Source organism: Tamandua tetradactyla, chromosome 21, assembly GCF_023851605.1.
Source record: "Tamandua tetradactyla isolate mTamTet1 chromosome 21, mTamTet1.pri, whole genome shotgun sequence".
Classification (NCBI taxonomy): Eukaryota; Metazoa; Chordata; class Mammalia; order Pilosa; family Myrmecophagidae; genus Tamandua; species Tamandua tetradactyla.
Window position 1 is genome coordinate 43,246,012 of NC_135347.1, and position 72,089 is coordinate 43,318,100.

General features: G+C 38.2%; 1 pseudogene; it reads right to left on the bottom strand.

Annotated features, from left to right (window-relative positions):
- Window positions 1-8,959: 8,959 nt before the first annotated feature.
- Window positions 8,960-32,241, bottom strand: LOC143665195 (protein prenyltransferase alpha subunit repeat-containing protein 1 pseudogene; annotated as a pseudogene).
- Between the last annotated feature and the right edge of the window lie 39,848 nt (window positions 32,242-72,089).

Genomic DNA, 72,089 nt, shown 5'->3' on the forward strand with positions numbered 1-72,089 from the left:
TCTTTTATTAATACATAGTGTCATGCCCTTATTTGTCTCTTTTAATTGTTTTACATTTGAAGTCTAGCTTGTTGGATATTAGTATAGCTACCCTCACTCTTTTCTGGTTATTCTTTGTGTGAAATGTATTTTTCCAACCTTTCACTTTCAATCTGTTTTTATCCTTGGGTCTAAAGTGAGTCTCTTATAGACAGCATATAGATGGGTCCTCTTTTTAAATCAATTCTGCCAGTCTATGTCTTTTATTGGGGAGTTTAATCCATTAACATTTAATGTTATTCCTGTAAAGGTTGTCCTTTCTTCTGCCTTTTGGATTTTATGTCATATCCTATTTTTTTGGCTTTTTATCCTTATTAATACTGTTCATTTCTACACTCTTCTCCATCTCTCTCTCTCTCCTGTCTTTTTCTATCTTCCTGTAGTGCTCCCTTTAGTATTTCTTGTAGAGCTGGTCTCTTATTCGCAAACTCTATTGGTGACTGTTTTGCCAGATATAGAATTCTTGGTTGGCAGGTTTTCTCTTTTAGTATATTAAATATATCATACACTGCCTTCTTGCCTCCATGATTTCTGCTGTGGAATCTGCACATAGTCTGATTGAGTGTCCCTTGTATGTAATGCACTGCTTTGCTCTTTCTGCTTTTAGAATTCTCTTTTTGTCTCTGACATTTGACAGTCTGATTAGTAAGTGTCTTCGAGTAGGTCTGTGCAAATTTATTCTGTTTGGGTTATGCTGTGCTTCTTGAATGTGTGATTTTGTCTTTCATAAGAGACAGGAAATTTTCAGTGATTATTTTCTCTGTTATTCTTTCTTCCCCCCTTTCATTCTCTTTTCCTTCCGGGACACCCAAAAAATGTATATTCATGTGCTTCAAGTTATCTTTTAATTCTCTGAGACCGTCTTCATATTTTTGCATTCTTTTCCCTAGTGTTCTTTTTTGTATAAGATTTCAGTTGACCTGTCCTCTAGTTCACTAATCCTTTTTTTTGCCTCTTTAATTCTGTTATAAGTCTCCATTGTGTGTTTCATCTCTTCTTTTGTGCCATTCATTCCTATAAGTTTTGCAATTTGTTTCTTCAAGCTATTAAATTTTTCTTTATGATGACCCAATGTCTTCTTAATATTCTTTATCTCTTTTGCCATATCCTCCCTCAACTCATTGATTTGATTTTTGAATTAATTTAGCATATTTGATTGAACATTAATTAGTTGTTTTAACTCCTGTATCTCATTTGAAGTGTTAGCTTATTCCTTTGACTGGGCCATAGCTTCATTTTTCCTAGTATGACTTGTAATTTTTTGTTGGTGTCTCTGCATCTAATTTCCTTGGTTAGCTTGTTCTGGAGTTTGCTTTCACTCTTTAGCCTAGAGTTTTTTTTATTGGTTGGCTTTGTTCTCTGTTTTTTGGCATCCTGTTCAACTTATTAAAGGCCTCTAGTATAGTTTCTATTTCACTGTTCAGAAGTTTTCAGCTCTTGTTTTCCTGGCTCTTAACTTCCCTAAAAGAAGCTTATCTTTTGAGGATGGTCTCCCCAGATATGATCAACCCCAATCAGATTTTCCTGGGCAATGTAATCAGAATCAAGTTTCCTGAGGATCAGACCCAGCAAGTTGTCTGACTTTCCTGTTGCGCTTCTAGACTCTGTTGCTTTTCCTTCCTGCCCAGCAGGTGGTGAGAAATTAACATATAATTTTTGATAGTTGGAGATATCTAGCAGAAAAAAAATGTAACTTCTTTTAGGGAACATTTTATGAACCAGACACCAATTCTCACAGCTAAAAGCCCTGCTGCAGATGAGCTCTAAGTAACCACAACAGGAAATATTTCATTAAGAGACTTATCACTGAAACAACAAACTATAGGATAAAACCCAATATTTTTAGATCACAGAACAATAGAATATCAGTATGATTGTAATGGTTAAATATATAAAAAAGGATTAAAAAAGAGAAAAATAAAAACACTATAAAAAAATAGCAAGATTAAAAAAAAAATAACCAAATAGAACTTCTAGAGTCAGAGCTAAAGTTAATTGAAATAATTAAAAAAAGAGGGCTTAAGTAGCAGATTATACATAGCTAAGGATAACTAATAGACTGTAAAATAAAATCTGAGGAAATTATCCATACTATAGCAAAGAAAAAAACAAAATTGGAAATATAAAAAAAGCATGGAAGATAGAATGAGGTCCAACCTAAGCTTAAACGATGTCCAAAAGAAAGGAAAAGTGATAATGAAGGAAGATATTCCTGAGTTCCAAGAGTGATAAAAATTGTTTCATACCTAGATACATCGTACTAAAACTGCAAAGCCCAAAAGACTAAGAGAGAAATCCTACAAGTATCAAGAAAGAAAAGGGGGATTATCTATAAAATAATTCTAACTAGTCTAAACAGTAGATATTTCAACAGCTATAAGAAGCTAAAAGATAAGGGAATATCTTCAAAATGGTGAAATAAATTAACCATCAACCAGAAATATCTGTATACATGTAAACTGTAACTGAGGAGTTAGGGAAAATATATTTTTGAATACAAAAACAATAAAGCATGTACTACAGTAAAGAGGAAACAACAGGTTAAAGGACTAAGATGTAAGAAGTTTGAGCAAGTTGATAAACTTGTCTGTATCTCTAAACAAATGTGGACAATAAATAAATATAATAATATTGAATAATTTGAGGAAATTAGTTCAAATAAAATGGAAATAAAGTACTGGTATAATTAATATATAAAGGGAGGGAAGAAAAGAGTTGAAGCATACGGACCTTGATCTATTTGGAAACAGAGAGGAAATGTTGAAATATTATTAAGGAATGTTTGTCAATTGTGGTATCTCATTTTCATGGTGGCTAAAATGAACCAGGACAATCTGTCAACATGGATAGGTCTTAAAGTTGTTGTAAAAAGCAAATGGAAGTTGTAGGAATATATGTACAGCATATCACTTTTATAAATTTAAAAACATACCTAACAATACACATAGATACATGCATATATATAGTAAACATATAAAAATACATAGGAAAGTGATAAACATCCAAACCTGTTTCCATCTAGGTTTGGAGGAAAAATGTAAAATCAGATTGGGGAGGAGTACAAATGCACTTCAACTACATGTGAAATGTTTTATTTGAAAAAAAAAAGAAAAACTGCAAGCAGGCAAGTTGAGATATGATAAAGCTGGGCAGTGGGTACATGAGAGCTGTACATCCCTGTAGGTTTTCATACATTAAAGTGCTTTTATAGAAAGGTGTCAATAGATTGACAGATACTACAAATTAAAAGACATTGGAAAACAACCTGTGCCAGCGTGAAAAGGTTTATGTACCCTAGAAAAGCCATGTTTTAATCTTAATCAACTTTGTGACAGCAATGGTTTCTTCTAATCCCTATTCACTACTGTATGTTGGAAACTTTAATTAGCTTATCTTCATAGAAATGTAACTCCACCAAGTGTGGGCATTGAACTTGAGTAGGTGGCGATGTGTCTCCGCCCATTCCAAGTGGATCTTGATTGGTTTTACTGGAATCCTTTAAAAGTAGAAGCCCTTTGGGAAAAGCTAGAGAAGAAGAGAGAAAGCCGTGAGATTCTGAGAGAGCAGAGAATGCTGCAGAACCCCGAAGCAGAGACTATACCAGCCAGTGACTTTTGGAGATGAAGAAGGAAAATGCCTCCCTCTGAGAGAGAAGCCCTGATCATGTTCGCCATGTGCCCTTCCAGCTGAAAGAGAAACCCTGAACTTCATCGGCCTTCTTGAACCTAGGTATCTTTCCCTGGATGCCTTAGATTGGACATTTCTATAGACTTGCTTTTGTTCATTTCCATGGCCTTAGAACTGTAAACTTGTAACTTATTAAATTCCCCCTTTTAAAAACCATTCCATTTCTGGTATATTGTATTCTGGCAGCTAGCAAACTAGAACACAACCCTTAAATTAACATTAGAAAAATGGTACAATTTCTTAATATCAAATCTGAGGGGCCATTTGCACTTTCCAATAAGTCTCGTGAGTGGGTTCCAGATAAATTCATACCAGAGGATGATTTTAGAGATATTGTTGCATTTCCTATTGGAACCCCTGTCCTCCACCATTTTGCATTACCCTGGAAAGTGTTCAGAATTACAGAAGGAATATAAATTCAAATTAATGGATTAAGGTCTGTCTTTCTCTAAGAAAGATTTATTTTGACTCAAGTAAAACTGGAGCTTGTTCATCCATATTCCTTGTTGGAATTAAGGATTTAAGCAGAGCTGACTCTAGGTAGTATATGTTCAGATTTTCTTCATCCTCCTTCACTTCCTCTGTCAAAGTTTTCTTTTTGGTTTTGGCATTTCCTGGTTTGGCATTTCCTGATGCTGAGATCCTTGTGTTGCCCTCTAACACAGCCCAGCCTCTACTGTCTACAGAGTTTATGTACATCCCCCTGTGACTGCCCTACTCTTGCTCCACACCATAAGTTCAAATGGAGTTTTCTGAATGAACATCTGTCAAGTCGTTTTAAAATTTATTGTAGTTAAGTACCTGCACCACCAAGTCATTTACTAACTGAAAGAAATGTTGTGTAAACATTTCTGGCAGAAATGAATATAGTTTTTCTACAAATTTATTAAAAATGAATCCAAAGCAGAATGCCTGGTTATGGATACACCGGACTATTTGTCTCAAGTTGAACTTGATGCTGTAATTGGGGAAGTGCTGAGGCACTAGTGTAAGGACATCCCTTAATTTAGTTCCAGAGTAGGATAGAAGAAACAAAGAACGGACAGTGGGATTATATGTGGTTTTCATTGCTTCACTATGAGATCACTGGGCTTTTTAATATCACCTTCAGCATTGGCTTTGCACACTGAAGAACCACTATCTTGATGATGCTCAGCTGAGCACATATCAAGGGAAGCACAATTGCTGATGAGGATCCTATCAGAAAACTCAAGTGATAGACTCTGGAGTTGAGAGTCAAGTACAGATACTGATGGAATTAATTGTTTATTCCATAAATAGGAAAACAACCTTCCCCATGGATTTGGTTGTCTTAATTACAATACTAATTATTTTGTAAGAAAAGCAAAGTTATTCAGTACCCTAATTATTATCAGAGAAAGGCTTTTTAGTACACTTGAGGAAGTCTTCACAGACTGTTTCTTTTAGTCTATTGAGAAATAGCCTGAGTGACTGTGCAAACAAGAATATCTGGGTTCTAATACTCCCTCTGGCTCTTAATCTTGGGTCTTTGGGCAAGTCATATAACCTCTCTGGGTCTCATGCTCTTTACCTAAAAATACAGAATTGCACTTGGCGATATGACTTATCCAGTTCTACAGTTCTTCATAAATTTTAGAATTTTTTCTTCCATTTTTAATTTTATTTGTGTGCATGGTCTGGGAATCGAACCCACATGGAAGGCGAGCATTATACACTGAACCACCCATGCACCCTTTCTTCCATTTCTTTTTCCTTTTAAATTAATGTAGAATAAAATGGACTTTTGAGGGTACGGTTCTATGAATGTGAATACATTTGAAGACTCCTATAACCACTGCCACAGTCAGGATACACAACAGTTTCATTACCTGGACACTCCCTTGTGCTATCACTTTGCAGTCACACCCTTCCCAACCCCTAACCCCTGACAACTACCAAATTGTTCTCTGTCATTTTGGTTTTATTTATTTATTTTGAGAGTGTCATATAAATGGAATCATGCAGATGTAAATTTTGAGACTGGCTTTTTTTTTTTTCACTCAGCGTGATGGCTTTGAGAGATCGTCTTACTTTGCCAGGGCTGCTGTAACAAATTACCCCACACTAGTTGGCTTAAACAACAGAAATCTATTGTCTCGTGGTTCTGGAGGCCAGAAGTCAAAAACCAAGGTATGGGTGGGGCCCTGGTTCCTCTTTTAGGGGAGACTCTGCTCTGTGCCTCTCCCCCAGCTCTGGGGATGACCAGCAGCCCTGGCATTCCTGCACCCATGGCCACATGACTCAATCTCTGCTCCATCACTTGGTTGTCTCTCTCAATCTCTCCCAGGGTCCAAATTACCTTTCCTATAAGGACACCAGTTGCATTGGACTAGGGCCCATCCAGTTTTGCCTATCTTACCTAATAACATGTTCAAAAGATTCTGTTTAATAGTAAGTTTACATTCAGAAGACCAAGGTTTAGGATTTATGGGTTTTTTTGGGGGGGGTGCAGGAGGTGCAACTTGATCTATAACAGAGATCATTCTTTTTTATTGTTGAATTTTATTCCATTTTAAAGATGTATACCATAGTTTGTTTAATCATTCACCTGTTCAAGAACATTTTGGCTGTTCCCAGTTTTGCTGATTATGAAAAGAGCTTCTGTGAACATTCACCTACAGGTCTTTGTGTGACCATAAGCTTTTATTTCTCTAGGGAAAACACCCTAAGCATGGGATTGTCAGGTTGCATGTGAATGTTTGAGAAACTGCTGAACTATTTTCCAGAGTGACTGTACCACTTTGTTTTCCCACCAGCAGCGTATGAGAATTCCAGATTTCTATATCCTTGGTAACATTTGATATTGCCAATATTTTTAATTTTAGCCATTTTAGTAGATGTATAGTGGTTTCTTAATATAGTTTTAATTTGCATTTCCTTAATAGCTAATTATGGTGAACATCTTTTCATATGCTGATTTGCCTTTCATGTATTCTCATAGGTGAAGAGTCTGTTAAAGTTTTTAGCCCATTTTAAAGTGAGTTCTTAATTCTTGTTCTAGTTTTGCTAGCTGCTGGAATGTAATATACCAGAAACAAATGGCTTTTAAAAAGGGGAATTTAATAAGTTGCTAGTGTACAGTTCTAAGGCCAAGAAAATGTCCCAATTAAACAAGTCTATAGATATGTCCAATTACAAGTATCCAAGGAAAGATACCTTGATTCAAGAAGGCTGATGGCATTCAGGGTTTCTCTCTCAAGTGAGAAGACACACAGTGAACATGGTCAGGGTGTCTCTCTTGGCTGGAAGGGCACAAGGTGAACACTATGTCATCTGCTAGCTTTTTCTCCTGGCTTCCTGTTTCATGAAGCTCCCCAGGAGCCATTTTCCTTCTTCATTTCCAAAGGTCGCTGGCTGGTGGACTCTACTTCTCATGGCTATGTCGTTCTGCTCTGCTCTCGCTGAATCTCCTTTCTCCAAAATGTTTCCTCTTTTATAGGACTCCAGAAACTAATCAAGACCCACCCAAATGGGTGGAGACATGCCTCCAGCTAATCCAGTTTAACAACCACTCTTGATTAAATCACGTCTCCAGGGAGATGATCTAATTACAGTTTCAAACATTCAATACTGAATAGGGATTAGAAGAAATGGCTGCCTTTACAAAATGGGATTAGGATTAAAACATGGCTTTTCTAGGGTATATACATCTTTTCAAACCAACACAATTCTTTTCCTTGTGAATTCTAAAATACAAGTTCTTTTTAGATACTGGTTGCAAATATATTGACCCACCTTGTACTTTGTCTTTTATTTACTGTAAGTGTTCCGTGCAGAGCAAAATTTTAAAATTTGTTGAATTTCAATTTATCGTTTTATTTTCCTTTATGCATTAAGGTTTTAGTTTCATGTCTAAGAACTCTTTCCATGACTACAGGTTACAAAAAGTTTTCTGCTGTATTTTTTGTGAAAGTTTTATAGTTTTGTAATTGTCATTTATTTCTGTGATCCATTTGAAATTTATTTTAATAAGATGCTTGTCTATGTTGAGATTTTATTTTATTTTTTGGTATTTGAATTTCCATCGGTTTGAGCACCACTTATTGAAAAGATTGTCCCCTATGGATGGAACTGCCTCTGTATCTCTTGTTAAAAATCAACTGGGTCTATTTCTGCTTTCTGTTCTATTTTATTTACTTATATGTCTGTTCCATCATCAATACCACACTGTCTTAATCACTGTAGTTTTATGGTAAGTCTAAAATAGGGTAGTGTGTTTCCTTCCATTTTATTCTTATTCATCAAAATTGTTTTGCCTGTTCTAATTCTTTGACTTCCTATATAAATTTTAGAATAAATTTTTCTATATATACACATATATACATGTTCTGCTGGGATTTTGATTAGAATTGTGTTCTCTCTACAATTCAATTTGGGGAGAATTGACATTCTTACTATATTGAATCTTCCAATACATGAATACAGTATGCTTCTCCATTTATATGGCTCTTTTTTTAAAATAAAATAAAAAGTTGTATTTACTTTGAAGCATTCAGAATGTCAACAAAACAGCTGTGACTTTTTCTTTTTCTTTTCGATTGCAGAGTGGTCTTCAGTTAACAGAATGATAATTATTTCTGATAAGCTGCATCAGAGACAGCTGAAGAGGAATAAACTACCATCCCCATATATAACTGATTTGTACTGTGTGCCAACAAGGACCTGCTTTAAATTTCCATGCCAATTTACACCCCCCACACTGTACCAGGCAAGGTTAGTGGCCATTGAAAAGGTCACCAGGACAGGGTTATCTAAGACACATTTCGGTAGGGTGTTAACTATACAAAAAAAAGACCCTGTACAGTTTAAAAAACAAATCTTACATAGCCTTACATTTCTTTTTTTTTTTTTCTTTAGGGAAGTGAGCTGTGTACAGGGGCATTAAATGCTTTATAGACAAGAAAAAAAAGTGCACTAGAACCAACTTCTTCTTCTTCATCATCATCATCATCTTCTTCATCGTCATCTTCTTCCTCATCTTCATCTTCCTTTTCCTCCCTTTTTAACTGCTGTTCTTAGCCTTGATGACTCCCTTTTTGGCTGCATCAGGCTTTCCTTTAGTCTGGTATGCAGCAATATTCTTTTTGTATTTCTGCTTCAACTTAGCAGCCTTCTTTTCCTAAGGCTGCTGGTCATCTGCAGCGACATCATTCCATATCTCTCCCAGTTTCCTGGCAACATCGTGATGGGACCAGGCACTGTAGTTGCTTGGCTATCTCCCTGCAGCTTCATCACAGACCTCCATATCTTCTTGTTGTAGTCGCTGGGTCCTTTCTGCAGGAATTGTTCCCAAGTTTCCTTTGGCTATGAAGGAAGCCAAGGAGGTTTCCTGAATTAGTTGTTGTAGCACCCATCGCCTGTGAATCCATGTTTCTGGACTCTTTGGAAACTTGGCTAAGGCCAGTTTTCCCAGACGAAAGTCCTTAGTTGGATTTACAGTGGTCGCCTTTGGTATCCGGGCAATACTCAGAAGAAAAAGGCCCAAGGAGGCCTCTCGGGTGTATCGGAATCCTGGAACTTCTTTTTTGTTTCCCTTTTAGGAGGAATATAAGTTTTCATTTCTCTTTCATATCGGGTCTTGTCCATCTTGGGTATGTCTTCAAATTTTCTTACTCTTTAGAAGTCATGGTCTTTTATCTCTTTGAGCTCCTCTTAGAAAATTCTGAAAAGTTGACTGAGATCTGGGTGCTTCTCGTGCTCCTCCGCGAAGAAGGCATATGATGTCATTTTGCTTCTTGGCTTCTTAGGGTCTCCTTTGGCCATGTCTGGTTATTTTTCATCTCTGAGGCTCAGAGTTCCTTTATTATTTCTGGTTTAAAAATTTCTGAGTAAATTAGTTTTAAAAATTCTTTTAATGCATAAAATTGTTTACAATCAGAATTATTTCCACAAGTCCTTTCACATACTTAGTTGCCAACTGTATTATTTTTTTATGGCCTATTCTTATCCTCTTCTAGTCCATATCCTTAGATCTAGGACTAAAACATTTTAAGTGATGCTACTGATCCTTTCCCAAGGAAAAGGTATGTGTGAATTGTGTTTTCTCCCGCAGAGTTGTCAGACTGTGAACTGAGCCATGTACACATGCGGCGGGAGTGTAATCTGTGGCATGGAACCAATTAGACGTGAATGGCCTTATTTGTGGATCAGGCCCCAAAGTAGCTTGGCTGGTACTTGTTTTAATTCTTTTAAAATGGATACCAGAAAGAGACATATGCTCAAAAGTTTGCTTGTGACATGTCAGTCAAATTTATAAGCTGCTGGAAGTGAAGGGCATATTACCAATGGCAAAGCAAGCATATCTCAGACTTAAGAAGACTGCACGCTCTCTATACTTTCTACCTTTTCATGTAGAAAGTGAGTTCATCTACAGAGACCTTAAGTGTTATAAGACTACTGCTTGGGGAAAGTAGTTCAGTGTCACACAATTAGTGGTGAAGTGAGTTCTAGAATCTAAACTTCAATCTCAGTGTACAACTTTCATTCCACTACACAAAATGGTTTCATCCAGAGACAGATGAGTAGGGGAAGAAGTGACTTACTGTCTAGCTTGGTCACGTGTTGTAAAACCCAGATGCGATGGGACCAGGCACCATAGTTGCTTGGAAATCTCCCTGCAGCTTCACCACAGACCTCCATTTCTTCTTGTCTTAGTCGCTGTGTCCTTTCTGCAGGAATTGTTTCCAAGTTTCCTTTGATCATAAAGGAAGCCAAGGAGGTTTCCTGAATTAGTTGTTGTAGCACCCATCGCCTGTAAATCCATGCTTCTGAACTCTTTGGAAGCTTGGCCAAGGCCAGTTTTCCTAGACATAAGCCCTTAATTGGATTTACAATGCCAGAGAGGGTCAGCTCTTTCCTCACGTTCCATGCAGTGGTGAAGTCTGGGTTTGGAAGCAGCAGGGTACATGGTGACGTCTATCAGTTCATCTTTGGTCAGCCATTGCTTTCCTATTCTGTACAGAAGGACCTAGTGCTGAACGTATGGTAAAAGCTCTCCACACCAAGTTTGTTTTCAACCGGGACTACGGGACTCCGGTTACATCTAGCTTCAGGACGTGGAATCAATTCAATTTCATCTGTGTGCGGGTTCCTCCTGAAGGCGTCAGTGATACCCTTCACCAGCTGCCGCACCGACACTGCCGCTTCCTCTCTCGTCTCGGCCACGGTGGCAGCGGCGGCAGCTCGGGCGGGCCTCGGACAGAGTGCCGGGCCGCCGGCTGGGGTTCCGCGGGGAGCGCGCGCGGGCTTGTATATGGCTCTTTTTTTGGTAGGCAGTTTTCAGCGTCAAGTCTACGTGTTTTCTTAGACTTAATCTCAGTATTTTATTTTTTGAACTCTCCGTTCCTAAAGTTCTAAATACCTCCCTGGTAAAATGGTGAGCATTTGCATGATGTGAAGACCAGGATTTCTCAAATTTTTGATATTTATTTATTGGCAAAAATGCTATTATTGAAAAGGAGAAGGAAACCACAAGTTTCAAGTTGGTTCTCTGGATTCTTCCCACGGCTAAATCTTTTCACTTTTAGTTTGTCTTCAGTTTTCCCAATTAGATAGATATCCTTGCATAGTAGTTGGCAGTTTTATTGCATGTTTGTAAAGAAGCACTTTGAATGAGATTGCATCCTGACATTCTGTGATTTGGTATAAAATGTATTCTTTCAAAGTAGTGTTAAACTTAACTCATACAGAATTTCCTCATAAAATCCACCAGTCTTAAGAAAAGTGATTTGCATGGTCTATAAAGTTGAAATTCCCCTTATTTCCAGGTAAAAAGGCATTCTAAGGTCATGTCTGTGTAAACTGAAAAATTTTTCCCTCTTTTTTTTACCAGTGCACTCATAACCCCCACAATGAAGCTAAAACTGGACTCATAATAAATCTAATAATTAAATCAACTTCCTAAATATTTCTCTCATCCACGCTTGTCTCTTTTGTCACCAGGATGCCTTCCTCAGTTGTTTGACTCTCCCTGGTAGATTTGGTGCCCAGTGGTGTGTGTCCCATTGGCAACACTGTAATGCTGTCATATCATGGAATATTTGAATATAATTTGTGCCAGTTGCTTCTCTGAAAAAGTGTAAGTTTCATCCTAACAGGTCGAAGGCTGCATATGCCCTGGGTTTACCCTCAGCCCAGCAGCACAGTACCCAGTCACCATACACTCAGCTCTAGGGCAAAATGGCAGGTGCTCCATGAATATTTTTTGGAAAAATAAATAAATGGGAAAAAACCCAAATAACTGAGTTGAATAATTTTCCCATAAAATTTCCATTTTGTAGTTATTTAGTATGGACAATTATCTTTTTTGGGGGGGCATCAATTATCTATTTTCCTGGAAAGCTAAAGAAATCCAGTGAATTCAAATTTACAGGCTTAATCTAAATGAACCATAACTCACCAGCCACATTTGCTTTCAATACTATACTCCATCCTCATGATACTGGTCTCAGGTAGATGTTGACATCTCTTCTAATTTGCTGGCTGCTGGAATGCAATATACCAGAAACGGAATGGCTTTTTAAAAGGGGAATTCAATAAGTTGATAGTTTACAGTTCTAAGGCCAAGAAAATGTCCCAACTAAAACAAGTCTATAGAAATGTCCAATCAAAGGCATCCAGGGAAACGTACGTCCAAGAAGGCCAATGAAGTTCAGGGTTTCTCTCTCAAGTGGAAAGGCACATGGCGGACACAGTCAGGGTTTTTCTCTTGGCTGGAAGGGACATGGTGAACACGGCATTATCTGCTGGCTTTCTCTTCCAAAGGATCAGTGTTGCACCTGGGTTCTCTGCTTCTCGTGGCTATGTCGTTCTCTGCTCTCTCAGAATCTCTCTCTTTCTCCAGAATGTTTCCTCTTTTATAGGATTCCAGTAAACTAATCAAGACTCACCCGAGTGGGTGGAGACAGTGCTCCACCTAATCCAGTTTAACAACCACTCTTGATCGAGTCACATCTCCAGGGAGATGATCTAATGACAGTTTCAGACATACAATACTGAATAGGAATTAGAAGAAACAGCTGCCTTTACAAAATGGGATTAGGATGAAAGCATGGCTTTTCTAGGGTACATACATCCTTTCAAACTGGCACAGCATAGATATTAAAATAAAATATAAGTAACCTGAACTTTATTAATGGATTTAAACGTGAACATGCCAGCAGTTGCAAGGTCAAGGAGTCTTCTTTCTCATTGCAGGAAACCTACTTTAATTATAAATAAGCTAAAACAGGAGAAGGAGATCTGTATTTTTCATAATTGATATCTCTATTAGGTTGTATCTGGCATTTTCACATTATGGTGAGCACCTAGCAAGTAGACATGCATTAGGCAATAGATATATGGTAGCAATGATGATTACAGCGGAGACATGCAAAGTATTCTTTTAAGTAGTTTGGTAGAACAGGCAACTTAGTGGATAAAGTGCTGCCCTAAGGATCCAGCAAGTGGGCTCCTATTCTCGGTCTCCTTACTTGGGTAACTCATTCCAATATCTCGCTTCTTTCATTTCCTCTCTTTATAAATGGGTCGAATGGTATCCACCTCACAGGCACGAGCAGGAATTAACTACAGAGAGTCCCAGGAGCTCCTTAGAATAAAAGTAATATATTTACCCAGGAAATAGATTTTGTACTGAAATTGAATTCAATGGAATCCAGGTCATTTATTTAATGCTTTTCTCCTAGGACATCAGCAGCTGGAAGGCTAGGACTATAACTTGGTGAAATGCTAAGCTTACTGGGCTTTTGTCCACCCAAATGTTGCTGTGCAGTTGAGTTTTTCCATTTTATCTGGCTAAGGGAAGTTGCTTAAACACAATCTGTGCGCGCTCAGGAAATGTGACTTAAAGCATTTCAGAAGTGAGTCACTCATCATCACATGTTCCGGGGCGGTAGGTAAGATACTGTCACCCTTACCTGCCTGTTCTTATTTGATAAATGCTAATTGATATTATCTGACTCTCGAGAAGGTGGGTTTGTTACATCCCTTCTTATTAATTAGAGTTGAATAGCTCTGACTGTCACCCACCCCTGATGAATAGCTAGCATCTGATGGTCTCGTGTTTGCTTCACACCTCAACGTGGTTGGGAATAATATAAAGGAAAGCTGCTTTCCTTAAACAAGAAAAATATAGAAAATCCCAGGGAAGTCAGCATAAAAAAAGGGAAAAGAAAAATGAATATAAGGATAATACAGAGGCCCATAGATCCTTGGATTTAATGGCCTCCCTTTATTAAAATTCCTAAAGATGAGTCTGAGATCCTATATATTTTCTATTAAAAATCATCTAATTTTGGAATTTAGTCTTTAATTGTACCTATTGTCTTTTTTAAAAGGCATATGCAAAAACATATAAGTTGAAACAATCTTTTATTTTTTTGTACAAATACAGATTGCCTTAATGATTAATAGATTAATATGTTTTAGGAAAACAAATTTCCCCTCCTTCCATTTTGTTCCTAAATGTCAGTCACTTAACTCAGAACAAGACTTAACTATTCAAAAATGTAATTTAGAGAGTAAATAGTTGTTCCCATAATGATCTTATGGCTCTTGTCTTTCAGACTTTTTCTTGTTTTAACAGTAAATCAATTGAAAATATGGTAAGAGTGGACAATACCGAGCCAATTCACCATAATTATTAGTGATAAAGGAATTAACCCCAAGCTAGGCTACACTTTCAATTGCTTGTGACCTGTGCCCAGGGACACTGATCATAAAAGGAAATGTAATTAGCTTCTGCCCGATGTTTCTCTGTTGCACTGTGCGCTTGGTCTTGTTAATGGCTCTGCTCCCTAATCTGTTTTAAAATGAAAGGAACAGTCATGTGGGCAGTGGAGAAGGTTGGACAGCACCTAGAGATGTCTGTGCAGAATAATTTGGGAATTTAGGTGGCTGGAAGTCTTAAAAATGAACTTCAATTTGAAAGAAACCCTCAGAAGGCACTGAGCTGTCAATCATTCTTTTCCACCAATTTACGGCATTGTCTTATGTAAGTAGAGGAATGTATGTTAAACCTCTACCAAAAGATAAGTCAGGGCCTAAAAAAAAAAGTTCATATCAACAATATCACTAAAATAAAAATTTTCCTCTGGAGAAAAGTAAAAGAATGAAAAGTGCAAGGAACGGAAGCAACAGAGAACAGGCCATCACTCTGCCATTTTCTGCAGCATCCTGCACTGCATAAAGTATCTGGTCTAAAATGTTTCTTAATTTCTAGCTTCTGAGCTAAGTTAGTACCTCCTGTTGTGATTTGAAATTGCCCCTAAAGAACTAGTGATGCCCCATGTAAGATTGTGGAAGACATTCTACTTAGTAGATATTCTCCTTCTCCAAGACAAAAAGATGTCTTTTTTCCAGTTCACTCTGCTCTGTTCATCAGAGGATCTATTTTGCTTCTTCATTCCAGCTTTTGCCTTCATTTTTGGATGTAACAATCAAGCTCCTTCACCACAAAGGATATTGGGCCATGTTTAAGTTTGCTAAAGCTGGCAAAATGCAACGTACCAGAACTGGGTTGGCTTTTACAATGGGGGTTTATTAATTTAAAAGCTTACAGCTCTGAGACCATGGAAATGTCTAAAGATGGCATCAACAGATGAAGCTTCCTCCCCAAAGACATGCTACTGACAACCCTGGACTCCTCTGTCACATGACAAGACGCATGGTGGCATCTACTGTCTTTTCCTTCTCTCCTCAGTTTTGTTGCTTTCAATGTCTGGCTGGTCTGTTGTGACTTTCTTTCTAAGCTTCAGTGTCTTTCTATCTATGCCTGTGTCTTTTTCTCTGTGTATGTGCATGTGTGTCTGAGTTTCATTTTCTTATCAAGGACCCCAGTAAGAGTATTAAGACCCATCAGGAATGAGGTGGGTCACATCTTAGCTTCAGATCCTACTCATCAAGTATCCTACTTACAATGGGTCCACTTCTAAAGGAATGGATTAAATTTAAGGACATGATTTTCTGGGGTACATAACCGCTTCAAACTATCACAAACCAATATATTATACTGGTTTATTCAGGTTTATTGGTTTATTTATATATTTATAAATATATAAAAATATATTTAATATATATTATATTGGTTTATTCAGGCCATTGCTTTGTCAGGTGGGAGGAGTATTGCAGAGACACTACAACTAGTGTTCTAAGACTTTTAGGCTAGTTAATGGGAACAGGTGATACCATAGAACTTAGCCAAAAATCTTAGAAGAAGCATCAGAACAATTGGTTGGCCATCTCCAGTAACTTTTGTCTTTGTGCCCAGCAGACAGGTTCTAGAAGTGTGCACTAGAATGCATGATATTTTAAAAGGTAATGATGATCTTCTCTGGAGTCCAATAGGGGTTCTGATCTTTCCTAAAGGTACATCAAAAGGGTCCGAAATCAAGACCTGTAGACTGCTCCTAAAAAGTTAAGATCATCTGGTTTCTCCAGGGCACTGACTGCTAAGATTGAGAGTTAACAAAGGATGTTGGAGGGAGACTGCGATTCCTGCATGTTCATTTCCATCAGGTTCCAAGTGTGTGGTGATCTCTGATGATGCCTCCCTGTACTTTTATAGGGCTTTTGTCCAAGGACAAAGGCACACTTGTGAACTCTTTCCCTATCTACTATAAAGTGGGATATTAAGACTCCTCCATGTTTTATGTTTGTTTGTTCTATTTGCTTGAAGCTTTTGTGAATCTAAGGGAAGTCATTGGTAAGCACCTGCGACTGCCTACGTTACTCTTGGAGGTAATAGATGAAGCAATGAAGAGAAATGAAAAATTGGTCAGAAAGTATGAAATTTGACTTCTTGTTCACAAACGTATAGTTTCAATAGATCTAAGTCATTTTTCCAGGTCAACATCCCATCTCTCATGGGTGGATGGCACCTCCTATTCATGATTCTTTATGAGAATAGGATAATATTTAATCAATTGCTTATGAGGAGACATAGTAGAGAACATTATACAAAGTAACATTGTTATTTATTTATATATCTTTAAGTGGTGAGTAGTGTTAGGTTATTCGAAAGGTGACTTTATAGAACATGTAGAGTCCAGTTCAAGTGCCAAAGTAGGCAAACCCAAATAATTTATCTCAGAATGTTCTGTTACTTTCTTCTGCTACGTTGATAAAAAATGTTTTCTAACATTTGAGGAATTATTTAGTGAATAATTATTTTTAGGGGGCCTCTCTTGGACAGACTGTAGTTTCGAATTGAGAGTTGACTAGTGATTTCTATGTGGTTGTTTGTCCTCAATGTTGACATGAACCAGAGATAAATTATGTTTAAATCAGTAAAATGGAGAGATAAATTATGTTTAAATCAGTAAAATGGGCCTAGTGCATGACTTATAGGTCATGGAAACAATATTAGTAAGACTTCTACTGAAATTTTAAGTGAAAAGCATTATAAAAATGCAAAATGTTCTTACATTATATGATATTCAATGAAAAAATTTCCAACCTTTCTAGTGCCTGGATTAAGAGGGAATCAAAAAGAAAAAAAATTTTAGTTGGGCTAATACTTTATTTCCTGAAATGTAACTAGGATGTAATAATGAAGAATAAAACACTTAGGAAACAATTGATAAAGCTGGTATTGAAAAGGTTGACAAAGGGGTTTTTCTCCTTTCCCCCTCCAAAGGCTAACCTCCAAACAAAATCTTAGCCTTAAGTTTTGAACTGTCTGCTGCAGACAATCACCACTTTCCAAATACAGCCTGGCAAATGCACAAAGAGCAAAGTTTAGTCAAAGTTCATTTTCAGGTCATCCTCTCTGGAACCATCAATCTGGACAACCTCTGGGTAACCTTTTCCAAGCTTGCAGACTGGAGCGGGATCCTTTGCGGCCTCATTAGAGCATGCAACAATTAATTTGTCTCAAATGGAAATTAAACAGTCATGTACAGTGTAGAAAGAAGGTCAGAAAGTAGATCTTGAGGTGCATTCACAACTTCTCTTTGGGAGTTCTCCCCGGCCCTGCAGGGAGGTGGAGCAGACTCAGAAGAGAAATAATTGTATGGGGAACACATGACAAAACCCCCATGACAAAAAGCATACATAAATAGAAGTGAAATTTAACCTGAGAACAAATCGCCAGTGTTTTCTAATGGTGCTCAATCGTGCCTGTCTTTCAGAAGACTTAGGGTGAGAACTCAGGCAAAGATGACTTCACAAATGCAGTGTGTATTAACCCAGAAAACTCAACACAGTTGTCCTTGAACTTACTTCTGATTGTATCCTAGTCTTGTATTCATGAGCTAGAGATTCTGTCATGAGAAAATGGGAGAAAAGGTTTGATTTGGAGTTCTGTTGAGTAAATGCTGTTTGTGAATTCATAGCGAATGGAACCATTGTCTTCCAAGATACCATTTTGACATAATTAGAGGAGTTAAATGGTTAGCATTAGCAATACACACAGGAAAATTTGAAAAAAAGATAAAATGCCATTTATTTCTTAACAATAGAAATGTAAAGTTCTATACCACTACTGCCTTATCCAAAAATTAGTATTCTCTTTCTTATATGTGTGTTTGTGTTATTATATATGTGAATTTTACAGTAACAGATTTCAATAGCTTAAGAGTTACTTTTTACATAGTTGTTGATGGTCAAGTATGTGTGCCAATTTGGCTAGCTTACAGTGTCCAGTTGTTTGGTCAAGCACTGGTGTAAGTGTGTTATTTCATGGATTTAAATCATTAGTCAGTTGATTGCATCTATGGCTGATTATATTTACAATCAAAGGTGATTGCTTTCATCAATGAGAGTTTTCCATCCAACCACTTGAAGGTCTTAACTGATTGTGTCAGCAGTCAGAAAGAGGAAATTAATACATTTACTTCAGCATTTCTCGGGGAATTCATCAAAACCTTCATTGGAGATCACAATTTGCAGCCTACCCTATGTGGAATTAGGATTTGCCAATCCCTAAAATTGTGTGAGCCAGTTCCTATAATAAATTTCATAATATTTATACATATATATATATATCTTATTGGCTTCTTTGAAGAACCTTGGCCAACACAGATTTTGGAACTGGAAATGGGTCTTGAGAAACAGACTATTAAGGATGATATTTCTTAGTTGGTTCTGGGGTTCTTGGAATTGGTTCTCTAATCCAATTAGATTAAAAAAAACTACAGACTCTATTTCCAGTGATCAAGATGGTACTAATAGCCCACGGTGTGAATTGGCAATAGAGATACACAAACTATTACTATTGGATACTGCCATTTAAATGCTTATAAAAGGCAAGGCTCTAGTTGACAGTTTATTTGATACCTTAACAGAGTTTGTGGTGTTAAAAAGAATAATTATGTTGGCTGGTTGTTCCTAAATATAATGAATACAACTGTTAAATAAAAGGATGCACTCAAGGTTTCATATTCCCAGCTCAAGCAATGCATGAAGCTCATGAAAATTTCTGAGTGCTTTGAAAGAAAGTTGTTTTTTGAGATTTCTGAAAACCCAGAGCTTCAGAGTGTGAATAACTGAATTATAATGTAAATTGAATTTCCAACCTTGCAGGTTATCTTCTCTTCAAGTGAGGGTGCTGACAGGGAAGGAATAGGATCCTAAAAATTGAAATGGTCAACTATGGGCTAATGATAGTGGGGACATTGAAATCTTAATTTCTGTTGAGTTTTCTTTGCTAGATAAACCTGTAATAATTGGCCTTGAGGAATCAGCCATCCTACCACTAATCTAAAGAGATTAACCCTGTTTTACAAGATGAAATGGTACTGGGATGCCCTAAGGTAGTTACCTTGTAAGACCCTGCTAATTCCCTCCATGCCCCACTCTAACCACCCCACTTTTCTTCCAAAACTATAACTAGACTGAAGTCCCAACAGGCCCTGACAATGAAATACCATGAAAGGTGTATTACACTTCAAAACAACTGCATGATTTTTTCCAATTTATATAGATAAATCAGAGGAATATGTGTGAGAATGGATATTAAGGGTGTGGGATAATGTTGGAAGGAATATAGGATTAGATCAAGGGGATTTTATTGATAGAGGCCCCTTATTTGAGATCCTAGAGTCAATGTTGACAGTTGAAGGGTTAGAAAGAGCTCTAGTAGTTTGTTTAGTGGTTGGCTGAGGACCCCCTTATGGTCCCTACCTAGGTATTATGAACTGCCTAGGTATTATATAGATGAGGGGGTCCAAAGGCTTACAAGGATCAGAACGTTAGAATGGAGTTATCATGTAAGACCTGCTTCCCAACCCCAGGAATGTCCAGAAAACACACCTTTTACAAAGACTGTGAGGAATAAATTTGTGAGACTAACTCCATCATCCCTGAAGAGCTCAGTGGTTGCTCTGTGGTTGCTTTTATAGTGGGTACTGCTGCTACTGAACTTGGATCCTTAAACACAATGGGGATGATCAAGAACCTCTGTTGACTCATGTGAAGTGACAGCACTTAATTGCCAAAGACAAAGTGGGCATGGCTACCATAATGGACGTCACAGTCAAAGCAGTTATCAGAATAGTCTGAATCACAGAGACCTAAGGTGTTGGCTAGTTGATCATGGTTACCTAGAAGTGAAATAGATGGGCAGCAAAATAACTAAATTCTTACTTGATCTGTATAAGCAGAAGAACAAAAGTCTAACTTGAGTTGGAAAAACAGAGAGTCATGGCCTTCAGTCAACTCCCAGACTTGAGACAGTTTGCAGACCTAGAACACACTGAATGAAGGAAAGACCAGGTCCTCTCGGAGAAGAACCCTGTTACACTGCCAAAAATTTATGCTGTTAATCTCCTTCCCAACCTTCCCCCAAAGGACCTAGGGCCTTTTGCTCTGGTGACTGTGCATTGAGGTAAATGAAATGATCAGACATTTGGGGAACTATTAGACACTGGCTCTGAATGACTTTAATTCCAAGAGGCCCAAAATGTCACTGCAGTCCAGCAGTATAGAGGATTATGGAGGTCAGGTGATCAAAAGAATCCAGTGGGTCCCCAATTCCGTGGTTATTCTGGAATGTATTATTGTAATAGACATACTCAGCAACTAGAAGAATCCCCACATTGGCTCCTTGACTTGTGCAGTGAAGCATATTATGGTAGGAAAGGCCAAGTGGAAGTCACTAGAACTGCTTCTACCTAGAAAAATAGTAAACCAAAAGCAATATCACATTCCTGGAGGGACTGCAGATATTAGTGCCATCATGAAGGACTTGAGGGATGCAGAGGTGGTGATTCCCACCACATTCCCACCACATCCCTATTCACTTATCCTGTTTGGCCTATACAGAAAACAGATGAATCTTGTAGGATGCCAGTGAATTGTTGTAAACCTAATGAAGAAGTTATCTCCATTGTAGCTGTTGTCTCAGATGTGGTATCATTACTTGAGCAAATCAACATATCCCCTGGTAACAGCTATGCACCTATTGAGCTGGCAAATGCTCTTTTCTCAATACTTATTTATAAAGGCCACCAAAAACAATGTGCTTTCACTGGAAAGACCAGCAATATACTTTCACTATCCTATCCTAGGGACATATTGATTCTCCAGGCCTATGTAATAATCTTATTCACATGGACCTTGATTTCCTTTCCCTTCTACAAGACATCATAGTGGCCTACTATATTGATTAAATAAATGCTGATTAGACCTAGTGAGCAAGAAGTAGCTATCACTCTAGACTTGTTGGTATGGCATTTGCTTGTCAGAGGGTGGGAGATAAATCTAACAAAAATACAGATACCTTCTACCTCAGTGAAATTGCTGTGTCCAGTGGTCTAGGGAATGTCAAGATGCCCCTTCTAAGGTGAAGGATAAGCTTTTGCATCTTGCCCTTCCTACATCCAAAAAAGAGGCATAATGTCTAGTTTTCCTGTATGGATTTTTGAGGCAACATCTTCCTCATTTAGGTGTGATACTTTGGCCTATTTACCAAGTGACTCGGACAGTTGCTAGTTTTTCATGGGGACCAGAACAAAAGAGGGCTCTGAAATAAGTCCAGGCTGCTGTGCAAGCTGCTTTGGCTTTTGGGCCATGTAATTCAGCAGATCCAATGGTGCTGAAGTTTCCATGGAAAATGAAGATAATGTTTGGAATCTCTGGCAGGCCACTGTAGGGGAATCAAAAGAAAGAGCCTTAGGGTTTTGAAGCAAAGCACTACCATCCTCTGCAGGTTACTGCTATCTTTTTGAGAAATAACTTTTGGCCTGCTACTGGGCCTTGGTTGAGACTGAATGCTTAACTATGAACCACCAAGTTAACATGAGACCTGAGTTGTTCATCATGGGCTAGGTATTTTCTGACCCATCAAACCATAAAATTGGGCATGCACAGTAGCACCCTACCCCCATCATCAAATGGAAGTAGTATAGAAAAGATTGAGCTTGAGCAGACCCTGAGGGCACTATTAAGTTATGTGAGGAAGTGACCAAAATGCTCATGAGCCCCCACTCCTGCCTCATTACTTTCTCTTTCCAACCCTACAGCTTTGGCTTCATGGTGAGTTCCCTATGATCAGTTGACTGAAAAAGAGAAAACTCAGGCATAATTTACAAATGGATCTGCATGACAGACACGTTCCACCTGAAAGTGGACAGCTGTAGCATGACACCTTCCTGGGATATCCTTGAAGGACAGTGGTGAAAGGAAATCCTCCCAGTTGGCAGAGGTTCAGATGTTGCACCTGATCATTTTGCTTGGGAGGAGAATTGGTTAGATGTGTGTTTGTAAATGGATTCATGGGTTGTGGCCAATGGTTTGGCTGATGGCAGGAACTTGGAAGGACCATGATTGGAAAATCAATGATAAAGAGATCTGGGGGAAAGGTATGTGGATAGACCTTTCTGTATGGGTGAAAAACGAAGATATTTCTGTCCCAGCTGAATGATCATCAGAAGGTGTCCTTAGCAAAGAAGGATTTTAACAATCAAGTGGATAGGATGACCTGTTCTAGACTAGTCAGTGTCAGGTCTCAGAAAAAGAATATCACATATAAAAGGGACTTTTTTTTAATCCAGAGGGCCCCTCAGCTTCTTTTGCAGAACCAGATGTGGCAGAGAGATCCCCAGTCATGCCAGTGCTGCACCCATCAGAAGGTGTCATACCCATCAGAAGCTGAATGAAGCAAGACCAGATATGATAAACAGGCATGTGGTCAAGCCCTGTTCTTGTTGATAACCCTCCCCTCCTGGTGCATTTTTCCTTTAAAATCAGAAGCTCTCAGAAAGAGAGCCGGAGACATTTCTTTCCTTTGGCTGGGAGGTTTTTCTGGCTCCCATGTGCCTTATCCCTGTTTTCTCCCCTCAATATATCTGTTGAGCTTTGACTTGCTGTGCTGTGTAGAATCCTTAATGATTCCACGGTCAGCCTGACAGCCAGCTGCTTTCCCCAGCCATTCCTGTCAATTCTCAATGGAATTATGAACAAAATGACCATGGGTAGAGTGGAAGGTTAAATGAGGGCATAGCAATATGGACTTCCACTCCCCAAGGCTAATCTGGCTAGTCATTGCTGAGTTCCATGTCTGCTGGCAGCAAAGACCTACATGCAATCCTTGATATGGCACCATTCCCCAAGGTGATCTGTGGCAGTTATTTATATTGGACTACTTCCGCCATGGAGGATGCAGTTTTGTTTTTACTGGAATAGACTTCCCAAGGTGATCTGTGGCAGGAGGTTTATATTGGACTACTTCCACTATGGAGGTTACAGTTTTGCTCTTACTGGAATAGACATGTACTTTGTATATGGATTTATCTTCCATGCCTACAATGCTTCTGTCAAAACTGCCATCCATGAGCTTACAGAATGTCTTATTCACCATCATGGTATTCCACACAGCATTGCTTCTAATCAAGAAACCCACTTCACAGAAAGTGAAGAATGGGGATGAGCACATGCTCACAGAATTCAATGTTCTTAACCATATTTCCCATCATCCTGAAGCAGCTAGACTGATAGAACTTTAGACCTTTTGAAGAGCAAATTGCAGCACCAACTAGAAGGCAATACACTGCAGATCTGGGGCCATGCTCTCCAGGAGGCTCTATATTCTCTAAATAGGCCTCCACTTTATGGTGTTATTTCTCCCATAGCCAGGAATGCAGACCCAGGAATCAAGAGGTGAAAATGGGAATGGCACCATTTGTTATTATCCTCAGTGATCCACTGAGGATAGAAAGAAAATTGCTTCCCACCATTGTGACCATAAGCTATGCTGGTCAGTAGGTCTTAGTTCCAAAAGGAAGTAGTGCTTCTATCATTAGACACAACAATGATTCCACTGAAATGGAAGTTAAGATTGTCCTCCCCAAGCCACTTTGGGCTCCTCACACCTCTGAATCAATAGGCAAAGAGGAAATTACTGTATTGGCTGGAGTGGTTGAGTCTAATTATCAAGGAGAAATAGGACTGCCACGACATAGTGGAGGTAAAGAGTTTGCCTGGAATATCAGCGATCTTTTAGGGCATATCTTAGTACTAACATGCCCTGTGATTAAAGCCAATAGAAAACTGCAACAACTCAATCCAGACAGGACTGCTGATGGTCCATAACTTTCAGGAATGAAGGTTTGGGTCATCCCACCAGACCAAGAACTACAACAAACTGAGATACTTGCTGAAGGTTATGGGTAAAAGGAATGTGGATTGGGATTTTGGATGAAAGTAATTATAAATATGAGACATGACCATGTGACCAGTTGCAAAAATGAGAACTATAATGGTTTTAGGTATTTCTTCCTTGTTTTGTTATGCATGTTTGTATATATACATAAAGCAAAATCTTTGTTTTATTTCCTTTGTTATCCCCTTTATCATGTAACATAAGTTGCATTAACTTTATGACATAGTAGTTAAGTTACAGGATATCAAGTTTAAGAGAAAATATTACCCAAGGACTTGCATCCTCTTCTGGGAAATGGGTTAGTGTGCTTCCAGTTGAATGCAGTTGAATTATTTAGGCAAAACTATGACTGATATTATCTTTATTTAGAGATTAAGTATGGCTTAAGGAGAGGTGTATAGGTGCCAAGTTGACAAGGATTAGACTGTAATGGTCAAATTCACGTGTCAACTTCCCTAGGGTATGGTGTCTGGTTGTTTGGTCAAATAAGCACTGGTCTGATTGCTCCTATGAGGGTATTTCACGGATTTAAATATCAGGTCAGTTGATTGCATCTAAGGCTAATTACATCAATAATCAATAAAAGAGATTGCCTTCAGTAATGAGAGAGGTCTCATCTAATCAGTCAAAGGTCTTAGGAAGAACTAATGATTTCAGCATACAGAAAGAAGAATTTCTATCTCTCTTCAGCCACACAACTTCTCTTGGGGAATCCACTGAAACCTTGATCAGAGTTCCCAGCCTGTAGCTTGCCCTATAGAAGTTAGATTTGCCAATCCCCAGGGTCACATGAGCCAACCCCTATAATAAACTCTTTTAATATTTACTATGTGTCTGTCTGTCTATCTATCTATCTCTCTATCATCTATCTATCTATCTATCTATCTATCTATCTATCTATCTATCTATCTATCTATCTATCTATCTATGTCCTGTTGGTTCTGTTTCTTTGGCAAACGAACCCTTATACAACAGAAAAATAGGAATTAAAAAACCATAGTTTTATATGCTATATATTTAGATGATATGATCAGATTTTCTCCTCTTTATATTTTAAGAACTCAGTACAATTTAAATTTATGTTATAAATTTATTAAGTAAAATAGAATTATGTGTGTGTAGTAAGGAATAAAATTTAAATAATAGAATAAAAGGTGGAGATAGTCGAATGATGAGTTGCTCAAAGTAACTGTAGTTGGAAAGCAGAGATACTGAAAAAATTAAACTATATTAGACAGAGATCTATTCATATTTATATACAATCAAGAGAAAGCTGAAATAATTCCCAAGTCCATTGAATGTTTGCTCACAGATCTACAAAAACACATCTTTGAACTTTAAAAAAATTCTGACACTTAAATTACTATTGACATTAACTAGTTCTTCCACATCATGCTCATCTCTAATGTTGGCATGTTAATTCTTTAAGACTATTATTTTGATTTTATCTAAAAAACAAGTAATGAACTTAATCTGCTTTTTTAATATCACATTCATTTAAGTATAATTTACATACAATAAAATTAATCTTTTTAAATGTTACATGATTTTGTATAAATATATACAGGTGTATAACCACTACAACAATCAAGGTTTTGAGCATTTCCATCCTTCTGTATAATTCCCTCATGCTTCTTTGTAGTCAACTTCCTCTCCCTATTCCTTGGGCACCACTAATATGATTTCAGTCCCTCTAGTTTTCCCTTTTCAGAATATCTTATAAATGGAATCATTTATATTATCGTTTCTTTTTTCACTTAACATAATGAATATGTGCTGATGCTGTCTCAGTAGTTTGTCATTTTTATTGCTGAATAATACTCCATTGTATGGCTATACAGAAATTTGGTTATCTGTTCACTAGTTGCTGGATATTTGGGCTGTTTACAGATTTTCATGTATATGAATAAAGCTGCTATGAACCTTTATGTACAGTTCTTAGTATGGATATGTGTTTTCATTTATCTTGGGAAAATACCAAAGAATAGGGCTGTATGGTAAATGTGTATTTCACTTTATAACAAATTACCAAACTACTTTCCAAAGTGGTAGTACCATTTTGCATTCTCATCAGCAATGTTTGAGCATTCCTACCAACCATTTGTTCTGTATCCTTATCAGCACTTACCTAGTGTATTAGTTTGTAAGCTTCCGGAATGCAATATATCTGAATTAGAGCAGCTTTCATAAAGGGAATTTAGTAAGTTACAAGCTTAAGTTCTAAGCCTGTAAAAATGTCCAAACTAAGGCATTCAGGGAAAGATACCTTAAATCAAAGAAGGCTGATGGGTCAGGAGCACCTCTATCAGCTGAGTAGTCACATGGCTAGCATCTGCTGATCCCTTGCTCCTGGATTCCATTGCTTTCAGCCTCTGTTTCTGTGGGGTTCCTCACTTTGCTTCTCCAGGGCTGGCTTTCATCTCTTGGCTTCCCTTGGCTCTCTCCAGGTTCTGCCTTGCTTAACATCTCATGGTGATGACTGCTAGACTCCAAGCATCTCCAAACATCTGTCTCTGTTCTTCAAGCATCGGCATCTGTGTCAGCTCTGCTCTGAAGTTTCTGTTGGTTCTGTTGTTTCTGAGATTTCTCCAAATATTTCCCCTTTTAAAGACTCTAGTAAATTAATCAAGACCCAGCTAGAATGGGTGGAGTCACATCTCTATCTCATCAAAAGTTCACACCCAGTGCCACATCTCTTTAGAGATAATCTCATCAAATGTTTCCAACCTACAGTACTGAATCAGGATTAAAAGAAATGGTTGTTTGTATGAGATCAGATCAGAACCAAAGCATGGCTTTTCTGAGGTACATAATAGCTTCAAAATGGCACACCTGATGCTGTCAATTAAAAAGTTTTAGCAATTTGATGTATGTGTAGTGGTATCTCATCATGGTTTAAATATCCATTTTCCTAATGACTAATGAGGTTGAGTGCTTTTTATGTGCTTATTTGGCATCTTTACATCTTTGGTGAAGTGTCAGGATCTTTTGATCAGGTAAAATGTTTGTTCATTTATTATTGACTTGTGAGAGCACTAGATTTATTCTGGATGAAAGTTCTTTATCACATGTGATTTGCAAGTATCTTCTCCTAGTCTATGGCTTATCCTTCCCTCTTCTTAGTAGTATTTCTTGAAAAGCAGACAATGAATAAAGTCCAATTTATCAAGTTTTCATTTTGTGGTTTGTGATTTCTGTATCATATAAGGAATCTTTGCCCAGTTCCACATTTTTCCCCTGTCTTTCTTCTAGAAGATTTATACTTTAGACTTTACATTTAGGTACATGGCTTATTTTGAGTTAATTTTGTATATCCTGCTAGTTACAGATTTTCATTTTTTTCCTTACACATATCACTGCCCAATTATTCCCGCTCCATTTGTTGAACAAATTTTCCTTTTTTCATTGAATTACCTCTGCACCATTGTCAAATTCAAATTCAGTTGTTCATATATGTAGATCTGTTAAAACAAATACCATACAATGTGTTGGCTTAGCAGCAGGAATTTATTGGTTTATGGTTTTGAGGCTAGGAGAAATCCGAAATTGAGGCATCAGCAAAGTGGTGCTTTCTCCCCAAAGATTGTGGTGTTCGGGGGCTGGCTGCCAGCGGTCCCTGTCCTTGGCTTTTCTGTGACATGGCAATGCAGATGGTAGACTCTTCCCTTTTCTCTTTCAGGTCCTGTTAATTTCTTGCTTCTCCTGTGGCTTCTTTTCTTCCCCCGTGTCCTTCTCTATGAATCTGGGAATAGGATTAAGACTTTCTGATTCAGTTAGGCCACCCCTTAACTAAAGTAATCTCATCAGAAGGTCTTATTTACAGTGGTTCATATGCACAGGAATGGATTGAGATTAAGAGCATGTTTTTCCGGGATACATAGCTCCAGGTCACCACAAGGTCTATTTATGGACTATATTCTATCCCAGTGATTTATATAGCTTTCCTTTCAAGGTACCATGCTTTTTTGATTACTGTAGCTTGTTTTTGTTTTTCCATATAAATTTTAGAATCAAGCTGCCAATTTCTACACAAAAAAAAAAGCCCTTCTAGGATTTTGTTTGGAATTACTTTGCTTCTGTAGATCAATTAGGGGAGAACTGACATCTAAACATAAATGAGTCTTCAGATCTATGAATATGGTATATTTCTCCATTTATTTAGATGTTTTTATTTCTCTCATCAATGCTTTGTAGTTTTTGCATACAAATTTTGGACACATTTTGCTAGGTATAGCCCAAAGTTTTCATAGTTTTGATAGTATTGTGAATAGTGCTTGTTTTTAAAAAATGTCAATTTTTATATGCTTATTGCTGTTATACAGAAATGCAATTGATTTATTCTTGGCTTTACTATATACCATCTGTTTTGATATTTATTAAAGTACCAACACTATATTGGGTCTGTTTGTAATTCATGCCTGCTTGAGATCCTTGGATGATTGGCTAAATAAATGATTATTGGGAAAACATAACATGAAAAGGTTACTTATGGGTAGTAGTGTACAAAGATTTGAAAATTAAGTTATATAAATGCATAATTTAAAGAGAAAAAAGAGACATATCCAAGAGGGTAGTATTGAATATTATTCAAACAAAATGGAAAATACATTAAAAAACTCTGACTTAATCCTTCAACAGAGTTTAACCATAGATCATTTCTGAATCAAGGGAAACGTATAAAAAAAAAGAAGAATTTTATAAGTGGTATTACAAACACCAACAATAAAAGAGATATGATATTGCAGGTTCCTCTAGCTCTTAAAATTCTGTGTCTTATTCCATGTTCCCAGTCAATAGTTTACCAAAAGTATCCAAATATTGTCCTTCTTTTTCATCTTTAATATTTGGAGCTTCAGTTGCTATGTTTCTCTGTAACAAGTGAACCAGATAAAGCTAATTTATATATTTGGTTCATCTTCTCAGTAACTGGCACAACTAATGTCCATGCAAAGATTTGTATAAAAGACACTAACCTGGGTGGGCCACATTGGCTCAGTAGGCAGAGCTCTCGCCTGCCATGCCAGAGACCCACGTTCGATTCCCGGTGTCTGCCCATACAAAAACAAAACAAAACAAAAAAGACACTAACCTGCAGCTTGCCCACAACCACAACAGAGTCTGGGCTGGAAACTGCAAATCCTCCTGTGGTGGTTTGAAGCTGTATTTATCCCAGAAAAACATTCTTAAATTTAATCCATTCCTGTGGGTGCAAACCCATTGAAAGTAGAACCCTTTGCTGAGTTAAGATGTGACCCACCTCAATCAGGATGGCCTAATCCTATTACTGGAGTCCTCTATAAGATAATGAAATTCATATAGAGAGAGTGCCATGGAAGCAAGAAGCTGAAATCAACAAAACTTGGAAGAAAAGGAGCGACCATCAGACACTGCCATGTGCCTTACCTTGTGGTAGAGGAGCCAAGTATTGCTGGTGGCCAGTCTTGAAGAAGATAGCATTGATCATCTTGATGCCTTGATTTGAACATTCTCACAGCCTCAAACTATAAGCTAAATAAATTCCCATTGTTTTAAACCAATCCATTTCATTTCCTCTGTTTTGAGCATTCTAGGAAACTAAAACACAGGCTTTCACAACTGTTCTCCGATCTAGCCCTCTAAACTTTAGTCCACCTCTGCTCTTCTGTTCCCCCACTGACCCACACCTGGCACTCCAGGGGAGCAAAACCATTCACCCTTCTCCATCACAACTCTGGGTCCTTGAGATCTTGATTGCTGTGCTTGGAAAGGCCTCTTCCTTTTTTTCTCGCCTGGATAATTCGTATTCATCTTGCAAGAACAATATTATATGTCACCTCTATAAAATATTTCCCAACCCATCAAAACAGTTACAAACTCTTCCCACTGTATTTCCATGGAACTTTATTCTTGACTTTATTGTTGCACTTCCTCATATTATATATATATATATATATATGTATATGATTATTTTCATCTACTGTATTTTTGAAGTTGATAATGAGTATACATTATATTTTGAGATATCTGAAACAACTGTAATGTGATATGAAAAAATCTGTCTTTTCCCAATAGGTACAGAGTTATTGTTACTGTTAATAATACTATGGTTTTAAATATTTTTTCATAATTGAAGAGAATACTGAATTTTAGTGGCTTGTGGAAATAAAGATTTAATTTTTCCTATCAAAATTCACACCTGCCCAGTTAAGAATCCCTGTGGTAGAGTGTGTAAAGAAGGGGAAAAGGCAGGCATAGAACTCTTGGGCATTCTAACCTTTAAGGGTTGAGTAGAGATGATGGAGAGGAGGCTAGAGAAGAAATGGTCAGAGAGGTAGAATAGGAATCTGGAGAGTGATTGGTGTTAATGAAACCAAGGAATGAGAACATCCCATGCTTCAGGAAGAGGCCAAGAAAAATTAGTATTTAAAAAAGTAGACAGAATTTGATCAATGGAAGTCTTTGTCTGAATTATTTCTGACTTTTATGGCAGCCATTAGCCTTATATAGGTTTGGGAGGAGTAAGTTATTTTCTTTCCTCTGGCTCATTGGACCATCAAGCTTTGGATTCATAGCACTTGGGGGCCAAATCCTATAATACACAAAAGATAACCTTGAGGGTTTCCCTGGCTGTAAAAATACCAGTCTCATAAAATGAATAAAAGTTATAATGTTCAGTCTATAAATTAATCAGGGGAAATGGGGACATAAATTTTAGTAACTTTGTATCATTATGAGTTTGTGTAAAGGATTTTGTTGGAAGAAATAAAGACTTAAGACCATGTGATACGTGAACTATGTTTCCAAAGAAGGTGGTGGCTGGGTAAATGACTTCTTGTTTAATCACCTGTTCTCTTTTTTATGATTTAATATATGAATTTCTCTTACATGATTGCATTTTAGATTTGATTGATCTTAGTTTTTAATTGTTAAATATGGCATTGATTAGACTTAGTTTTATGGGAATATAATTGCACGTAAAGTAAGCCTTGGTCAAATTTTAATTGAAAATATATTAGACAAATTCCTTGACTTTTTTCTTTTTTTGCCTCTGTTTCTTCATTTGTAAAATTAAAGCTTTAGGCCAGATGACCTTGAAGGTCTTTATGAGGTCTAATAGTTGAAGACTATGGTTTTGTGTAGGGGAAATAGCTATTAGTTAATTATACTTTTCAAATGATTATTTTGTCTTTTGGAAGTGTATGAAAATCCCATCATTTACAACTATTTGTATTCATTATCTAGATGTTGTCTTCGTATAGATGGGTGCAGGTAATCACATCAACCCTGACATGAAGACTGACATGTTTCTTTCCAGCAGTCAAATTTTCAAACATGAAGGATGGCTGGCTCTAAGTAGCCAGTGCTGCCTGTCTGACCCACCCATATTGAATTGCTGCAAAAACTATATCAATTTTTAGAATTGCTTCAAACCCTGAGAGACTGTAATACTGATGGACCTGAGAGAACATATGGCCCAAGTGGCAGAGCTGGTTGCACTGCAGCATAGATAATACTTATATGAAGAGCTCTTTCCTGTTCTCGTCTGTACTCAAAGCTGGCTACCTTTCGTGTCATTTAGTAAATTGGTCTGAGCAGCATTCCTGAGTCTGCAAGACCAGACTCTGAAGAGACAGACCAGATATTGTTCTTTTTCGTAGTGGTGGAAGTTCCAAGGTATGATTTCCTTTTGAGGGGGTGTTCTGGTATACTCCAGACTGCTTGACCCCTTGAAACTTTACTTTCATGTCAGGTTCCTGAATCTTTGAAATTTTTGTTCTCTAGTATCTGGAGCATATGTGTCTCAACAAGACCTCAAACATACCTGCCAATTCTTGCTTATCTGGTCTGCTTGACATGATGTCACCAACATAGTGGACCTTTGCAATGCTTTGTGGAATATCCAGATGATCCAGGTTCATTTGGACTATATTATGACAGAGGGAGAGTTAATACATCCTTGGGGCAAGAATAAATGTGCATCATTGTACATTCCATGTGAATATGCACTATTTCTGATCCTCTTTTCTAACAGGACTGGAAAAGATCACATTTGCCAGATTAATGGCTGCACAGTTTGTATCTAAGACTGTATTCATGTGTTCTAGTAAATATACCACATTTTGCACAGCAGTTGCAATTGGTTAAGTTTGTGGTAGTCAAATGTCATCCTCCAGGATCGAGCTGCTTTATAGAATTCTTTGGGGCTATTATGAATTTAAGTATGATGAAGACCCCTACCTCTGAATTCTTTAGGCCTATAAGGTTGGCACTAACCTCTGCCATTGCGTTAGGATGAAATATTAGTTTTGACTGTGAAAGAGATGTTTCAGGTGTTTTCATTTGGCCTTCTCTACCATGATAGCTTTTCTTCCATAGGTCAAGACAGAGCTCCTGTAAACTGCCAAGTATGTCCAGTACAGTTATAAAACTGGAGATGTGGAAATGACTACCAGAATTGGGCCAGGATTCTATTTCCTAGCTGGCTCCCATATATCTCCACACTTGACTGGGGACTATGATAAATAACTCTTTGGGCTTCTAGTTAGCAATATTAACTCAGACCCTGTGCTCAACAGTCCTCAAAAAGTCTAGGATTCCTCTTTCTACAATTTTTGGTTACTTGAGTAAGTTAGTTACCTGAGTAAGTAAATGGCTAGTGGTCTCTTAGGGAAGGACTACTATATACATCTGTGGTGGTGGAAGGTTCTTTCCCCTAAGGACCTGGTGTCTCTTTGAGTCACTGGATTTCAGGTCTGAGAAGTGTTTCAGGTCTGTAAAATAGGCAAGGTATCATGACTTTTTACTGGAGCAGCTGTCAGCCTTTTGACTACTCAGCCTTGATTTCTTTTGGTTGTGTAAATTCAGAAATACTTTTGTTCGTTGCCCATCTGTCTTCCCTTCACAATGCCACGTACTTTGAGCCATTTCTATAGCTACCTGTGAGTCATTACCCTCTGATAATGATAAAATCCCCACCTTGCTCCTGCTGGTGCAGCATTACCATCTGGCCTCTGTTATTTTGGGATCCTATCGTCCCTACTGCCATCTTTAACACCTTCTACCATCAGCTCTGGTCTACAGAGAACAGCCACTACTGAGCGTCTCCATGATTCTCAGGCCCTTCTAAGCAGTTCATTCTCTATCAGTTTCATAGAATGTTTTTCAAGCCCTCCCATGGAATAGCTGCTGCTGTGTTTTCAGCTTTATGTAGTATATCCACTCAAGCATGCTGACTTTCCTGAGTCTGATTATCTCTTTCTCCATGTCTGCCATGGCAGTTCTGACATTTCTACTTCACCTAGTATAGGTTAGAGCCTTTTCCAGGCTCCTAAGACCCATCCTAGGAGTATGTTTATACTGTCACCGGGGTTCTTTCTGGGATATTGAATCCTGTATCATGGGATAATGCTTCCATATCAATAATCCCTGTCTTATCTAAATTTATGTCCCACACACTTTTGTTCTAGCACCCTCAAGATCTAGTCCCCTCTCCTAGCTCTCATGGTACAGGTTTTCAAGGTCCTCAGCATATTGTTCCATTTTTCTCTTAGGAGTCCCAGCACTTCCTCAGTCAGGTTATGTTATGACTTGACCCTAGAAATTGGTCTGGTGGCCGTAAAAGGATGTAGGAGCAGATGCTGAGGAGGACATGTATTGTCGTGCAAAGCAGAGGCCTCTGCATAAGCTTTAAGAACAGGTGGAATACTAGCCTGTAACAGGAGGAATGGACCACTTCTTCAGGCCTAGATGATTCAGGGAATTCTAAGGGGGGAATTTAAAATTTTTTAATTTATTTTTTGCATGGATAAGCACTGGGAATCGAACTTGGGTCTTCGGCATGGTAGGCGAGAACTCTACCTGTTGAGCCACTGTGGCCTGCCCTAAGGGTGGCTTTTGAGTGCATCAACACAAATGTTCTCAAACCAAGTTTCAAGGTACCACGATTTCTCAATCAAGGCCCTGATTTGAAATAGCAGACCTGCTTGAGCTGAGAAATAAGCATATTTTTTTTAGAAAATACTACCCTTCTAATTAAATCCTTTGTCTAATCAGGAGTCAAGATAATTATAAAAATTTGTATTTTTGCCATATTTTAAGATAAGTGAGTCAGCTTTTTCTGCCCTCTAGCTGCAGAAGGTTATATCCTATCATAGACTGCTTAGGAGGCCCTCTGGCTTTCACACTTTGCTTATATTAATGGTTAATTACCTTCAGCCTTTCATTGTCATCTCTGTTGCTACATTCCTCAAGCCTCTCAAATCTCTGAGCTGTCACTTACACCAATGCATTCCCTTCTACCAATTTACTACTGGCAAATTGTTATATCATGCCACAGACTACCCATAATCCAACTACTATCAGTGAAAGGCTCCACTTTGTCAGCTGGCTAAAGGGTGGTCCAGCTTCACCATCCCAGTTCAGAGTTTGCTTCTTGGTACTACTTCCAGCACTCACTCACATATACAAAATTCTCTAGCAACAGACTGTAAAACAGAGGTGTGCCCAGGAAGTTTATGGAGAATGTTATAGACATGTAAGGGTATAAGGGAGTGAGGGAATCAGGACTGGGTAGAAGGAGAGGTTGAATTGTGATGCAGCTGCAATAAAGACCTCAGGTGATCATATGGAGAGCTCTGGAACTGGATGGTCTTTCAGAGTTCTTCCAGTTTTAGGAAGGGGCCAAAACTTTGTATCACCACATTAACCCTTTGTTAAATTTGCTTTCAAAGCTGGGCTAAATTTTTGGGCAAGGGGGCTGTGTACCCCAGAAAGATACGTTCTTAAACTTAATCATTTCCTATGGGTGTGAACCCATTGTAAGTAGGACCTGTCAGTAAGGTGACTTCACTTAGGATGTGGCCCAACTCAATCACTATGGGTCTTAATTTTATTACTGGAGTCCTTTATAAGCAGGATGAAATTCAAACAGATAGAGAGAAGACCACAGGAAGCAAGAAATTGGGGGTCAATGAAACCCAGAAGACAAGGGAGAGACCAAGAAAGGTGGTCATATACATTGCCATGTGACGGAGGCACCCAGGATGAAGGATTGCTGGCAGCCTGCCCCAGAATATGAGTCTTAGGCATGAAAGATTTACCTTGATAATACCCTGATATGAACTTTTCCTAACCTCAAAATCTTGAGCCAACAATTTCCCATTGTTTAAGCTAACCCATTGCATGGTATTAGCATTAGCAATGAGGAAACTAAAGCAGTAGCCTTCTACCAAAGACAATCGCCAGAGGAAAACTCTGCTATAAGCTGTCAGTAGCATCTAGTGAGTAGAAGCACCAAATAACTGAGTGAAGAGAATTATTTGGCCAGTGACATAAGCAAACCTTAGCCATTGACTACTCCAGGGCTAGCAAAATGCACTAATTAATGGAGTAATGTCAGGGATGGAGGGTACACTTGGGACCAATAGATGGGATTGCATTTACCAAATCTGATCTAGCTAGCTCTTCTGCTGAATATCTAACCTGCCAACACCAGAAGACAATGTTGGGCCCCAAATATGGCACTGTTTCTCAAGGAGACCAATAAGCCACTGGTGGCAAGTTAATTGCATTGGACTCCTTTCACCATGGAAAGGGCAACTATTCATCTTAACTGGAACTGACAACATTATAGTTATGGATTTGCCTTTTCTGCCAGCAGAGCCTCAGCAATCATCACCAACTGAGGATTTAGTTTTTGATCCAACAACATGGAATAAAGCATAATATCTCCCTGTACTAGTGGATCCAGTTTATAACAAGGGATGTGTGTGAGTGGGCACATTACCACAGGATCCATTAGTCACAGTACATAACACACTACCTAGAAGCCCTATTGATAGAGTAATGGAATGACTTTGTGAAGGTTCAGCTGAGACACCAACTAGGAGATGATACCCTTAGAGTATGGGTTGTCATTATCCACGATGTGGCATATACTTAATAGTAGAATATGGGTGTCCAGGAATCAGGAGTGGAAATAGGAGTGGCCTTGTTTGCTACCACTCCCATTGCGTCATTTGGGGAATATATGCTTCCTATCCTATCAATGTTAGGCTTTAGAGGAGTGATGTCTTCACTAGGGGACATAGCAGGAGTCCAGTTAAACTTTAAACTACTTCTGCTTAGTTGCTTCAGTCTCCTCATACAAAGAGACAGACAAGGAAAACTTCACATAATAGGTAATTGTCCTTCTTCATCAGGAGGAAGCAGGGCTGCTGTTACACAATGGGGCAGAGAATATGTTTGATACCCAGGCAATTCATTGGGAAGTCATTTAGTAATTCTGTCCAATTTTGATGACAATTCATAGTCCAACAGCCATGGTTTGAGAAGGTTATGGTGACCCAGGACTCAGTTCCCTTAGGGGTGAGAGTCTAGGTTACCCCAACAAGTAAGCCATCTAGATCAGCAGAGGTTTATACAAAGATGAGGAGAATCTAGAATTGGTAGTAGAGAAGGCAGACTATGACAATCATTTGCAGCCTCAAGACAAGCTGTAGCCATTAATAGTGTGCCACTAATCTTCTTTCTATTAATTTTTTCAGGAAAAAGGCAACCAGACTCTTGCAGAAGCTCTTCTCAGATGAAGTAATCCTATTGTACAAAGTATGTGGATTTGGTGGCGGAAGGTAGATTGTAGTAGATACTTTCACATGCTACCCAGATCCCCTTCTCTTCTAGCTTCCATTAGAATTGAGGTTCTCATTCTCCCAGTTCAGAGTGTTGGTTGATTTTAATGGCTCATAGCTGAATTTCACCCCAGAAATTTCCCTCAGTTAAAGGAAGCCTCTTTTCCCAAGGTTATGCCCTGACTTCCATTCCAGATGGGACCCCTTCATCCCACAATTGGACTTCGTGGGGCTTTAAAAACTCAATCCCTTTTCTCAGTTCAGGACAACTTGGAAGGACCATTTCAGTTAGAGTTCCCCAGCAAACAAGGTATGACTTCTATTGCAATTGCATCCAGGTTCAACCCCTCCCTCGGCCCAGTTTTGCTTTCCCTTTCACCTTATGTGTATTGTTTCTGAGATATTCCTGAATAAATTTCCTATGGGCAAATATCCATCTCAGAATCTGCTTCTAGAGAACCCAACTTCAGAACATATCTTTTCTTTAACTTGATTATGGGGAAAAAGGAAATCATCCCTCAAATAATAGTATTAAATAAAGTAGCTACATATTGTGTTGTATTCTAAATTTTAATTTTCAAAGAAAGATAGGCATTATATTTCCTATTAAGAATATCAATATGAAAATATATTTAAATTGATAATTCTGGCTAAATTTTGGCAGCTTTTTTCAATTGTGTTTAGCAGTTTACTACTGATAAGCAGAAAATTTAAATTGTTCTCCCTGTTCTTTTAACATATGATTCTATAGGATAACTCAGGGAATGGTCTTTCACCAAAATGAGTTTTGTTAGAAGAAGCAGTGTGGCAGCCTAGGTGTCCATACCCCTCCTTAGGAAATGAAACCTTAAGCACACATCAGCCTGTATGATCTGAGCACAAGCAGCTATTGTTAAGCAATTAAAACTTCACTCCCTGAATCACTGTTGGTAATCAACTCTCCTGAAACTTCTTTGTGACCATATCTAGCGGGACTTTCCTGAACTATAGAAGGAGCTCCTCCTCCTCTCGTTTTTGAGGATCACTGATTTCCATTTCCTGACCAGCTGCCATTGATCCTGTTAGTAACCGTCTCCTGTTAGTAAGTCCCAAATAAAACCCATGTCTAGCTCTCTGCTTGGTATGTTCTTTGGTCTTTGGGCTGTGCTGGAACAAGTAGAGCAAAAGCTTTGTGAGGATTTGAGAGAACTGTATTGCTGCCACCACTAAGAAACATAGAAATGAAAAAAAAAAGAAAACAAAAAACCACTGCTAGAATGTTCTTGGAAACAAAATTGGAATCATCTTGGCAAAGAAATGAAATGTTTCTGAGCATCTTCTTGTTGTTTTTGCAAAACAGAGGCAATGCTGACACATTGAGCACAAACTTTTTTGACACTTATTCAGCCTACACTCCTCTTAAAAGCATTTTCCAATCACATTATCGACTTCTGTTGAAGGCCACATGTCTGAATACATGTCCAGAGAGAATCTCCCAGGGAAGGACATTTAAAATTCTAGATAAAATATGAAAGACATATTTTTAAATGTGTCTTTAAAATTAACTGTTGGGAATTTAAGGAAAACTGTCAAAAGCTAAAATGAAAAAGCATTAATCTAGAGATGTAAGCAAACACTGTAATGGGCATTTTTGGGGGTGGGATGGTGGGATATCAGCATTGCCCAGGAGGCCTGGTTAGATTTCTACATTTGCAAACATGTGGAAAAAGACAACCAAGCCTGAGGCCTGCATAGGAGGAAAATGCAGATCAGAGACCCCTGCACAAAGTCTACTCTGCAGCCTCTCCTCCTCAGATTGCTTAGGCATGATGACACTCATCCACTCTGCCTCCCACATGCAGGGGATAAGTGTTAGCATCTCTGACTGGTTCTTAAATGAGGGTAGGGGCTCCCCACCCTTCGCCCTTGAATCTTTCCCTGACTCTTTGTGCAGAAGTCAATTCCATACAGATAAAGGATTTAAATATAAAAGATAAAACTTGAAATCTTTAGAAGTAAAAAACATAATCTCTGCATGAGTGTGGTTGTTAACCATTACCTCAAAATCATAAAACATGAAAAAGTGATAAACAAGACTGCATTAATAATCAGAATGTCTGTTTTTCAGAGGACAACCTCTCACCCTATAAACAGAGGAAACATCAAGTCACAAACTGGAAGATATTTTCAACATGTATAACCAGGATAGAATAGCAACCAGAACATACAAAGAACTTTATAACAATGAAAGGACAAACAATTCAACAGAGAAGAAGGCAAAAGGTGTTCACAGAACTTTCACAGAAAAGTAAAAGCAAACAGCCAATAAATGTTTGAAAAGATTTTCAAACTTCATTAGTAATCAGTGATATTCCAATTTAAACTACAGTGAGATACATTTTACACCCATTATATTGATAAATTTAAAGGTATTGTGATATCTAACTTTGTTGAGGAGGTAGAGTAAGATGAACTCAACCTTCAAAACCACTTCAGAAAATACTTTGGTATAACCCAGTGAAGTTGCTGATGCGTATACTTCAATGACCCATCAATTCCATATAAAATTGAAATAATATAATTTAACATAATATAATAGATAATATAAAGATTATAGTAGCTTATAAATATAAGGCCTTATATACTTGGGACAGTCCTGGTTTACACCACTTCTCCCCAGATAATTTTTAATAGCCTCTCTTTGTTCCCTTAAAATTTTCATAGACTGGTGGTAAGTTGTATGGTTACTTTTTCTATTACCATCTTTTAAATGAATGATTCTTCGTATAATAAGATCCATTTTCACCAACATGTGCACACACACGCACATACACACATAATGGTTTGCTTATTAATGGGGATTAGACTTCTGCAGTTTCTTACTCTTATATTTTATACTATCATTTTTTTTTTCTCTTCTAAATATGTGCAGTCACTACAGCACAACCAGATTTGGCTTTCATGTGGTCAGCTGGATCACGTACACATGGCCCTCCCCTGGGCTCTGCTGAGGTCAGGCCGAAAATCAACAGACCCATGACAGGCAATAGCACCTGATGGCTCAGATAGGGCATCCTCGGACCCAACCATCTTTTACTTATTTCTCTCTTTCTTTTTCTTTTTTTTTAATTAAAAAATTTTTTTTGTTGTTTTACCAACCATCTTTTAACTTATTTTATCCACCTCTTGGTGCTCATATAAATCTTTTTTTTGTTTCTTTCAACAACCTAAGGCAATTTTTTCTTCTTTGAGAAACATGTTTTTTCCAGACTTCCTTGCAAATATTTTAAAAGAGAAGTATGCCCAGAGACCACTAGCTCAACTTCTAAATCACTTACAAAAGTCCTTCAGAATCCCCTAATATTTTCTACCTACTGCTTCACAAAATAATCCTGTTTTTACAAAACAAAGCATTCGAAAAAAAATAGTTATCTTGCGACTTTTTACTATACCTTTCCATATTTTATTAGTATTACAATGGTGATTTCTACATTTTTTAACATAAACGCATGTTCTCAACTGTATTCTCATTGCTAGAGATTTTTGTGTCATCAGTTCAAATATAACTTAATGTTATAGGAAGAAATGCATTCTGAGTTTATAAATTGGGGTTAATCATAATTATAAATAGACATAAAATCTTATGTCATTATAGGGACTATAATGATAATCATTCTGTTTTGATAATTCATAATGTGTTCAGCCCATCCAGGTAAACCCATCAAGCATGATGAGATTTTCCCACTAGTAAGTTCCTTCCTTTCCATCCTTCTGTCTTCAAATATTTATCAAACATGCAATTTTCTAATGATAGAAAAGCACAATATGTGCTTATAACATAAAGTTGCAATGTTTTCTAGTGCTTCATATACCTTCCGTAAGTAATCTGTCATTATGAAGTCACATTTTCCCCCATGTCCTAGGGTATTTTAGAAAATAGAAGCAGTGGCTTTGGCTATATGATGGTGGTAGAATTGTACAGCACATAAATTATGTCAGTTAAACTGTCCTAGAAGATTTTTTTGTTGTATGCTATATGGTGGGGTCACATTTCATTATTTTTCCATGTTATCACAGCACCATTTGTTGAATTTTTGCTTGCTTGTTTTGCTTGTTTCTTTGTTTTTTGGGAAGTGCATGGACTGGGAATCGAACCCTGGTTTCCTGCATGGCAGGTGAGAATTCTACCACTGAACTACCCTTGCACTCCCTGTCCAAGCCATTTTTAAAACTAGTTCTAAGAGTGGTAGAATCATTATGTTTATGTGCCTTTTCCTATTATGGTGTGAAGGTGAGTGGAACTAAATATGACTGGATGAATCTCTTATTTAAATCCAGTTATTGCAGAAAATTCTATTTGTGCATAGTGTACTAACAGGTTGAAAGAATATCTGTACTTAAAAAGATTCCTAATACAGGCGGTTCAGTGGTAGAAGGCCTTTCACGTGGGAGAGCCGAGTTCAATTCCCAGATCATGCACCCCCCCCCCCACCAAATAACTACTACAGTGGCAGATCTGTGCTTATGGGGGACAGAATTGTTCAGTCCAGAAGGTCTTTAAGGCCTGTATAAATGCTATGATCTTATTGCTAATATTTTTCATGTCATAACTCAAGAGGGCTGTCTTAGCTTCCTAAAGCTGCTATAACAAAGTACCATGAACTATGGGACCTAAACCAATAGGAATGTATTATCTCACAGCTTTGAGGGCTAAAAGTCCATAAGGTGTTGGCAGAGCCATGATCCCTTTAAAACCAGTAGAGGAGAATCCTTCCTTGCTTCTTCCTAGCTTCAAGTGTTGTCAGTCCTTAGAATTCCTTGTCTTGCAGCTACAGCATTTCAATCTATGCTTCAGGCATTACATGACATGCTCCCCTGTGTCTGTTTGTCCCTGTGTCTAAGTTTCCCTCTTCTTATATGGACACTAGACATATTGAACCAAGGCCTTAATCTAATTTGGCTTCATCTTAACAAATCACATCTTCAAAGACTCTATTTTCAAAATAAGGACACGTGATAGGACTGGGGGTTAGAACTTGAGCATTTTCTTTTTGGAAATGCGATTCAATCCATAAAAAGGATTATTGCAGATATTTTAAATGTTATTTTTGAGAAAGACGAAGATATCCTTATGTCTTCACTGGAAAAATGATTTGTTTGTTAGCAATATGCATTAAGACTTATTGAGAATACTCTGAGATTATTCTAAAATGGTTTTAAAGCACAAGCTCAGAAGGGTTTATTTTTTCCCCCTTTTTGGTATGAAGAAAAAAATTCTAATGTCACTTCAAATGTATGTTACTCAGTTTAGAAATGATCAAGGCAAAAGGAAAACATGTTTCAAGAGCATTGTGACTGTCGTGAATCACATTTCTAAGGGCGTGACACCAGTGACATGATTGCTTGCCTTTTGTGTTATTAGACTACGATGGGAAATAACCACTGAATTCTCACTGAGATAAACCATCAAAAGATTAAGTGTTTCCCATATCAAACTGTCAACTAAAGCATCTTATTTATATCTTGGTTCTTCCTTTGGGAGGCCAACAGCGGATGAATACAAGTGTGACATTGGAAAAGACTTGGCCTATTCTCACCTTTCAAGACTGAACAGTATTGCTTTTCTCTGCTAATTACAAGGCACCTTCAAATAATTTTTGCTATTATGATTCATAGTTTTCCTAATGAATATGTGGAAATGATTGGAATAACCTTCTGGATATTACTATTTTACTCTGATTTCTTTCCTGTACATTCAGCCTGTTATGTTGGACACTGAGGTGTGATTGAAGGGAATACTAGAACAAATTCTTGACCTGGAGGTGTTTACAATTAAGCCAAGGAGAGCTGGGACAATCAGACTAGTGACATTTAATTCTTAATGCAATTAAGGAAAAATAATTATGAAAATGACAAATTCTTATTTGCCATAGGCCAGGCCATCAGGAGGGATATACTGAGCACCTAGGCATGTAGTAAGATTAAGTTCAGTGTTAAGAAAGTCTGTCGGCATGTTTACTTGATGAAGTCATTTTCTTTTCAACCAGGCATCATTCAATAAAAGGAGTAAAAGGATTGCAGGCCTGCTGCTCTTTCTTCGCATCCTATAACTTTTAAATAAATTGAATCAGCATCTTAAACCTTTACCAAAAATAAGACTTCAGGTTCAGGTGGTTTCACTGGCAAATTCCACTAAAAGAAAAAATAATGCCCATCTTATACAAAGTCTTCCAGAGGATAAAAAAAGAATGAACGCATTCCACTGTGTTTCTGAGGCCAGCATAGCCTTAACACCGCAACCTGAGAAAGCCATTATAAGGTAAATAGGCCATTCTCACACACGAATGTAAACAGCAAAATCCTAAATATAATATTAGCAAACTAAATCTGGCAAAATATGAAAAGGATATCATAGAAAAATGGAATTTGTCCCAGGAATGCAAAATTGCTTTAACATTTGCAAATTAATGCAGTTTCCAACATGAACAGAATAAAAGAGAAAATAGATGCAAAAAAATAATTTAATAAGCTTCAGCATTCATTAATAATAACTTTAGCAAACTAGGAATAGAAGGGAGATTCTTTAATCTGATTATGGGCATCTACAACAAGTCCACAGCAGGCCTCATAATCCAAGGAGAAATGTTGAAAGCTCTTCTGTGATCCAGGAATAAGCCATGAAGACCTTATCTCTGTTCAGCATTGTTTGGTAGGCAAGAAAAATAAAAAAGCTACAATGATTTGAAAGCAAGAAATGAAAGTGTTGTTATTCCTAAACAACGATTGTGTACATTAAAAATTCAAAACAGTTTCTCAGAGAAGTGATTATAATTAATAAGTAAGTTTAGCAAGTTTCCTGAATACAAGGCCAATATATAAATTTTTTATGTTTCCATATAACAAGACAAAGTCAGAAAATGAAACATAAAAAATGACAATTTGCAATAGTATAAAAAAATACAATTCCTTAGTACAAACCTAATGAGATAGATGCAGACTTCTACACACAAATTTGTAAAGCATCATTGACAGAAATTAAAGACATAAAGGTATGAATGTATATACTGTGTTTGTTGGCTGAAAGATGGAATATTACTCAGATGTCAGTTTTCCCCTTATTTATAAATGATTTAAGCTACAATCAAAATATCAGCAGTTTTTTTTTACATTTGTGAAAATTAACAACCTAATTCTAAACGTTATGTATAAATATAAAGGGCCAAGAATTTCTTAACTACTCTTAAGGCAGAAGAAAAACATGCACAACTTGTATTATTGAATATCTGTGCTAAAAAACCATAATAATTGATGGTAGAAAAGAGAACAGAATAGCGAGCCCTGAAAAAGACACACGCATATGGAAACATTTCATTATGATAAGGATTATAATACAAAAGGGAAGTGAAAAGATGGTTTAATTATTGAATGGTGCTGGGTCAACTGGATATTCATGTTGGAAAAAATGAAAACTTTATCCCTAACTTACCCCACAAGTAGTAAGTAACTCCAGGGGGATAGCAGATCCAAATATGAGCAACAATAATAAAAATCCTAGAAGGGAACAGAAGAGAATATCTTCATGATCTTGCCATAGTAAAAGGTGTCTCAAGCAAGAAGGAGAAAAGCATTAACTATAAATGAAAATATTAATAAATGGGACTCCATTAAAAAATCCCATTAAGAAATTCTAATCATCAGAAGATATTATGAAAAGAATAAAAAAGAAAAACCACACAGTGGGAAAAGATGTTTATAGTACAAATAACTGACAAAAGTCTCATACTCAGAGTATAGACAGAATTTCTACAATCATAAGAAAAAGACAAGCAGTCCAAGAGAACAATGGATGCTTAAGACGCACTTCACAAAAGAGACTCTGCAAGAGGTCAACAAACAAATGAAAAGGTTCTCAACTGTATACGTTATCAGTGAAATGCAAACTGAACCTGCACGAAGATACCATGTTCAACAAAAATGGCTAAAATTTTTAAAGACAGATAATTCTGTGATTGGGCAAAGATGCTGAGCAATGGAAAAGAACATTTACACCTTGCCGGTGGGAGTTTAAGTTGATAACACCTGCTTTGGAAAACTACTTAACATTATGTACTGAAGTCGTCCATACCCATAACTGAAGACCTATTAATTCTGCATCTAGGAATATGTCCAATAGAAATGTGGGCACAGGGGCACAAACATACATGTACAAGAATGCTTGTGATAGCATAACTCACAACAGCACCAATCTGGGAGCAACCAGTGTTTGGCAACAGCAGGCTGGATAAGTAAATTATTCATGGGAATATGTTTGGACACTATACTCCAATAAACATAAATGAACTTCGGCTAAATGCAACACATGAATCAATTTCAGAAGAAGAAAGAAGCCAGACACAAAATCACATATATTGCTTATTCCATTTATATAAAGAATGAAAATAGGTGATGTAATGGTGCGGAAGTCAGGATCATGCTTACCTTAGGGACACACAGTGATTTGGAGGAGACACGAGCAGCCTTCTGGGCTGTTGGTCATTTTTTCTCCCTTAGTCCAAGTGATGTTTACGTGATACTTGATTCCGATGTATGTGCGCGTTATTCCAAACCGGAACTCATCTTTCCAGGGCCATTGCTGACCCCTATCCTGTGGTCAGAGCCACCTTCATTACCATCACTTCTCACTGTTCTTGCTGTCACGGCTCCTATTTTCCTCCTTCTCTGCTTTAATTCTTAACCCTTTTTTGTCTGTTTTCCACACAGTAGTGAGAACCTTCCCTTAAAAATTAAGTCAAATTATATGACACTTTTGCTCACAATCCAGCAATGGTGCCACGTTTCATTCAGAGAAAAAGCCAAGGTCTGTACACTCACCTCCAAGAACCGAGATGATCTGGTTCTCAGTTACCTTCATGTAGCATCTCCTACTGCTCCCACACTCCACAGTCCCCACTCTGGCCTTCGCAGTTCCCAGAACAAGCCAGCATGCTCCGTCCTCCAGTACCTTTGCTGGTGCGCTCTTCCTCATGTTTCCTAACTCACTCCCTTCCTCTCCTTCCGATGCTATCTTTTTGTGAGGTCTGATTTCACCACCTTAATATTTAAAATGGCAATTCACCCCACACCCCATCGGTACTTGCACTTCTCATTTCCCTGCCTTTAGTCTTATTTTTACATAGCGGTTATCTCTCTCTAGCATGGTACAATATCCCCTTTTAAAATTTCTTCTTATTAAATTTTTCTCCTTGCTAGAAAATGAACACCTTTATTATCTGTCACATCCTTCAGAGATCCTTGTTTCATTCATGATACGTCCCAAGCACCTAAACCATCATATGGTTTCAACGGATATTTGTAGAAGGAATGAGTGAATTTATTGAACGCCTAACAGATGGTGACAATTCTTCTGGGCCCTAGGGATATAATACTGTGCAAAATCAGAAATAGTTGCTGCTCTCACAGAGCTCTCACCGATTTGAGAGACAGTCATCTAATAATCTCATGAGCAAATGCCCAGTTACAAAGTGTAATAAGAGAGAAAGGTGCTTTGAACATATAAAATTGAGGTATTTGTCCTGGTCTGAAGGTGCAAGTGGATGAAAGTAGGTCAAGGAAGATGTCCCAGGGAAAATGATGTTTGAGCTGAGATGCCATGTGGATGGGCAAGCAGTTATGACTGGGTAGGCCTGGGATGGATCAGGTATAGGCATTTAAAAAGGCCTTTTGGTTATTTCCAAGGATGGAACAGGGGACCACTCTATGCCGGCCGTTTCCCAGCTTTGATGCGTATACAAATCATCAGATTCCAATCCAGTAGGTCAAGACCAAGATTCTGCATTTCTATCAGGCTCCCAGATGAACTTAATGTCGCTGCTCTGTGGCCCTCATTTTGAGAAGCAAGTCTATATAGCACTAGCCCGAAGTGCTTTCTCAGGACTACACAGTCTTCTCTAAATTGTCAGCTGACTTGAAATCCTCCCTCTTCGCTTCAGTTGCATGGACCACACATTTGAGAGACTATGAACATTTCAGCTCAGCAAATTAGATGTGTTCAGCGAGCTTGTGAATAGCTCAGGTTGGGTGCATGTGTGTATGTATATTTGCGTGTGTTTTAGACACACGCACCCAACCTGGGCTATTCATGAGCTCACTAAGCACATCTGGTCTGCCGAGCTGAAATTTTCGTATTACGGGCTGGAGCCTCCTAAACGACAAGGACTGTGCCTGAGCCACGTCTGTGTCCTCTGCCTAGCCCAGCGTGGATGATAAACACTTGCTAAATTTCTATTGAACGGTACTGACTCCATCCAGGAAAGTCTTTTTCTTTCCATATTATGTATATAAAAGATAATCTAGATTATCCTCTGAAATGAACAATTGATTTCACCCTGTCATGAATATAAATGACAGCAGCTATATTTACAATAATACCTGGTCAAACACATTCATGAGAAAAATTAGAGGCAATAATAAATGTGAAAGCACATTGAAAATTGTAGGCTATTATAGAATTCCAGATTGAATTATTACTGAAATGGTAGTAATAGAAAACATTCATATTTTCAGCTGAGCTTCACAGTATTTTTAAGAACATATAGGAAGAAGTTGAGGTTTATAAATAGGAAACTATGACAAGTTTATTTGATAAGAATGGAGCTAGGACATGGACAGCATGGTTAATTTTTTAAAGGAGGTGTATGCTTATTTCACAACCTTGTTGCTAGCTTTTTTAAAAAAACACTTTTATTCACACACCATACAATCCATCCTAAGTGTACAATCATTGACTCCTGGTATAATCACATTGTTATGCATTAATCACCACAATCTATATGAGAATATTCCCATTTATTCCAAAAAGAAGGAAAATAAATCTCACACTCCTCCCATACATCTTGCTATGATTGACATTTAGCTTTGGCACAGTACCTTTGTTACTATAACTATGGAGCTTAGTTCACATTAATTGCATTTTCCCCGTATACCCTCCGGGTTTTAACATCTTGTAATAATGACATACAGATGTTCTATATTTGTACAATTAACCACCATCATTGTCCACTCTAGATTCTGCTAAGCTATACAGTCCCAGGTTTTATTCTCTATTTTCCTTCTGGTGACATACAGACCTTAGCCTTTTTTTCAACCGAACTCACACTCAGCTTTGTTCATTATACTTACAGTATTGTGCTGCCATCACACGTTATTGCTGTATCCATTTCTGGACATTAACAATTAACCTTCCTAAGCATTCTGTGCTCTTTAATGTTGCCAGCTTTTTTAAGAACCGGAATTTTAATATCTAAAATTTGAAAGAGTATTAATTCAGTGTCTACTACTGGGACTGGAGTTTGTAGGAATATTAAAGACCTATGATAACAATTAGAAAAAGGTCAAGGGTATTATTTCCTCTTTTCTCTTGAAGGGTTTATATCCCAGCCCTGCCATTTCAGAATGTTGACGTTTACCTTCAGTGGAAGAGGTGGTGTCCTCCTGCAGGAGCTGCCACATGGCCAAAGGCTCATTCACTGACTTTCTCTTTCAATCGGAAGTTCAATGAGTGATCGTTTAATATTAAAATAAAAGTAAACGCTTATTGAGGCTACTTCAGGCACTTCCCATGTAGTGACATTTCAAAGTCAATTATTATTATTAGCTCCATTTTACAGGCAAGACCCTGAGGCTCAGAGAGGTTAAAATGGAAAATTATTTCTTCCTGAAAATGAAGCATATTTGAGATACTACATTAAAATTAGACTGTTTCAGAGGGGCAAGGGTTCCATCACTCTGGAAACAGATTCATAAGAAATCCTGGCTCTGTCCCTTTTTCCCTGTGAGAACTTGGACAAGTCACTAAATCTCTCAAGATTGCTATTTCCTCATCTATGAAATGGAATAAAATCATGTGTCCCATTCATTTTACTTATGCTGCTTCTATTCATCTTTGCTAGGAAAAGGGTGTCCAGACCAACTAAGGTAGGCCTTGGTCATTATGATAGGCACCCCTTTTTAAAAATGTATCATTATTATTGTTATTAACTTTTTTATTGTATAGTATAACATATATATATAAAGCAAAGAAATAAAAAAGCAAAAGCTTTCAAAGCACTCTTCAACAAGTTGTTACAGAAGAGATCCCAGAGTTTGTAATGGGCTACCATATTCTCAGGTTTTTTTCCTTCCATCTGCTCCAGAATATAAGAGGCTAGAAGGCTTAAATGTTTTTTTTATCATCACAACTGACTATTCGTCCTTTTATTTTTTTTGGAAAAATAACATATATACAAAAAAGCAATAAATTTCAAAGCACTGCACCACAATTAGTTGTAGAACATATTTCAGAGTTTGACATGGGTTACAATTCCACAATTTTAGGTTTTTACTTGTAGCTGCTCTAGGATACTAGAGACTAAAAGAGATATCAATTTAATGATTCAGCAATCATATTCATTTGTTAAATCCTATCTTCTCTGTATAGCTCCACCATCACCTTTGATCTTTCCATCCCTCTCTGATAGGCACCCTTTTAACACAAATGTAATTGTATTATGCAATCTTTCCTCCCTCCCTTTATTACTAACAACTATTTATTGAGCACCTGCTTCACAAGTACTTTACTTACATAGACTAAACATTTTTCTTCCTTTTCTTCCTTCCTTCTTTTTCTTCAGTTCATTTTTCCAACAGCCCTGTGAAAGAGGCATCAGTAGCCCTAATTTATAGAGGAGTTAGGAGGGGATCTGATTGAGAGTGTCATTGCAAGTCATGTATAAGTGCTTGACAATCTCTATTGTACATTCCAAGTGATAAAAGGCTAGAACAAGGCAAATTTATGAGTGGGAGGGTCATCACCATTCATGTATTTTATTTATATCACTTAGGGGTCATTGTGGAGAAGGGATTCGAGGACATGAGATTTAATTTGGTATGACCACGTGGAAGGCCATAACCACAATCACAACAACAAGAGAGGCTGCTATGTTTGTGTATGTCAGGAACCATGTTAAGCATTTTCCATGCATGAGCTCATAGCACCTCTATGAAGCAAAAAATATTTTAGACCCATTTTGCATATAACAAAATTGAGGCCCAGGGATGTTAAGTAACTAAGATTGCATACATTCATTTAAAATTTGCTTCACATGTCTATTTAGACTCAAAAGATATAGTTTCTGGCATACTGTAAAATTGGTAGTTTAAGATAAAGGAATAAATATTTGATACGATAATCCATTTACAAAATTTGTGAATATAGATGAATTTCACAAATATAATGGTGAGTGAAAGAAGCCAGGAAAAAAAAGAGCACATATTATATAATTCAATTTATATAAAGTTTAAAAACAGGAAACATTTATCTTGGCTGGTAGAAACTAGGACAGTAGTTAACTCTGGGCTAGTGACTGAGGGGGCATCAGGCCCTTGTGGGGGACTGTGGATATAATTTTTGATCTGGCTGCTGGTTTACATGCGCACTTGTGAACATTTATTGAGCTGCATTTAATATTCCTATAATTTCTGAATATATGCTGTTCTAGCTTACTAGCTGCCTGAATGCAATATACCAAAAATGGAATGGCTTTTAAAAAGGGGAACTGAGGGCAGGCCATGGTGGGTCAGTGGCAGAGTTCTTGCCTGCTATGCCGGAGACCCGGGTTCGATTCCTGGTGCCTGCCCATGCGAAAAAAAAAAAAAAAAGAAGGGGGGGGAATTGAATAAGTTGCTAGTTTACAGTTCTAAGGCTGAGAAAATGTCCCAATTAACACAAATCTATAGAAATGTCCAATCTACGGCATTCAGGGAAAGATAACTTGGTTCAAGAAGGCCAATGAAGTTCAATGTTTCTCTCTCAGCTGGAAGGGCACATGGTGAACATGGGAGCATCTCCTGCCTTTCTCATGGCTCTACAAAAGGGACTCTCTCCAAAATGTTTCATTTTTTTAAGGATTCCAGTGAGCAACGCCACCTTCAATGGGTGGAGACACACCTCCATGGAAATCATCTCATCAAAAGCTACCACTCACAATTGGGTAGGTCACATCTCCATGGGAACAATCAAAATGTTCCCTCCCACCAATATTGAATGAGGATTAAAGGGCATGGCTTTTCTGGGGTCCACCACAGATTCAAACTGGCACAACGCTATACTTCAATACAAAGTAACTAAAAATCATGAACAAGCTCTCATTTAATTCCATTTTATATCTTATTTTTTACTCCTTGAACCTGCATTTTTGTTCCATTTTCCCCACAGAATTTTATCCTAATTGAAATTTAAATATTGGGTTTTTCATTTGTAACCATAAAGCTCTAAGTCCTAAAACTTTTCTTCAGGATTAAGTTAACCTTAAAAATTTCTATTTTTGTACAATGGCAATATAGAAATATGCTAGCAATTTAATATAAAATTATTAAACATCAGACGTAAATTTTATTGGAGCTGTATTTTTAAATCAGATGAATAGATCTTATCTCACGTAGTTTGAATAAAAGAGAGTTGAATATTAATTTTATCCCTACTTTTTGCATCTATGGATGTGAGCATAGAATGTGATTGGGCAAATTAAGGTGAGGTCATACAGAATAAGGTGAGCCTTTAATCCAATGTGACTCATGTCCTTATAAAAAGACGTGAAGAGATACAGACACAAAGACGCACAGGGGAGAAGGCCATGTGTCTATGGAGGCAGGGCCCGGAAGTACACAGGTGCAAGCCATGGAATGCCTAGGATTGCCAGCTGCCACCAGAACTGGGAAGATGGATGGCCAGGTCCTCTCTGAGAAACCTCAGAGAGAGCATGGCTCTGCCGACCCCTTCATTTCAGACTTCTAGCCCCCAGAACTGTGCACAAATACATTTCTCTTATTTTAAGCCACCAAGATTATGGCAATTTGTTATGGAAGTCCCAAAACTACAGTAATATTTCACCAAAAACTATAGTAATGTATCACTCACATTAGTTTTAATAATTTGTCACGGTTCTTCAATTTTGTTGAGGACAAAGAATTGACAAAGAATTTGAACATAGTTGAGGTAGACTGAATTATAGACCCCAATTTAGATTTGTTTTTAATCTCAATCTGCATTCCTTTGGATATGAACCCATTGTGAACAGGATCTCTTGAAGATATGCTAGTTAAGGTGTGGCCCAAATGAATGAGATTGGGTCTTACTGTGGATTACCAGAGAAAGAGAAAGAAATTAGAAGCCAGAGTGTGAGAAAAGTGTGGAGAGGGGGGTCAGAAGCCAGAATATAAAGGAACCCAGAAGAGAAAGGAGAGGACATCGCCATGTGGCATGAGGTAGGGATAGGAGCCAAGAAATGTCCAGATGCCGGCAGCTAACTCCAAAATGTCACAGACTTGCGGGAGAAAACAACCTTGCTGGATCCAGCCTGGACTTTGGACTTCCACCCTCAAAACTGTGAGCCCTAAGTTCTCATTGTTAAAGCCAACCTATTGTGTAGTATTTTGTCATAGCAGCCTGGCAAACTTAGACAATTGTTTTATATTTATTTAGTTTCTGAATTTCTGGTAAGCATAGCACAAAGGTTTCACTAAGACCCATCAAATGGGTACCGGTTTCTCTTTTGTTTAGAGGCACTTAAAAAAAAACCAAATAAACCCGGTATTTTCAGAAACTGTTAGGAATATTGAAACATTTTTTATTTTAATATCTTTGCCAATATGGTATCTTTTTGTAAATTGCATTTATCTTGTCTTTTTTTTGGTAAATTGCATTTATGCTTTTAATATATTTTCATCAAAACCTTGGAACATCAGATTTAACTCATTCCAATTATGGAAAGCATCTGCCATACAAGAAATAAGCAAAGCCAATTTTCATTGTCAAATGAATTAGGTAAATTATACTTACTTTCTTTCAGACATATCTGACCTCACTTATCAATTCAAATAAATGTGTTAATACACATTTCCTGGAATTTCACTTCTTCATGCTAATTTTCAGATGGATGCATCAGAGTCTTACTAGGACTTACAGCCATTATGAAATGTTTCCACTGCTTTCAATATTTCTTGCCAATGTACTCTATTAAACTCTTTTTTCACAGCAATGCTTTTTTTTTTTTGTAAATAGCAGAATCATTGAAGAGATGAAGTCTTTAAATACCGCGTGCAATGTTTACATTCATCCAATTCTTAGAAAGGCCAGAAAACATTATTTCTATGCCACATTTTGTTCCTAACAGAAATACATAAAAGACAGGGAAAAACTTGAGGCCTAAGAAAGAAGTTTTGATTCAAAGAGGCTTTATTACCCATATTTTTGAAATGTATTTTGTTTGGGACTCTGGAGGTTTTCAATATCTCCAGGCGTTACAATACATACATACAAATCTCTCATTCCGTGTGTGTATGTGCGTGTGCATGTGGGTGTGTGAAAGGACAAATGAGAAATTGAGAAATGTGAGTTGGAAAAGAATTGTATGATGTCTCTCATTTAAAACTGTTCTCAGACAGATACGTTTGTGAAAGAACATATGTGGAAGGTGAGGATCTGGAAAATGATTCCCTTAAAACTATCCTTAATTGTATAACTCTTGGCAAATAGTTTATGGACTCCCAAGGGTTCTTGCACACCTTTTGAAGAATGCTGATATAGAATTAACATCCATAGGTCTCTGTGGTCAACAGAGTTTTGGGTGGATGGTAGGGATCATATTGGAGCAGCCCAAGGGGTCAGCTGTGGCGGAGGTGAGTGGATTTGGAAGGCCTGGTCTGGGTGAGGACTGAATGGAGTTGGGTGGTTATTGATAGGGTTGAGCAGCTTGAAATTTACTCCAGGATGGTGAAAAGTGATATATGTAGTTCATGGGGGAAAGAAGTGGAGTGTTTATCTTTTGCCTGGAGAAGCATTACATGGGCCAGGGTATGGTGTGGTAGTTAGATTCAGTTGTCAACTTGGCCAGGTGAAGGCACCTAGTTCTGTTGCTGTGGACATGAGCCAATGGTAGGTGAATCTCCTCTGTTGCTAATTACATCTGCAGTCGGCTAGGAGGCATGTCTGCTGCAATGAGTGACGTTTGACTTAATTGGCTTGTGCTTAAATGGGAGAACGCAATGTAGCACAGCCTAAGCAGCTGGGCATTCCTCATCTCAGCACTCGCAGCTCAGCCCAGGCCCTTGGAGATGCAGAAAGAAGTCACCCCAGGGAAAGTTGTTGGAACCCAGGGGCCTGGAGAGAAGACCAGCAGAGACCATCCTGTGCCTTCCACATAAGAAAGAACCTCAGTGGAAAGTTAGCTGCCTTTCCTCTGAAGAACCAACAAAATAAATCCCCTTTTATTAAAAGCCAATCCGTCTCTGGTGTGTTGCATTCCGGCAGCTAGCAAACTAGAACATATGGTTATTTGATGTAATGATCAATTTGAGGCGGAGCATAAGATAAGAAATTTAAGGATCCAGAAGAGGATGATAGGGATATTTCTGTCACTAAAGAACAAAAACTGTGATTAAGGGCACAGGAAGGGAAAAATGTATATTTTTATCCTATCTCCGTTAGTGTCAAGCAGTATTATGTACACATTAAATTCTCAATAAATATTTGTTCATTGAAAGGCTGTTTTTTTCCATAAGCAATGAATTAAATTCTCTGTGAAAATCACTGGCAGCTCAGAAGAGGGAAATATGAACAGTGACTCTTCTCCATTCATCACATATCAGATGACTGGTAGAACAAATTATAGTAATTTATTAAAGGAATTAAAATTTTGGGAACATGTCATCCTGGGAAACTGTATGCTAGTCAAATAATCTATATGTAAGCTGAGTTTAAATTTTTAGTTGCGTCACCCAATAGTGGACTTTTGATAGCAGTTTTGATAATAGTGTTTTAAACAGTATCTGAGAGACATCTTTCCTATCACTCTTGCATTTCTCTAAGGAAGCAAACACTATGGAAAATAAACATGCAAGGAAGTTCTGGGAAAGAATGAAATTGTATATATGCTTTAATTAAAACAAGGTTTTCTTCTTCAGAATTCGTGATAAGCTTTAAGAGTGTGAGAGAAAGCATGAGGAATACGTGAATGCAGTTACACACACACACACACCCCTTGGTAGTTTCCCAGAGGAGAAGAAACCATTCTCATTAGTTGGCAAAGATAAGAATAGAAATAATGGATTTAAGTTTGAACAAGAAGCATTTGAAAGAGTGGAGAAAAATTTAACAGTAAGATCAACTGGGGAATGAAACCAATTTCAGGAAGGATGATGGGATCAAAATCACGTGAAATTTTAATATTGCAGCTTGACAAATATCTTGCTAGGAAAAAGAGAGAGATGGAACCGATGATGTCATGAGTGAGGGCAGGTGGGGATGAGTGGACAAGATGATCCTCTAGGAACCTCCTCCAGGCCTGTGCTGTAGAAGGAGGTGAGCCAGTGTCCTTACATGTTCTAAAGAACAGGTGAGAACACTGAGCAGAGCAGCTGATGAGATTTTTTGGCCTTCTTTCCCCCACAGGGGAAAAAGGGAGGAGCTGGAGACTGTGTGTGAGAGGGATTGTGAGCCTGTGGTGACTGGGGGTAGGGGCAGGGTGTGCAGGAACACTCCATTGGTGTGCAGAAGCCATCCCAGGCTGTGCTAGGAAGTGAGCACAGGAATCCTATGCATTGTTTTCTCTCCCATTGATGTGGGAACTTAGGGAACATAAAGGTAGATATTCTCATTACTGCTAAGAAGTGTGGTTTTAAGGGCAGACAAAATATATTCATTTTTTTCCCTACAAGATTAGGGCCAATGACAGTTTAGGGGACCCACCAAATTTCTGGGCACAAAAAGGCCTAGGAGAGATTATGGCTGAGCAGACAGACTTTTTTATCTGCTCAGCTCATAAGTCACTGGAGAGAATATTTCCCTGTGAATGGAGTTTATCTTTCCAAGGCAAATGAGTACCTGGGGAGAGTATTTGAGGAGGATAGAAAATGCCCATGGCCACTTTGGTCACACCTTGGGAGCCATCTTGAATAGAGAAGTGGTGATGTAGGACTGGTCATAAAAATGCCTTAAAATTTTGTTTTAGTTTAATTTATAGTTTGACTGCCAAAGGGTTGGTCTACTGTAAATGGATTGGCCTGTCATTTGGCAGATTTAATTGCTAGCACTTTTGTTATGAGATTGGGCCAATCTGTGAAGCACAGAGGGCCCAGCACATACCTCCCTGTACTCCTGTGCATATTCTCCTGTACATGATCACATACCTGCACTGTCTGTCTATCTGTCCTTGGGCACTGTCTTTACCAGGTGATGTCCTTGTATTGTAGCCAGCTGTGTCCCATGTGGAGAACATCTTTGTTATTCACTCACAATGAACTCACAGGAACTTATCCATTCATTCATTCTGCTGTCGAGAACCTGCCCTCTGTTAAACACTGAGGAGATAATAGTCTTGACCCTCAAGGAATTTTTTGTCACTTGATGGAGACAGAAAACTAAACCATCAGTTTTGAAGTGCTAAGATAGGAGAAGAATTGGTAGCTATTCCATTTAGCATATATCTATTTGTGGTTCTATGCACCGAGCAGCAGGTTTGAGGGTTAAAAAGCATTATTTGTAAACCAGCTCTGCCACTTATTTAATGATCTATTTAATCTAAGTGCTGGTTTCTTTGTCTGTAAAATGGGAATAATGTCTACCTTTTGGTGTTTTTGTAAATATTAAATAAGATAGCAAATGTGAAATATTTAATATAGTGCCTAAAACAGAATATTATTTGGTGCTTGAGGAATACATGATAACTGGATTGTATGCAGATAATTGAGTTGGGTGGTCAATTGAGGGCTGCCAAAATAATCAAATAGGTTAGTCCAGATTTCCACTCTGCTATTCAGATAAGCTGCTTATCATTGTAGTGTGAGAATTTTTATAATGATATACAATAATACCTCACTCATAAATATCTGGGTTATACTTGCTTGCCTGGTCACCGGGGCTCAAGCAGCCCAGTAAGCACTCTTCTGGTTAGGAGGAATAGTTTTGTTTTGGGACCTCCAAGGAGAATGAGAGTGTCCTTCTATTTGGCAAAAATAGTTCCCATTTTGAGCTGGAAAGTAGAGTTTACCTGGTGGTATCTTGATGATTTTCAGTATTATGACTTGGGAAGCTGGATATGATCTTGGATGCTTAAAACCATTAAAATGGAAAATTTTGAAATTGCCAAATTGTTAAAATAACGAGCTCAGATAGAGTGGGAAAAGGCAGCTGTTGTTTCAGGAAGACTTAGGTAGAAAGAGCTAGGAAGACAGTTCAAGAATTCTATCTTGCATTCGATTCAAGGACTGTGATAGAAAATTTTTGCTTTAGTGTGCAGAAACTTTTGGACAATGAACTTACGGGAAGTAGACAGACAGTAAGTGTCTGAATGGGATCTTCCCATCCTATATTGTTCTTGGGTAACTTGAGATCACTAACAACTCTCTGGCATAGGAGAGCAGTAGTTCTCATTTACATAAAAAAACAGTAGGAGAAATCATTTCAATCATAAGTAAGCTGACTACACTTGATGCAAGTGACAAATTATTGGCACTCATCATTCTTAATTCAATCAGGTTTCAAACAGGATGTTTAACAATTTCTTTAGACAATAGTCTTTTAAAACAAGCTTCAATGATTGTATAACTGTACAGATTTTACAATGTGACCATGTGATTATGAAAATCTTCTGTCTCATGTACCCTTTATCCAGGGTATGGACAGATGAGTAAAAAAATAAGGACAAAAAATAAATACTAGGCGGTATAAAGGGTAAGAAAATTGGGTAGATTGCAATATTGGTGGTCAATGAGTGGGAGGGGTAATGGATATGATGGGATGTATGGTTTTTTTTTTCTTTTGTCTTCTTATTTGGGTAGATTGCAATACTAGTGGTCAATGAGAGAGAGGGGTAAGGGGTATGATGGGATGTATTTTTTTTTCTTTTGTCATCTTATTTCTTTTTCTGGAGTGATGTAGATGTTCTAAAAATGATCATGATGGTGAATACACAACTATGTGAGCCATTGATTGTATACTTTAGATGGACTGTATGACATGAAGACACCTCAATAAAAACTTTTTTTTGTTGTTAAAAAAATCTTCAGTAACCATTTGTCCTGGGTAGTTTATGTATAAATTGGTATGGGCATATTTGATGCCTTTTTTCAGTTCTATGATGGTTGGTTCTGAGGCAATGTGGTGTGATGGGGTCATTGTTGGGGATTGAATCATGTACCTCATGAAAGATATGTTAAAAAATAATCTTAACCCACATTCCTGTGTAAATAAGACCTTTTGAAGATGTTATTATTAGTTGTGGTGTGACCAAGTTGAATTAGGGTGAGTCTTAATCTATATGCCTGGAGGCTGTATAAAGAGAGGATTTAGGGAGTGGTCAGTCAGAAGTCAGAGGTTAGAAACAACCACAGAGGAGAGACAGACCACCAGGTGAAGGGGGGACTTCTATCACTAGAATGCTGCTGAGCCTGGGAGAAGGCATGGACTTACTAACATCTAAATCTTGGACTTCAGATCTTCAAAACCATGAGACAATAAGTGCTTATTGTCAAAGTCAACCCACGTGTGGCATTTGTTATAGCAGCTCTGGAAAACTAAGACAGGCACTGAAGACAGAGTCAAAGAAATTGAGTTACAGTCATTTGACCTTGGGCAAGTCATTTCGTATCTCTGAACCTCTAGTTCCTCTTTTTTTAAACCAGACCTGCACTAAATGATCTCAAAGATCCCCTCCAGCTTTGAGGTGTTCTTGGCTGTATTTGACTTGAATATGTCTGGAAAATGGTGGAGTGCTTTCAGTTTTGTGGAAGGAGAGATGGGGTGGAAGACTTTTCTCAGGACTTAGGTCTTGAATTGTATAATTGGCAAACTGAGGATTGGAGGTGGAAGGAAAAGGTATTTTGGGGGAATGGGGGGAGTGGAATGTTTGAAATGGAGATAATGAAAGCTCACAGTAGTACAGTGGTAGGGAGGGGGAAAGGTAATTGATTCCTCCTTCTTCATCTCTGCCTCCCATTCAATCATACCTCAAGTCCCTTCCATTCTTTTTCCATCTACTTCTCTGAACTGCAACTTAAAGGGGAAGTCGTATCACAACTTGAAGTTATGCTCCAACATTCCATTCCTCAGGCATTGATTCAAATTATAAGTGCCCTAACTGAGAATGAGGAAATTTAGCTTCTATTCTCAAACTCTGTGAGGAGATCAAATTGCTTAATCTCTGTGTGATCCCACCTATAAAAGGTGATTAATGATACTCTCCCATTTCATCTCACCAAATATTAATGAAATCTTCCCATTTTTAACCCACCAGATTTAGAGAGAAATTCCACATAAACATTAGAGGAAAACAGTAATTGGTATGTTAATGCATTTTCAATATAACAGATATTTCTCTTCATAAAATTATTTCAATTATTAAAAATAAGTTATTTTATTATGTGCATCTGACACAAAAGGAATAAAATATGCTTTGGAAGTCATTATTTCAACCCAGAAATGAGAAACCCTTATGTTGGCACCGAAGTTAAAAGATGAGAGAGGACCCCACAAAAATGACAAATGATGAAGAAAAAGCACTCTTACAGCAGATTCTGACCTTTTGAGAATATGATCAGCCTGTCAGCACTAATGGTTTTCCATGTTCATAGCAAAAAGCTATGATTTGGCATGGAGGTCAAATGACATCTCAATATAAAAGTAACGAAATGGAACCCTGTCAGACAAAAAATAAATTCTGCTCCTCTCTCTCTTTTTTTCTTCTCATTTTACAACATAGATGTATCCATATTTGCATAATATGCATATACATGGTGAGCTTGGCTCTATTTCCTTCCACCCCACCCCCCACTTTACATCACCAATCCAGACCTAAAGAAGAGTGTTAACATTCCTAGAGTATTAAGATATCCAGATTAGTTTTTAGTACCAATGAATTATTTAAGAGTTCTCAGCATGGAGTAAGGAGTAAGGATGGACCATAACAGGGACACTGAATTAATCTGATCTATTTGATACTTGTGGATCAGAAGGAGAGCCACTTAAAGAGATGTCAACCCATCCCAGTATGGGTGCTGGGGTTGCCAGTAGCAGCACGACTCACACGCACTGAATGGAACACCATTTTATTCACACAGAGATGACATAAAGCAAGGTCACCTTCACTAGTGAACATCTGTTTCCCATAGCCAGTGGATCTTAATCCATGGCTGTGGTCTACAAGAGAGATGTTCTATGCTCAGCATTCTTTTCTTTTTTGTGCTGTAGTGGAGGAACGCGCTCCCTCCCTGCCAGGAACAGACACCAGTGGGTTGTGAGCTGGATGTCAAAAACTTGTCCATCAGAATCAAATTATTTCCATTGACTACTTACATATGCTTAGAACAATAGGGGCAGGAATATCCCGGTAGACTCATTACCCATTAGGGAATTGTGTTTTTTCCCACCAGGCTAACACACCTGGTCTTGAGCACAGGATGTATCTGCGGGTCTCAGGGAAAGGTGGCAGACTGTGCTAGGACTGTTCCCTAGCACAATGCCTTTATTGTACACTTACAACTATTTCCTTGAGGTTTTCTTCCAAAAAGTATTTTATAGCTATAATACCATTCCTGGATGTTTCTTTTCTTGCCTAAAATTTCTACTCACTCATCTAGCTTTCTTGAATTGCTCAAAGAAGAACATAATTCTCTGGAAAGGTCCAGCAGAATTATGTTTGCTTGACTAATAGGATTTTTATTAATGGGTCCTCATTAGTTGACTGATAGGATCTCAGGAGAATATGACCTTGATCTGTGCATAGAACTGTGTAGACAACATGAGAGAAAGATCTCTCAAAATTCCCTTTACTCCTGAGCAAAGATTGAACATGGTTGAGGTTTCAAGGATAGTAAAAGAGAGAAGGTTAAATGGTGGGATAAATTCCTTCTGAAACTGTAAAGCAAATAAGACTTCAAGAACTCCATTAATATACCCAGTGAATAATAATAATAATAATAATAATAATTTCAATAAGAAATACGGGAATAAGAGTTACAATTGAGGTTATCTACTGCTATGGATCGCCAATCAATTGGCAAGAATCAAGAGCAAATCAGATGCTATTGACAGGTTTCTGTATAAGAGAGAAATCTAGCTAAATAGGATCAGCTGCCTTAGCAGAGGGAGCATCAACAGACCTATATGAAAAAAACATATAATGACGTTGAATTTCTCTAGCAGACCAGAGATAGAAAATGAATGCCAATTTGGTTCAGATCAAGGAATTTTTCTAAGGTTATTGCCTATATGTTAGGTATTGTAACAGCCATACACTATATCCAAAATTTTTTGAATTTAAGGCTAGCACTTCAGTTAGTAATTTTGTGTATGTCTTTTCTGTTGTTTTCTGTCACTCTGTCAATGCTATACTTACTCTACCTGTGATGTTATTTTTCCCAAGTTGAGTGTTTTTTTTTTTTTTTTTTTTAACTACTCTTCATGTGACGCGGCTTCCCAAGGTAGGGGCAGCATTGTGTGAGGATGAGGAGGGTAGAAGGTTCAGTCAGAGTCTCTAAACTCTGGGAAAGCACTGTTTCACGTCCTAAAAGTATCTCCAGGAACTCTTCAACTTTGGATTGCAATACATCAAAGGTTTTCATTTAAATTTTATATCTCAATGGATAACCTCTTCTGATCATGCTTTTATATATATATTTTTTAATTTCATTTATTCTCAATCATTTGACGTTTCCTCCCCCAAGTATATGACATACATGAGGATCTCAGAATGCCTTGGATAAATATTCACTGTAATCATTTCAAGTGAGGCAGTGGTAAGTCACTGGCGCAAATTCACTGGCTCCTGAATTTTCTTCAATTTCTAGACTTGTTTTTCATGACCTAGTAGATAACTAACTAGGAGTCAGGCATTTATTTCTTTTTGTCTCTATTTAGCCATTGGGGAAATATGTGTTGTTTTACCTCAGCGATTTCACATGCAAAATGGGAATAATTATACTTTCACCTTGATTCACAGGAGGGTTAAAAAGATTAATGCATTTTTAAAAATTTCTTTCTTTTTATTAATACATTTTTAATTCAGAAAGTAAACATACTCCATAAATGAATTATGCTTTGAGTAGTAGTTATTATCGGCATTATTATCGTCAATATGGGTTTAAACATATTTTTTGTCTTATAGAATCCTAGAAGTTAGAATTCAAGCTAATTTTAAACAGGCTTATGGGGGTATGAACTTGACTGTCTGTCAATGACAATTGGATGCAGTGAGTAATCCAATTTACTTCAGGAAATATATAGCTGTGGCAAGGTGAGGAGTTGGTGTGAGAATGGAGGAGTGACAAAGGGAGTATATAGATACTCATTAATTCTTTCAGGAAACAGTGGGAGGTGAAGAAGACGATGGAAGGCATATTTACCAAGAAAGGAGAGAAAGGAACTGTAAAAGGCTAAAATTCTAAAAACTAAGAATCACTCTGAGAAATTGGGGATATTCAGAAAGGCTTAGATGTTCAGTAAATGTCAACTGACTGACAGACACAAACGGGTTTCAAGGAGAAATCAAGGGATTGGGAGAGGAATGAAAAAGAGATATCAGAATTGTTCTATAATTAGAACTAAAGTTTTAGAAAGATGAAGCTGGGAAAAAACACGTACATTGTCCCAGAAGCGCACTTCTTGCTTTGAGACTTCTGGGACTATTTACGTGGTTTTTTTTTTTACCATGAACTGAAACTACTCGTTTAAAGAAGAGGGTAAAAGTGCTCAGAGGGCTGAGATGTGCAGTCCTATGGAGACAGACTCAAAGACTGAGGCTCTTCTGTCTAGAAAGAGAGGGCAGAGCACAAGATGAAGCTGGTAATGTCACAGATGGATTCCGTTGGGAAAACATAATCTTATTCCCTGAGTCCCACTGCTGCTAACTGAACAGTGTTCCCCTAGAAGCGTGGATGAGGAGGGAAGAACATAGTAAGAGAGCTTAATAACCCAAGAGGTGGTAATAACTAAAATATAAATAGATTTCAAAGAGGAGTTAGTTACATTCAGAGAAAACGGGCTTTTGCTTGTGATATTAAGGGGGCGTCAAGGATTGAATCATGTCTCTCACAAAAGACACATTATGGGCCTAACCCCCGGGTCCTGTGAATCCATTAGCAAGCAGAATCTTTGAAGCTGTTGTTATATGACCCAAACTGATTGAGGGTGGGCTTTATAGCAGCCTGGCAGGTTGGGTGGAATCTCCAGTTTCTAGACAGTATCATCACACAGTAATATGTGAAATACCACTTTTCTAAAAGTACTTTGAGTAGCAAAAGGCTCTCACACACATGGTGGGTTTCTGTAGACTTGTGCTGTATGGTCATAGAACTGCTGTTTCTTAAAATCACACGGGTCGTGAGACCCTTACTTGAACTGTAAGTATGGTCAGGATTTATGTGAATGAGATTTCAACCTGAGGTCGTGGGTTTTCAAAGGCGGACCTATTAGAAAACACATGTAATTTTCTCCTTCTTAAAGTCACTTGCCACTTTTTATGGCACTTTTTTCACAGTAGTTCTTTGCAGCAGCAAAACTCCTTGCTTATTTGTGAAGATTTGATTTATCATTGGCATCTGAAAACTGCTACCAACATAATCCAAGAAAAGTTAGAAAGCAGTACTTGAAAGCAGAAAGTTTTGTTTTTTTGGTAATTCAAGTCAGTGTAAAACAACAACATTATCACAAAATAAATGTTATAATAGTAACTTCTGGAGCTCCAGTACATTTTTCACAATTATTATTTGATGTAAACATAAAACATATCAATATGAGAAAGAACAATGTAAGGCCCAATTTCACTTCCTCCAGGTTTTCAATGTAAGCCAGGTTATTTGTGAGCTCTGATTCATTAAAGGCGATCATAACCCTCCATCACTGGTGTCTTCAGCTTTGGAAGACTTCTCAGCTTATAATGGAAACCCCTGAAAAATTAATCCAGGAGCAACCACTGATGAGCCAGTGTTTTTGTGGTAACAGGTGCCCTTCTGTCTAAAGAAAAGAGAGACCCAAGCTGAGCCGGCAGGGTGAGGGCTGGGGGCAGACTGCTCAGCAGGTAGATCTTTCAGAAGGCACCTACCCCAGTCCTCCAGAAGCAACTACAGATTCCCTTGCTACTTATGCCTAAAATAAACTCTGTCAACCTTTTGAAACTCAGGGGATGCCATTTAAGTTGGACGTAGATGTGTTCGACATTTTGGCATTCCAAAATAGCCTGCTCTGTTGGAGAAACAGTTAAGCATTTTCTCTAAGCAAGCACTAAGAATTCACGTCACTAGCTATGCACAGCTTCATGCTTCTATTTCAACCAGAGATTTATACACAACCAACAATTGCAGATGGTCTTAGGTTCTTATCACTTTCTTCCAAGAAATGCTAGGAGTTTTAAACATCTGGGAGTTGAATCCATGGGCAAAAATAGACATAAAGTTTTTTTTCATTTAACTACACATAGTTTTATCTCAGGGACGTGCTCTTTCTTTGTGGTATCTCAGCAAGAAACTGACAGTGTCTGCGCTTCTAATGAGTCAAATGCCTTTCATGGTTATGAGGTTGATAATGACACGTTTGTGACTTCATCCCCAATAGCCTCGCCCCATGAATCCTGAGCAAAAGGGGAGACTGGGAAGGGCTCGGACAGACAAGGGGCGAGGAGAGGAAGGGATGGGGTCGTCTCCTTAGCCAGGCTCTGGGACAGCCGGTGGGGGAACTCGGCTCTCCGTATTCCCAGAGTGGCCTGTGGTCTCCCAGAGTGGCCGGTGGTCTCCCAGAGGAGTGGCCGGTGGTCTTCCAGAGTGGCTGGTGGTCTCCCAGAGGAGTGGCCGGTGGTCTCCCAGAGTGGCCGGTGGTCTCCCAGAGGAGTGGCCGGTGGTCTCCCAGAGGAGTGGCCGGTGGTCTCCCAGAGTGGCCGGTGGTCTCCCAGAGGAGTGGCCGGTGGTCTCCCAGAGTGGCCGGTGGTCTCCCAGAGGAGTGGCCGGTGGTCTCCCAGAGGAGTGGCCGGTGGTCTCCCAGAGTGGCCGGTGGTCTCCCAGAGTGGCCGGTGGTCTCCCAGAGGAGTGGCCGGTGGTCTCCCAGAGTGGCCGGTGGTCTCCCAGAGGAGTGGCCGGTGGTCTCCCAGAGTGGCCGGTGGTCTCCCAGAGTGGCCGGTGGTCTCCCAGAGGAGTGGCCAGTGGTCTCCCAGAGTGGCCGGTGGTCTCCCAGAGGAGTGGCCGGTGGTCTCCCAGAGTGGCCGGTGGTCTCCCAAAGTGGCCGGTGGTCTCCCAGAGTGGCCGGTGGTCTCCCAGAGGAGTGGCCGGTGGTCTCCCAGAGTGGCCGGTGGTCTCCCAGAGTGGCCGGTGATCGGAAACACTGGCCTGTTTCCAGGACTTTGAAGCACCCTTGGGAAGAAGAAGAAATACTCAACTACAGGATGACATTTTATTTATAGCACATCTCTTGTAGAATCGTCCTGAAGAACCCGAGGTGGCCGTGGCATTCCTTCTCTTCATTTGCTTGGTTACAGTTTAAAATTCGAATAGCTGTTTATGCTGGAAGGCTCCACACCCAATCAGCAGTCTTTGAATCGAAGCTGTATGGTTCCCTCATGGAAATGCCTGTTTCATTTGTCAGTTCTCTTTTATATGGATCCTAATCATTTATGCTTGCTAAATATGTTTTCTGACCTGTGATTCCATTGCCCATGAGGAGAGGGCTTTGGCAGCATTCACATTTCCTTTTGTAATGGGGGCCACTAAGGTACAATTTAGTGAAACCACTGCTCCAGTGCACTAATGGTGCCCAGTCTCAGACTGGGGGAGGGCAGAGAGGTAGGGGTGAGGGACCCCAGCCCTTTAGAGAGGGCCCTAGACTCTGGTGGAAAGGAAGCTGAACAGGGCCTTTTCCTGGAACCGCCTGGTTCCTGGAGGTCTGTGTGAGTCGGTGGTGCCCTAATGGCTAAAAGAATTCACACACCCACAGGCTTGCTAGAGGGTACTGCATGGACCTTTATGCAGTTCCAGGATGGAAAAGGCCAACTTTAAAAAATGCGTAACACAAATCAAAATGTATCGCTTTTATCCAAGAAGTCTGCATCATCCCTTCAAATTTATCTTACTTAAAAAAAAAAAGTACTGCACTTCTATTCGATAGGATGACCCACTTAAAGTAATCACAAGGTTGGTAAAAATACTTTGTGCCCTTCAAAAGAGAGGATCTATATGAGCTTGAACTTTATCTTCTTCTTTTTCTTATTACTTTTGAAATCACATTAAGTGGGACTTCTTTAAATGGGCCACCCTGCATTATAATTATCGTCTTTTTAGATATTTAATTTGCAAGTTATTGGCAGACCTGTCCTAAAGAGAACTTTTCTAATTGCAAATGGGATTATTCTCCAGGTGAAGTGTCTCTTTTCTTTCTTTGATTCTCTCATAAAAGCTTTTATTTATCTTATGGCATTTATCTTATTCTCAAAAAAATTGTTTGTGTGCTTCTTTTATACTTGACCAGTTTTGTGAATTTCTTGAGGTCAGAGACAATCTTATTCATTTTGTGTTTATTGCAGTCCCTACATTAAGGTCTTCTTTTTAGAAGGGTCTTAATGAACATTTGTAAATTGATTTCAAGAATCTTTTTTTAACAAAATATCCTAAATGAAAATAGAATCTGCCCTACAAATTCTAATCAGTTTGAGAAGCAGATTTGAATATGCACTGCCATTGAAGAGTAACTCATAAAGCTGAGTAAATGAGAATTGTAAGTAAATGCTTCAGAGAAGAAATTCCCAGAGATTTTGGATGGTTTTAAAAATTTAAGTAAATGTTTGAATAAAATATTTTAAATGTTTATTCTTATCAACTTTTGGCTTTGATAGTTCTTGTAATAAAAATGCTGAAACACCTCTGAAAAAGTTGAGGAGTTTTGGGCCTGATATCGATGGCATAAATAAAGGTTCTAAAATTTTGTAAGATGATCATAACTGACTATGTTGTGGCACTTTGAAGTTCACAAAGGGCTGTCATATTGAAGTAATCACTAGTAACCCCTTACAATGTATTTTTCGGTAAGTCATTGGGCCACTAAATGATCAAGAATCAGAGCTGAACTTGTGGGATGCGGACTGTGAGAGCTGTCTCTCTTCAGTTATATTTGCTAAATTGTTTCTGTCTTCCAAGTTCTCTCTTTATTTTCTTAATGAACAAGCAAAATGTGGGGTTTATCATCATATTTGGCTATGGACTTCTGCTCTACAGAAACAGAGGATTTCAGAGCTAAAAGAATCTGAAAATCTTCTGACAAAATGTTTTCATTTTGCAGTTGAGGAAAGGAGGGATTCCATTTTATTATTCTTGTTGTGGGTAATAACAGTTGGTTATAGAATTTCTTAAAGTTAGACTCACTATTCTAGTTTTTCAGCTAAGACTTCTATAATGTGGATATTATTTCCACTCTTCCAAGAAAGACACAAGTGCTGAAAGACTCAGTGATTTTTTAAACATCACATTTAGGAAATGACAAAAGCAAGCCTGCTGTATCCCAGATCAGTTTTCTTAACACTATGCTACCACATGCTTTAACTGTAGTCACATAAATAGTTAACAGCTGAGTTAGGCCTAGAATCCAGTATTATAACAGATTAATCCCCCTGCCCAATGCTTTTCCTAAACAATCAAAACCACGTGAGGCTACTTGCCCATATCTTCCTCTAATTATACTTTTTATTAAACTACTCTATAAGAGCAGTATAAATGAAGAATAGGTTTAATTACTTTTTTTTGTTGTTTTAACCCAGAGGTTTGGCCTATACTACCTTGAATTTGGATCTGACTGAATTTTCCTTCCTATTTTTATATACCAAGATCAAAAGTCCATTTGTACTTAAACATGCTTAATGTAATATGAGAAACAAGTGATGAAAGTGGAACGCGTACAGAGAAGAGCCACTGAAATGTTAAAAGAATTGAGGGGTGTTTTATGAAGGTGGACAAACAAAAGGACAAGATTAGGCTTCAGTTTAGAAAGATAAAACTTCTAGGGGTGTGTGACAGCTTAATCAAAGCTCAAAAAGTGCCACCTAATATTTCTAAGACAAACATGAATATGTTTCTCCAAACCCTTGTGCTCTCCCTGGGAATATTCCTTTCAGACTTTATATAAAAAATTACATGTACTTTTCCACAGCCACTCTTATCTTTGTCTGTTTCCTTTTTTAAGTCTTACTTAAGCTTACTGAGGGCTCCTTGCCCATACTGTATTTCTGGTAGTTCTCACAGCTGACAAGTCACTTGGTAAATTCTTAATAAATGTTTATTAAACTAACTTGTAATTTTGATGAAGATGAGGCATGAAGTGGCTAGTATATTTATGATCCTCATTACCCCAAGAAGTGATGATAGGTTCAAATTCTCGGCATATTTAAGTAGTCTTTAGCTAGGGTAAATACCGTTATACCTGTAGTTGACTGTTAAGGAACTTGGACATATTTGCAGGAATAGCTTACCTCTGGAGGGATAAACCTGATAACAATATGCCCTTCCATAGAACGACTCTGACTGCTGTTGTAAACCAGCATATTGGACTGGGTGATCGTTGCTCTGACATAATATGACATTATCTTTACTGGGTTATTTTTTGCAAATTATACTGAATGTGTGTGGAAACTTTTCACTCTCATTTCTTTTCAAACATCTTGCCAGGTCAAAGTCATTAAGGAATACTATTGAGATTGTCATCCTAGCTGATCTTGCTTTGATTAATCTGCAGCAGTTTGTTCAGTTTTTTTTTTTGCTAGATAAGGACTTTGAGAAAGGCAAAACATCATCACGATTTTAACTCAGTGTCAGCAATGGACATGTAGCATTCTGGTTTTCCCGCCTATATGGTATGACTGCTCCTCAGCTGAGGTATTTGGTTATGATCCCAAGGCCATCTCTGGGAGCCCCACCTAGGCTACTGACATGGGTGGATTAGAAATAATCCAACTGTCTCAAAGAGCAGCCTGTGGATCTCTTCAGATTATGATTTATGATCATTGAGAGCTTCTGTTACCCATCCCTACCTTTTATTTTCTTCCCTCTCACTTTCTCAGTCTCACGTAGAGATGTAAGCATTACAGCTACTCATAGAACTATTTGACTTTTGGAAACAGATGGGCCACGCCATCTGGGGCAAACATGTGGAGGGATGCCCTTGGTGCTTGTTAGGGAGAAATGGGGGAAGCGGGGACAAACTACTTTTCATAAACAATGTGTCCTGCTATGAGCGTCCCATCCAGTGTAGGCTATGGCAGCATCTTAGGCCCTCAAACCTGAGCATGACCTAGAAACAGACGTTAGCTGTTGAAAAGTAGCTGTAGGTGCAAGTGTACATTGTGCAAGTAATTCTCATACACTGACTTCAGAGAAGTAACACAATCCCAGTTGGAGTATAGGCACAGAATAAAGCTATAACCTGGTGCCCAGCTCATAGTAGGTCCTCAAATTTGAATGAATGAATGAATGAAAGAAAGACGACCAAAACATAGCCCAACTTTGCTAGGTGAAATGGTGAATGGAAGAGGATGTTAGGGCAGTGATTTCACCTTCAACATCTAAAAAGCAAGGGTGGGTTTAGGGGTGAAGGTGAATATGGCATACTTAGTCTTCAAAGGTGATAGGAGAATGCCCCTCCCTTGCACTTATCACTTTTTTCTTCTTTATTTTATGTCTTACCCAAGAACTGTGGTAGTTAAGACAGGAAAAGTGAAGTTTGAGCTAGCTTCTACAGAGCTTCTATAACGTGGGAGACTGGAGAAAGTAGTTTAGTGTGTGGTGCTTTCCTAGTTGAAGAGATGTTTTGTAAATCCTAATCATTAATTTTTATTATTATGCTATGGCTATTATTCCTGCTTCTACAGCCTAGGCAGTGTGCCATGGCTTTGTTTTTAGGGGACAGATATCACTTCCCCATAAACAAAATCCCTTGGCTATCCTGCTTTGGTTAGCTATTTGATGAAGATTAAAGAATAAAGCTGTATCTGAGACCTATTCTGTGGCCTACATATATTTACATAAATTCCTTGAAAAGTAAATAAAAAGAACTGCATGAATAAAATGTTGAAGACATGTGAGCTCCAAAGCAGCTACTTATTTGACGGAAAGAAAAAGACAGTTTTGTGTCATTACAATTAAACTGAGCACACTGGCTCACTTACTATTTTCGGTGAATTTTAATTGAGTTGTGTCTCATTTTTATAAATGTTGTCAATCTTCATTTTCTCTGTCTCCCATGCACCAACTTAAACACACACGCACGCAGGTCCACATATCAAGCTATTTTGGGAGAACACTGTGGATGGACATATCCTGACACCACCTTATACATAATGACACAATGTCCTAAACACTAAAACATCCAACCTCGATGGAACACCCGTAAGACTGGGGAAAAAAGGGCCTTCTTTTAACGCATTTATTTTATAGACACAAAAGCTCAGCTAGTAATCAGTTTTGGTAACTTTAGATGTCTGTTTCCCTGATGTCATGACTAGATTGAGGCAATAACAATACTTCATTATGCTATTCAAAGTTTATGGCAGGATTCAGGCAGAGCTAGATACAAAACCTGGCCCACAGCTGAAAGCAGAGATGATGCATTAATCCGCAGCAATACCCTTTCCCCCTCTGCTCCCGGCAGCATTCAGCACCTAATAATGGATATCATTTTTCTTCATAAAACTGGTGGTACTTGAACCAAGCACATGACAGTTAAGGTTTGTTTAGTCTTTCAGGCAGGTGATTGCAGGATTGAACTTTCCAAGTAAGAAGCCGATGGAATACAAATAGTTAAGAGCACGTTTGAAGGGGGAAAAATTGTCCAGCCCCATCTGTCAAACTGTGCGTATGACATCATCAGATAGTCTGCACTTGTTCGCAGCTATTCAGGACGGCCCGCCCCGCAGTCTACGCTTTGTGTTCCCGTTTCCTTTACAGGGCCAGCGGGCTGGAAAATTACCACATGCTGTCACAGTTAGCTCAGCCAGGTCTTGTTATCATTGTTTCCAAGGAATCCATTCATTCCGTTATTTTACATATTGGGCAGACGTCCTGCCACTGAGGCTTGGGCTGCAGTAAGTTGAAGGGCCAAACGTTAATGGGCCTCTATTGTTGGCGGAATGGCAGTGCAATACGTGGGAAAAAATACCCAGACAGCTCCCTGACACTGGTTTAGGACCTCTAGACTTAGGGGGTAGCCTGCGAAGATCTTTTATGTAAACAAGCCTTCAATAAACAATGAATATCGCCTGTGTCAATATTCATAACCCATCAATAAGAAAATATATAAATCTTCGACTAGAAAGAAGTCCAAATGTATTATGGATGACAGAGTTTTTCCTCAAAATAATCTACAGAACGTGGGCAAGTCTCCTTCTAAACACTGCTAATTTATGGGGGGAGAGGGCGGTATTGTTGGGGCTCTGAGAGAAGAAAAGCATTTGATTCGGGGCTGGCGGTATTCTCACTGCAGTAGATAATAAATACAGTGTGGAAGTTTCAGGGCTTCCACTGCCACTAGAGTGAAATAAAGACAGGGGCCCGGGTGACACATTACATCTTCACCCCGAGGGCAGTTTTAAGGAAAGTTAACATAGGAAAGTTGCCTAGGATAACATCCAACTTCAGAATGGATCATATTATCTTGATTAATTACAATATAGATAAGACATAAGTTCCCAGCATGGAAGAAACCACAGCACTAAAGAAACAGGAAAACTCCATTCTTTATGGGTGATGCACAGTGGGGCTGCATTTTAAATGTTAAATTTACTAATACCTTCAATGCACAACATTCACTTTCCTTTTTCAAGACAAAACTGCTCTTTGGACCGTACAGCAATATTGGAAATGGATCACAGAGTAGTATGAATGATCCAGTTCTTATTATTAGCTCCAGAAACTTCTTCACCTGATCTTTTTTTTTTTTTTTTTTTTGTGCCCTGGACAGCAGAAGACTTGATAACGTGATCTGGCTCCTCAAACCAGGCCAGCATGTGGTAATTAGTTGAATCCATTGCCATTTAGAGAAACTATAATTCAAGTCTTATCATTTTAAACATTCTCATGATTAGCTCAGCTGTTATTGCAGCTAATTTGCT